Below are 60,925 nucleotides of genomic sequence, written 5' to 3'. Positions count from 1 at the left end.
ATAAAGGCAATGCCATATCTCAACTTGAATATTCTCAAGTAATTGGAAGTCTAATGTACTTGATGAATTCAACTAGGCCCGACTTAGCTTATGCAGTAAGTAAGCTTAGTAGATATACAAGTAATCCGGCACAAGAGCATTGGGATACTTTAGTAAGAGTGTTAAGGTATTTGAAAAATACACTTCACTACAGATTACACTACACAAACTATCCACCTGTTGTCGAAGGCTTCAGTGATGTCAATTGGATTTCTGACACTACCGAATCCAAGTCGACAAGTGGATATGTTTTTACCTTGGAAGGTGCAGCAATATCTTGGAAATCCTCTAAACAGAAATGTATAGCTCGTTCCACCATGGAGTCTGAGTTTATAGCTTTAGACTTGGCTGGCGAAGAAGCCTAGTGGCTTAAACATTTTCTAGAGGATATTCCAGTGTGGCCAAAGCCTGTAACTGCTATATGTATACATTGTGACAGTATGGCCGCACAATCAAGGGCCAAAAGTCATTTATACAATGGAAAGTCGCGACACATCAGGCGTCGACATAATACTCTTAAGAAGTTACTCTCCAATGGAACAATATCCATTGATTATGTAAAGTCAAAGGAAAATATAGCTGATCCTTTGACAAAAGGCCTACCAAGAGAGCAAATATTATTTACATCGAGGGGAATGGGTCTCAAGCCAATTCAATGAATCGAATTGGGCGGAAACCTAACCTAGCTGATTAGAGATCCCATGGTCTAGGTTCAATAGGCAAACTAGTTAAGTTTGATTCAAAAGTTGAACACACAACTTACCCATTCTTATGATAAAATGTGTGTTGTCTGTTGAAGTTTAAGGAGTTATGTTTTATACATTTAATGACATTAATATTTTGTTATTAAGAGGAATATGGAAGACTATTCTTAATTAATGTCACCTATATATGAGTAAATAAGGCCGCATTTATAAGAATTGAAATTACTAAATTCTCTAAAGCTCCTACGAAATCAAAGATCTGTTCAGAGCCAAAATGAACACAACCGTATGAATTGACGTGTGGCAGACATGATATGTGTATAGCGTATTGTCTCAATTTACTACTGCGGTGAACAGTTCAAGATCTTCCACATCCACTATGTCACCAAATAAACCCGATATATTTTCACTAGGGTAAGTTCAATTCTAAAAGACACTTCACTCGATTCATATCATGTCTATTCTCTCTCAGTTTTAAGCAGCCTAGTCATACATTTGCATTCAAATGTGGGGTGTTATAAGTAAATTGGTGGTGTTTGAAAGAAATTTCAACTCAAATGTGGGGTATTGTTGGAAATTTTGAGTAGAATTTCATTGTCCCACATTGCTCACTACCACAAGGTTTCCTCAGTTTACAAGTCTTTGTCCTTTATAGAAAGTGATTGGAGTGATGTACCTTGGAGAATAAAATTGGGCTCACCCTTGGGGTTGGGCTTTGGGATGCGCTAATTAATTCATAATTAATATATAATTAATCATAATTAATATTAATTAATTATAATTAATATTAATTATCAAAAGATGGGCCTTGGGGCTCTAATAATTAAATACTTTAATTAATTATTTTCGGATTTAATGAATTATTTTTAATTAATTTCGAATTTAATTAATTAATTTTTTTTAATTATTTTATCAACAGACTCATCATTTCAGATGAAGTCTGAAGTGTGAAAGAACCCAGAAATAAAACACTCATATGAGAAGATGTCTCCGAACAGATGCATCCCTTCCTCATACCTGTTGCGAACAAGCATAATCATATTATATATACATCGATCTGCATGGCATTTAGAACACAGAAAATATCAAATTCTTCTTCTACATTCCTAAACCTTCTTACTGAGAGAACCACACAGAAATTCGCCAGAAGTTATGTTTTCCGGTGCTGGAATTCTAACTTGATCGTTGAATCCTGGTGAAGCAGACATCCATAGAACTACAAGAACTGAGTATGGACGAAATTTCTGTTTCAAGGACATTGCAGTACATAAGCCTCGATCTTCAAGTTGTTTGTTTTATATTTTTGTTTTGTTCATACTCTGTTAATTTTTTTTATTCGCATTTATTGTTTATTAGCATATATAATTATATCACGGATTGTTGACTTATATCACATACAAGTTGGATCGCCTAATGCAATCTACCCGACAAGACTGGCACCTAAACTTGGATCCAAGGTGAGCGAACAGTGTGGATGTGAACATACACGTGAAGGACTGGCCTTGGCCCTGGGGCAAGTACTAACACCGGGTGCAGCAAGATGAGCATGTACACAAGTACGTATAAATGCCATGACAGTAATATCACAACCATATAACAGTATTTATCACAATTTATATCACAATAATGATACTAGGCAAGTTAGGCGTAAAAGTGAAGTAAATACGCATTTATGGAAACTATAAATATATATAGGTATAAAACAACTGCCCACTCACAAGTACATCGCTGGGTCGTAGCCCTCGAGCCTAGCTTGGCCTCAAAAATCCTCGGAAGAAGTTTCCCCTATATGTGAAATAACTAAATAACATTAATTAAAGCACATAACGGAAACCTAAATAAAACCCCTATAGTTTGCTCAAACCTAGGGTGTAAATATATGAAATCGATCTACTCGACGACACGAACACACACGTGTCAACCACGCGCTAGCCGGAGGCCAGACGCGCCTCGACGCGCCGCCCAAAGTGGCTGTCTACGCACCCCCATGCGCCCCCGCGAGTACACTATACTCGCCTTCTTCACGAAAATCTGCAGTTTTGCAGATTTTTGGGCTAACTTCCAAAGCCCCTAACGAGCTAGATTCTCAACCAAATTCACTTCTACAAAAGCCAAATGAAAGCTAGGAATGTGATCTACCGATCCCAATTTACAGAAAGTTCGAATATAGTTCGTGTTGTTCAGAAATTTGGCCTGAAAGTGGCCAAACGACCACGGCTAAAATTTTCCAGAAAACTAAAATTTTCTTCCCAACTTCCAGAGTTGATTTCTAACTCGTTACTTAACCAAACTCAGTGATTCAAAAGCCATTTTGAAGTTAGGAATTTAGAGAACAATTTTGTACCTAGAAGAAGTCTAGTTGTGGTTGAGGTTGACCAGAAAAACGGTTTGAAAATGACCAAATGGCCACGGTTCTTGAGTGAAAAATGGCAGGTTCTCCTTCTTCTCGAGTTTCTGGGTAAAACCACACGTTCAAAACACAAACAAATGATCAATAACAACCCATAGAAGTGAAATGAAGGTTCTAAGGGTTTCTCAAGGCTTACCTAAGCCATGCATGGCCTGAAAACCGATATGTCGAACTCGCCGAGTCGACCTTCCGAGTTGGTGAGTCAAAACTCGTCTACAGCAGATTTCAAGGACATGGTTGTGATCGTAGGACTGAGATGATCACAATGATGTAGTTGGTTTGTCACGTTTGTGAGTTTTGGTGTGTTTTGTGGTTGTTGCAGAGAGGAAGAAGAAGAAGAAATGTGGCGTGAAAAAGGGAGAAGAGAGAGAGAGAGATGCTTTTCTGATTGAGGGAACAGAAAATAAATAAGAGATGGGATAGGTGACAGTGAATAATGAAGGGGGAAGTGCACAGGATGGGTTTAAAAGGAATCCAAGGATAGGTTTTTAGATTTCCTACAATAAAAGGAAATCGAAATCTATCCGAAGTAGATATTTTTACACTTTATTTATGCCTACTTGTACTAACGTGTACAATTTAAAAGCGATAGTGAGAAATAAAAAGGAAAGGGATAAGAATAAGTCCACATCACTTGCCAATAAGGGCATAATCATCAATACACATACTCGGGGAGAAATTACATGGGAAAATTAGGGACGGGTCGTCACAATTCAAGTGTGTTTGCTATTTATTTCTTAGGATGGGTGGAGGTTTAATTTCATTCAAGCATCATGTCAGAATCAGGAAGCTGGAAGGATATTGTTGTAGCACAATCAACCAGCTCTTTCATGGTTCCTTATTTAAGAAAAGCCAGAAAAGTGCCCTCTTTTGAGTTTAAATTCAAATTCACATTTGGAGCCTCATTCCCCTTGTTTATAACATACTTGACCAATCCCGAAACTACTGAGCACCGGTCAACGTTATACCGTCAAGGACCCAGAAGAGTTTCCCTCCAACCAGGAGGCCAATCACAGCGTGACACATGTCGACATCAAAAGCCAATCATAGCGCGACACGTGTCAACATCAGAAGCCAATCACAACACGACATGTGTCAATTTCAGAATGAAACTAGAAACTCTTTTCAATAAATAGAGATCATTCTCTCACAATATTTCCTAATGTCATTTGTACTAAATCATTCACTAGTACTCACTATAAGGAGAGCTTGAACCTATGTACTTGTGTAAACCCTTCACAATTAATGAGAACTCATTTACTCTGTGGATGTAGCCAATCTGGGTGAACCACGTACATCTTGTGTTTGCTTCCATGTCCCTATCCATTTACATACTTATCCATACTAGTGACCAAAGCAATCTAGCGAAGGTCACAAACTTAACACTTTCTGTTGTACCAAAGTTTTCATTAATTTTGTGCATCAACATTTGGCGCCGTCTGTGGGAACGACACTTATTCCCACTATCTTCAGCTTTGCCAAGCTGGTTTCCACCATTCGTACACTCTCTTTTGACTAGGCATCCCTCTCCAACATGGGGAGCGAAGGAAGCCACGGCACACAGAATAACACCTTTCTTGCACCTAGTGCGAAGCAACGAAAGAAGGAAGGAAATAGGGTTGCTCTTCAAGCTAAAGTCGATGAGCTAGAAGCTCAGAACAACAAGATAGCAATGAAGAATGATGTCCTCTAAGAGTAGTATGATAAGCTCTTTGAGACGCTCCACAAAACTAGGCGTACTCAAACATGCGAGCTCGTTGCTCCTGTGGACATCAACCATCATCTAGGTGCCCCCCAACACGAAGGGTCACCTCCCTTCGACATGGGTATCCCTGATGAGGAGTGAGCTAATCATCAAAACATTGATCAACATGAGACTTCTCTTAACCCAGATGCTGCGACCCGAAATAGAAAAAGTGGAGGAAGACACCTCCTTGCAGAAGGGTTGGAAGGATCGAAAATCGTTTATCATGACTGCCAAGACTTCCTAAAGCAACGTTGAGAGAATCCCTTCCACATATGCTCGAAGATGAATGACCCAAGGGTTTCTGAAAGACTCGGTCCCCTCTCACGACCCAGGCCAGCTGCCAATCTAGGGAAAGAATGATAAGTCCTAGAGGAACATGAAGGTACGGGGGACTCTGAGGTATTCCGACAGACTCGCCCTAGAAGTCAGTACGGCGAGTCCAAGAAAAAACCACACGCCCTTGCTCAAACTTTCCTACTTCCAAGAGGCAATGGAGACTTACGAAAGAAAATTCTTGTGGCACATGACTCCACTCAGGACCCCCTTGTCCTACAGCTCCTTGAGGAAGTAAACAAGTTGAAGGCCGAAAGTCAGGCCGAGATACCTGACTGGAACCAACCCAGGCCTGGCCCTCTCACAAGAAGGATCCTCGACACCCCCTTCAAGCAAAGACAAAACAAAAGCTTGGTTTACAACTCTATACTGGAATGGAGGATCCAATTGAACACCTTAATCTCTTTGAGTCCACCATGGCATATCGGATGCACACTGACGAAGAGTGATGTCTTCTCTTCCCCTTCACCCTTTCTGGCGGAGCTCTAAACTGGTATTGCCGTCTTCCACTTGAGACAGTAAACTCATTTGAGAAATTGAGGAAACTGTTTGTCTCTCAACACATCTTCCAGACTGATCATTTGCATTCTGCAGATGACTTGTACACTATTCTCCAGAAGCCGGACGAGTCACTACGAGAGTATGCCGGTCGCTTCAGCCATGAGTATTCTCGCTGCGCTGAGGCAGATGACAAGACCGCCCTCAAGGCCTTCACGATAGGCCTACATGATTGTTTCTTCAAGTACATGATCAATGCCAACTCTTGGAAGACTTACTCTGAGGTGATGGCACATGTTTACAACCACGCCTTCGCCGAAGCAAGGACATACCAAGGGAACCCCCATATGGTTAACCCCTATCAACAAGTGGGAAGTGGAAGTCAAGTTCTACCAAGTGAGGAGATCTTGGCTATTCAGTCACCCATTACATCATCTCTTGCCTCATTTTGCTACTCGCTAAGTCACCAAATGTATCTGTATCTTGGTATGAGGAAGGATTTTTACTCTCAGCAAGCCTATTACAACAAGAGGGATAAAAGTTCGTATCAAGACAACCAGGGGTGAACGTATCGTAGACTATTATAACTATAGGGCAAAGCCTCACTCTTTCAAAGTGGAGGACTAGGTACTGAAGGAAATGCTATTATAAGAAGGCATACACATTACAAATGTTTTGACTCTCAACCGCTTGAGATCTTTTGTCACATAAGCCATTCGGCAAATATTTAAAGAAGAGGGAATTCAGACAACTTCTTCTGAGTCTTTTGCGTTCCTAGCACTGGAACACTTGGTCTACGCTGGCCTACCCTTATACTCCAACTCAGAGCTTCAAATGCATACTTTGACACAAAGTATGTGATACTAAGTGCTACAACCAACATGGTTCACATATCAAAAGCATGGATCCCTTCATGCATAGCAAAACATTCATAAGCATTACTCATATCAATCAACATAAACATCATACATTCCAACACATTCATACATAAACATTATACATTCCAACACATTCATACATAAACATCATACATTCCAACACATCCATATATAAGCCAACTATGCTTCAAAAGGGTTCAACATACTTTGTGTCTTCGACACTTGCTACAATGTGCCTCGACACCTTGCCCTTATTCTCACCAACTAGGTGATGAAATGTGAAGAAGGAACTCATATTCATGCCACCAACCAGGTGATGAAATGTACAACCCGTACTCTCCTTCATGCCACCAACCAGGTGATGAAATGTACAACCCGTACTCTAATATCATTTGGCAACTTGCCACTCATACCACCAATCAGGTGAAGAACGAACTCATCTTCATGCCACCAACCAGGTTATGAAATGTACAACCCGTACTCTCGTTCATGCCACCAACCAGGTGATGAAATGTACAACCCGTACTCTAATATCATTTGGCAACTTGCCACTCATGCCACCAACCAGGTGAAGAAGGAACTCATCTTCATGCCACCAAATAGGTGATGAAATGTACACCCCGTACTCTCATTCATGCCACCAACCAGGTGATGAAATGTACAACCTGTACTCTAATATCATTTGGCAATTTGCCACTCATGCCACCAACTAGGTGAAGAAGGAGCTCATCTTCATTCCACCAACCAGGTGATGAAATGTGATAAAATGTACAACCTGTACTCTTCTTTATGCCACCAACTAAGTGATGAAATGTACAACCCGTACTCTCATATCATTTGGCAACTTGCCACTCATGCCACCAACCAGGGGAAGAAGGAACTCATCCTCGTGCCACCAACCAGGTGATGAAATGTGATGAAAGGTGATGAAGGAACTCACCTTCGTACCACCAACCAAGTGATGAAAGCAACTCACCATTCATTCCACCTACCAGAAGATGAGTGGTACAACTTGTACATGTGAACTCCTAGCATTCACAATTAATAAAAAACCCTCAAGCTTGACAACTCAACTAGGGGAGCACTTATGCCTAACAAGAGTTATGGTCACAACAAAGTCTTATTGCAGGCCAACAACAACTTCAGTGTATGGCATACGAAGATCAAGCTATTCAGCCCTCTTGCATCTGCTTCAAACATTTCCCCTCTGTAACAATGCAAACACTACAATTCTCAAAAGCTTCATACACTCTTGATCAAGACAATGTGAAGCAAAACCAATTTATGGTGCTAACAAGAGCTTCATCAAAGAAGTTCAACCATAATTCTCAAAAGTTTCACACACTTTTGATCAAGACAGTGTGAAGCAAAACCAATTTATGGTGCTAACAAGAGCTTCATCAATAGAGGGCAACCACAATTCTCAAAAGCTTCACACACTCTTGATCAAGACAGTGTGAAGCAAAACCAATTTATGGTGCCAACAAGAGCTTCATCAATAGAGGGCAACCACAATTCTCAAAAGCTTCACACACTCTTGATCAAGACAGTGTGAAACAAAACCAATTTATGGTGCCAACAAAAGCTTCATCAATGGAGGACAACTACAAATTCTCAAAAGCTTCACACTATCTTGATCAAGATAGTGTGAAGCAAAATCAATTCATGGTACCCAACAAAAGCTTCAACTCCAAAGCTTCTCCTACAAAGCTTCAACTCCAAAGCTTCACCTACAAAAGCTTCAACACAAAAGCTTCACCCATAAAAGCTTCACCAACAAAAGCTTCAACTCCAAAGCTTCAACTCCAAAGCTTCACCAACAAAAGCTTCATCAATGGAGGACAACTACAAATTCTCAAAAGCTTCACACTATCTTGATCAAGATAGTGTGAAGCAAATCAATTCATGGTACCCAACAAAAGCTTCAACTCCAAAGCTTCACCTACAAAGCTTCAACACCAAAGCTTCACCTACAAAGCTTTAAAATATATATATTTTTTTTTTTTTTCGGAAATTCGAAAATTCAAAAATTCGAAAATTCGAAAATTTGAAAATTAGAAAAAATAAAAAATAAAAATAAAATTCGAAAAAAAAAATTGCCAAGGCCTCCTCTTCTTTGGGCCTAACAACTTTCATAACAAATATATATATGAAGAAGGAGTTTTGGGCTACCACTTAGAAAGGAAATGCCTTATTCATCAACTCCCTCGACCGGAGACTTGGGGGACTCCTACCATATGCTAATGCACCTTGATACTCGGAAGTCTCACGACCACTCAGTGACTTGGATTTTTCAAGTCTCCAAATGAGAAGTTTTCCTCACTCGGGAAATTAAGGGAGCACTACCTCAACCTACATGCTTCACTTATAAAGCTTCAACATACAAGCTTCAACAAAAGGAAAAATTCAAAGAACTTAGTGAAGAAGGCCTTGGTGTATTTAACACAATACGTTGAAATGAAGCAAAGCTTGTTTATTGACATCTCTGATAAGTTACAAATATGTAAATATACATGAATCAAAATAAATAAACAAGAGGGAGCCTTCACAAAGGTTGCTCAGGAGAAGTCTCAGCAGTCGGCAGAGCCCCAGAAAGAGGAGGCACCAGAGGGTGATTATTCGAAGCCTCAGTACTAGGTAGAACCCCAGAAGGAGGAGGCACCAAAGGTTGATCATTTGGAGCTTCATTACACGGTACAACCCCAGAAGATGAAGGCAATAAATACCTTTAGAACAAACCTACAAACCTTTGATGATCAAGTAAAATCTGACCATCAGATTCCTGCAACTGGTCGAGCTTCCTCTTCATGTTTGTAGCATAGTCATGTGTGAGCCTGTACAACTGTTTATTCTCATGTTTGAGCCCTTTGATCTCCTGTTTGAGACTTATCACTTCAGCCGCCAATGATTCAACTTGGCGGGTTCGAGCAAATAGGCGTTGGGCCATATTAGACACAGAACCTGCACACTGAACACTGAGAGCCAGAGAACCCTTAACAGCCAACTCATCAGACCGTTTGGAAAGTAGTCTATTATCTTAGGGAGTGAGAAGGTTCCTGGCCACCACCGCAGCGGTCATATCATTCTTCATCATAGAGTCCCCAACGTTAAGAGGACCATTAGGGGATAAGAAGAATGGGGGCCATATGTTGTCTTGAGAAGGCATGGCTACCTCTTCACCAAAGTTGAAGTAAAAAACGATGGTCGGATGGGCCAGACATTCTCAGAAATGATGAAAGAGAAATGAGGTGCAATAAATCTCTGAAGTAAGGGGAAAATTCCTACAAGCAATAACTCTTTGAATGAACTCTTTGCACACAATTGGTGCCCTTATAAAAGAAAGAGCAACAGGGCCGTTGGTTCAAAAATCGAAGAGGCACCACTCTCCGGATTTCGAAGAGGCACCACTTTCCACACGCAACATCAGCTCCTCAGGTACCACAGATAACTTTGCCAAAGATCTCTGACAAAGTTTAGACACATAAATTTTGAAGGTCCAGCTACCCTACTATTACCCACAAGGGTAAAGGAACAGCACCACTGCTTGATAACTAGAAAGTCCCAATGTGTGTCAACCTCCGTGCTCCGTGGCAAGGCAGACTGGCAAAAATGCCGAACCTTTACTCACATTCGAGAAAACACTCCCAACAAGATTGCTTGCTCAAAAATCGAAGAGGAACCACTCTCCGAATCTCAAGAGTTAGACTCCCAACAGGATTACTTTCTCAAAAATCAAAAAGGCACCGTTCTCCGAATCTCAAGAGCCAAACTCCCAACAGGATTGCTTTCTCAAAAATCGAAGAGGCACTGTTCTCTGAATCTCGAGAGCCATATCCTCGACAGGATTGTTTGTTCGAAAACGGAAGAAGCACCGCTCTTCGAACTTCGAGAGCCAGATTTCCTTGGATAAAGCTTGTCTGCAATCTTCACACGCAACATCAGCTTTCCAGATACCACAGACCACTTTTTCAAAGCGCTCTGACAAAGTTAAAACATGTGAAGCTTGCAGCTTCCACTACATTGCTATAACCAAGAAGGGTAAAGGAATAGCATTATTACTTGCTCAAAAATCGAAAAGGCACCGCCCTCTGAATCTTGAGAGCCAGACTCCTAACAGGATTACTTTCTCAAAAATCGAAGAGGCACCGCTATTCGAATCTCAAGAGCCAGACTCCCAACAGGATTGCTTTCTCAAAAATCGAAAAGGCACCGCTCTCCGAATCTCGAGAGCCAGATCCCCGACAGGATTACTTGTTCGAAAACCAAAGAGGCATCGCTTTCCGAACTTCGAGAGCCAGATTTTCTTGGATAAAGCTTGTTTGCAATCTTCACACGCAACATCAGCTTTCTAGATACCACATACCACTTTTTCAAAGTGCTCTGACAGAGTTAAAACATGTGAAGCTTGCAGCTCCCACTACATTGCTACGACCAAGAAGGGTAAAGGAATAATATTACTATTTGTTGTTAAGGAGACTCCTATATTTGTCGACCTCCATCCTCCATGGACAAGCAGACCTGCAAAAATGCTCAACCCTTCCTCATATCTGAGAGGGCACTCCCAATGAAGCCTCTCAAAATACTCAGTTTTCTTCCCCCCTCAAATAATACCTATGCAAACTAGCCACACCAGAGCAAGAGTATCTCATATCATCAAGGTCAAAAGCAAGAGTATCCCATATCATGCTTTTTCCCTGTCTTTTCCTTTGCCCTTGTTCATACCTGCAAGACAAGGAGAAAAAGAGCAATCAGTCAGCACTTGGAATCAAGCTTCCAGTCAGGAATTGACTGCCTGAAACCCCTTGCCTGATTACTTACCTGGCATTACTCTCGAGTACTCATCTTCAACATCTTATGCTTTCAGAAAAGACACCACATATGCTTGAGGAACAGATAGGGCAAGTGAGAATGATACAAGGAAGCATGTGGAGACAAGCGTAACTGAACACATGCCGATTCATCTATTACTTCGTCAACAGCAAAAGTATCTCATATCATCAAGGTCGAACACACTATTCATTTGATGGACTTGTTTTAACCCTCAAATTCTTGAGTCAGCCTTATACTCTGGAGGAAACCAGAAAACCCTCCAGCCCAATTCAAGAATAAGCCTATGGAAAGTTACTTCTTCAAAAGCAAAAGTATCTCATATCATCTCTTCTCCATTTGCTTCTCCTTATCCTTGTTGCTGTTTACGACACAAGGAGAATGAGAACAATCAACCGGAAGCCGAAGTCGAACCTCCGATCCAAGTTGCTTGCTTGGAAGTCTGATTGCTTACCTTGTATGTTATCTCTTTTAGCAAATCTCCTAGCTCGGCAACTTGGGGGACTCCTACTATAGGGTTTTGTATCGCACTTGACCAAGCCCGAAACTACAAGTAAGCTTCAAGTGAAATTGATACATTACCTTGTGCATCTTCATCGGTTAAAGATACCACCCCTGGATGGAGGAAAAGTACTTCCAGAGAAGATGCCACATCTATGTATGAGACACATAAGGCAAGTGAAAATGATACCACACTTTGGTACTTAGAAGTTTCGTGATTACTCAATGGCTTGGATCTTGCAAGTCCCCAACCGAGGAGCTTCCCTCACTTGGGAACTTAGGGGAGCACTGTTTGTACTATACTTGACCAATCCCGAAACTACTGAGCACCGGTCAACGTTATACCGTCAAGGACCCAGAAGAGTTTTCCTCCAACTAGGAGGCCAATCACAGCGCAACACATGTCGACATCAGAAGCCAATCATAGCGCGACACATGTCAACATCAGAAGCCAATCACAACACGACACGTGTCAATGTCAGAATGAAACTAGAAACTCTCTTTTATAAATAGAGATCATTCTCTCACAATATTTCCTAATGTCATTTGTACTAAATCATTCACTAATACTCACTATAAGGAGAGCTTGAACCTATGTACTTGTGTAAACCCTTCACAATTAATGAGAACTCCTCTACTCCGTGGACGTAGCCAATCTGGGTGAACCACGTACATCTTGTGCTTGCTTCCCTGTCCCTATCCATTTACATATTTATCCACACTAGTGACCAAAGCAATCTAGCGAAGGTCACAAACTTAACACTTTCTGTTGTACCAAAGTCTTCGTTAATTTTGTGCATCAACACCCCTAAATTGACAAAAACCTTGAAATACTAGAATCATGCGCACTGTGTTTGTGCTGAAGACAAAGGCTTAAAAATTTTGTTTTTGGACAAGATGAAGACTTGAGGTAGATTTTGGTACGGGGTGTGAAGGTATTTTCGGTCAATAAAGGGGATGTATTAAGATAATTTTTTTGTTTAAAAAGTAAGTGAGATGTTTTAAATATGTGATGTGTTTTTAGGTATGTGTGATGCTAATAAAATAATCCTATATTACTCATATAATATCACACCCCAAACTCCAAACTCAAGTTCAAGCCCAAATTTATAAACAAAATGATTTATAAACAAAATGATATGTTACAAATAAAAACAGACGCATTCAAGTAATAAATCATTCATTAACTTAACGATACATCAGGGCAACAAATATAATCCCAAAAACCCATGATGTTACCTCACATCAACCCGCCGTGACATTGAAATGCGCGCCAAGACCAACTGCCAACTTCCCTCACCAATCATCTTTCTCCACGTCATCACCCACTGCCGTATAATTAACCGAACCAGAAGATCTTTCCAATTCCAATTGTTCAATTCTTTCTTCCCCACGAAACCACCCAACCTCCTCCTAATCTCTCCGTCTCCGAGATCAATCAAAAGAAGATGCAAAGCCCAGATCCAACGGCGGAGGACGAATCCCAGGCCGTCAGCCGCCGCATCCAGCGGTTGTCCCTGCACCTGACCCCCAAGTACCCACTTCCCCGAAACTACGCAGCTCAGCAGCTTGAGCTGGTGGAGTGCGCTTCCAAGGCGGCGAAGCTGACGGTGGACACGAGCAGCCTCTCAAACTACATGAGAGGCAAGCACCGGGAAATCCAGGACAGAGTGTTGGATTACTTCAACAAGCAGCCGGAGCTTCAGACGCCGGTGGAGATTTTGAAGGACGACCACCGGGAGCTTTGCATGAAGCAGCTTGTGGGGTTGGTGAAAGAGGCTGGGATCAGGCCTTTCCGGTACGTCGTCGATGACCCGGCTAAGTACTTTGCTATTTTGGAGGCCGTTGGCAGCGTCGACATGTCTCTCGGGATTAAGATGGGGGTGCAGTACAGGTGATTATTACTACAAGTACTGCTCTAATCTTATTTCATTGATTTTTGTGGCATTTTTCGGGTGCTGATCGCTTTGTGTTTTAAGTTTGGGTGGGAATTTTGAAGAAGCTGAGGTTCTACCGTAAAACCAATTGGGAGAATGAGGGTGTTTTTAACGTGGGTTTTGTGATTTTTGATTATTTGAGTGGTAAGATTTATGCTGAGCATGATTCTTTGTGTTTTATTGTTCGATTTGGCGAAGTCATCTAACTCCTCGAATAGGTTTCCTTCTTGGTAGATTATTTATGGTGTATGTGTTTATCGCACTCTCTGTATTGTAATTGTTTTCGGATTGATTGCTATTGCACTAAATTTTTTACTGCTCCATAAGATAGGCCTAAAATATGCGCATCAGACGCATTAGCACTGCGGTGGAAAGACATGTCCATAGAGATGTAATAGATACAGATGTAATAGATAATGTAAATAGATAAAGAATTATTGCTGTAGATGTTGATGTTTCGGTGTGCTGTTACAATTTTATACATACCACTGACAGGTGCAGTTCATGAAAATTTTGAGTATAAAGGGCACCGAATTTGTATGATCGGCAATCCCCTTCATTGGCCATTGTTTGGTGTTGTGTTTAGTTAATAGCTTGTGCCCAAATCCCAAATGTGAAAATCCCTTTAAATTGTTGATTGCAACAAAAGGAGGGAAACAAGGATCTCGATCAATGAATTGGAGTTGGATGAGTTAGCGTGTTATTTTCAAGTGCTGTGCCATGTCTATGAACAAAACTGTTGGACAAAAACCGAGTGTTGTACCACACTCAAAATCTTATAATTTGGGAGCCGTGATTGCCCAGCAAAAATTTTTATGCTAGGGAGAGGAAATCTAGTGCTCAAATTTTCCTTCTGCTGTGTCTTTCCCTATTTAATTACAAATAGTTCACATCTGGATGCCCTTTCTGTGGGAGGGTGTTTAAAATATAAGTTAATAGTGGACTGCATCAAGATTGGGACTATAACAGAAAAATAAATTTTATGAACAGTTTGAGACCATCCAGATAGTTTTCATGTGATGAGAAACTTGTAATAGAATCCATGTTTTGTTGTGCAATTGAATGTTCTGAGATGGGAAGGTTATGGAATAATTGGAAGGTAGAAATTCTATTGTAATTGCAATGCATTGTAGAAGGTAGAAGTTTCCATTAAAGTGGAGGTTCTGCAGAGTTCATCATTGTTCAAGGATCACATGCTTTATTTCTGATATTTGGTGCTTGGATTCAAATAATGTAATTACATGACTCTTAAACTTGTTAAGGGACCTCTGCTTTCCAATGTTTGTGTGCCAGAAACTTAGTGTAATGCTTAATTGCACTAGCTGTACAATATATGTTTCGTTCTCCACTGATTTTTTTTATTACTTGTGCAGTCTTTGGGGAGGTTCTGTACTTAACTTAGGAACCAAAAAGCACAAGGATAAGTATTTTGATGGTATCGACAATATGGAGTATCCAGGTTGTTTTGCTATGACCGAACTACATCATGGTGAGCTGTTTTGCTACTACCATTCTTTTATGATGATATGTAATGCTGGGACATTTTAAGTTTATCCATACATTCATTGCGTGGTTCTGTGGAAAAATTGGTGTGCGCCACATACACATATGCATTTAAAAAGCATCTACCTTTTACAGTTTTTGTTTTCGTGAAGGCCCAGATTTTAATTCTTAATGAATAGTATTATGGTGAGAAGGTCAAATCACGTTCCTTAAAGCATCCAATGAGAAAAAAGTTTTAGTGTGCATGATTATGAAGATAGTTCTCCAAGATTTATCTTGACAACTTGTTCGTTACTTTGTTTGGAGTGTTGGAGTGTTGGAGTTGATATAGACGGGGTGCTGAAACATTTATAACGACTAACATCCACCTTTGAATCTTTGATTTACTGGTGATGGTTATCCATTTAAAGTTTTTTGAAGAGATTGGTTTGTTGTGGTTCTCTATCATCTTTTGATTCAGATTTCTTAGTTGTTTTTCATTTAATGCTCTTTATTTCTTAGGCACTGTTGTATTACTAAATCCAGAATTCATATCTAAACCTTATTCATTATTTCTTTTCCCTGTGCATAAGGCTCAAATGTTCAAGGTCTACAAACAGTGGCAACTTTTGATCCACTCACAGATGATTTTATAATCGACACACCCAATGATGGGGCCATCAAATGGTGGATTGGCAATGCTGCCGTTCATGGAAAGTTTGCTACTGTTTTCGCTAAGCTGATGTTGCCGACTCATGACACAAAAGGTATTACTGATATGGGTGTCCATGCCTTCATTGTGCCAATAAGGGATTTCAAGACCCACCAAACTCTTCCAGGAATTGAGATACATGATTGTGGCCACAAGGTTGGTCTGAATGGGGTAGACAATGGAGCATTAAGATTCTGCTCAGTGAGAATCCCTCGTGATAATCTTCTTAATCGGTTTGGAGATGTCTCCCGGGACGGGAAATACACAAGTAGTTTACCATCTATAAATAAAAGATTTGCTGCCACTCTAGGTGAACTTGTAGGTGGGAGGGTCGGTCTTGCATATTCTTCAGTTAGTGTCCTCAAGATCGCAGCCACAATTGCAATCCGATATTCTCTACTGCGCCAGCAGTTTGGTCCTCCCAAGCAACCTGAAGTTAGTATTCTTGATTATCAGTCTCAACAACACAAGTTAATGCCCATGCTGGCTTCAACTTATGCATTCCATTTTGCCACGTTGCATTTGGTGGAGAAATATTCAGAGATGAAAAAGTCTCATGATGAACAATTGGTTGGTGACGTCCATTCGCTTTCAGCAGGGCTCAAGGCTTATGTGACAGCATATACGGCAAAGTCATTAAGTATCTGCAGGGAATCTTGTGGAGGCCATGGGTATGCTGCTGTCAACCGCTTCGGTAGCCTGAGAAATGACCATGACATTTTTCAGACGTTTGAAGGGGACAATACAGTGCTTCTACAACAGGTTTCAAACAAATCACATTCTCTACCTGGGAATATTTTATTTTCTTTCATGATCTAGAATTTTTCGTAGGATAGAGCAATTATGGGTACACAACAAGAAATGAAATAGATTTGCCAAAAAAAATTGTTACCGGCAATTTTCTACTCTGAGTTTTACTGGTGACACAGGTTGCGGGTGATCTGTTGAAGCAATATAAGGAGAAATTTCAAGGCGGGACACTCACTGTCACATGGAACTACCTCAGAGAGTCCATGAACTCGTATCTATCTCAGCCAAATCCAGTGACTGCTCGATGGGAAAGCGAAGACCATTTGCGAGATCCTAAGTTCCAGTTGGATGCTTTCAGAGTGAGTTTTTACTTGGTTTTATGATCAAAATCCTCTCTTAGTGTATATAACAAGACTGAAACTCTTTGTCACATAACTTTCCTCCTGCAGTACCGAACTTCTCGATTACTTCAAAGTGTTGCAGTAAGACTGCGCAAGCATTCCAAAACTCTTGGCAGTTTTGGTGCATGGAATCAATGCTTAAATCACCTTTTGACTCTGGCGGAGTCCCATATTGAGTCAGTCATCCTTGCCAAGTTTGTTGAAGCTGTCCAGAAGTAATTCTTAATCTCTGTTACTCACATTAGTTCCTTTCCGTTACGATTTTGAGTTTTTAAAATGGGTTTTATGCCAGATGTCCGGATCCAAGTTCTCGAGCTGCTCTGAAACTCGTCTGTGATCTTTATGCATTGGAGCGCATTTGGAAAGACATAGGAACCTATCGTAATGTTGATTATGTTGCACCAAACAAAGCTAAGGTATTCAAATCTTACCTCGACTAATATTCCTATGAATCATGAAAAGAATAATTCTGCTTTTTATGCAATCACTATGACTCAGGATTATGGAAACTGTGTTTAAGCCTGAATACGATAGAAGTAAACATAAAATGCAACCGGCATGGCTTTGAAGAAATGCCCTAAAAATTCAAATTAGACTGAATTCTCGTTTCTGTTTGCGTAGGCAATTCACAAACTGATGGAGTACCTGAGTTTCCAGGTGAGAAATATAGCAAGGGAACTTGTAGACACATTTGACATTCCAGATTATGTCACAAGAGCCCCAATTGCAATGCAGTCGGATGCCTACTCACACTACACACACTACGTCGGATTTTAATTCCCACTGAACTTCTTCCTTTTTGAGCAAAAGAAAGCAGGAAATATATGTTTGCATAATTGTCAATGCCAAATTGGCTTAACATAGGAATGATGATTGGTGAAAGGGAGTTCTTGTTCTTCCTTACTGTAAGTTTCGAAAATATTTTTTGGTTCGTTACAATAATTGATCGGTGAGAGTTCGTAGGGAAAAGGTGGATATAGGTCTCACAGTGCAGGACTATATCATGTTCTGTTGTAAAACTATCAAACGGCAATTCTTATTAGAAATGCAATTCGTGCTTGATATGCTTCTGTGTGCTAAATATACCCTGTAAATCGTAAATTGCATACGTCTGTATTAACTTTATCAACAGGTGCATGGTCACTCACTCATGGTCACTCAACAGTTTTTCCTTCTTTGGGCTTCTTCGGTTTTGGCTGTGGTTTTTGACACCCCATAAGGAGGTCAAAAATGACAGTATTGTTCTCTTGATCATCTAGTGACCAAGAAATTCATGTTCTCTTAAGAGTTGATATCAAGGGTAAAGAATGAGTCATTGTGCTTTTAGTGTTTAAATATCACCCTTGGATTTGCAAGGATGAGTGACGATGAATTCTTAGGTCACCTGGTGATTAGGAGAACGGGACTCCAAAATATCAAAGTATAATCGAGAGTCGCGATTAAGTGTATAATAATAAAACCAATCGCGGAGAAAAACGTTCAAAATATTGGCAGAAAACTCATCCTAATTCAGTTGTAAAATTGAACGCACTGCCCAAAAACACCAAAAACTTGCTCTTTACAAACCTATATCCAGTCCAGTCACAAATTTAAGAGATGAATATATGTTTAATTACATAAACTCAGTATCTAACAGGCCTGCAGTTGAGATATGCAATTCGAGCTGCTTCACTTTTCTGTCTGATATCTTCATACATCTTTAATGATGCCTCCGAAAATTTAGTTAGTCTATCGAGAACCTTTCTCAAGCTTGTATGTATGCAGCTCAGGCTTGGAGATGATTCTTTGCCGTTCTCTTCCGCTTTGTTCTCTGCTTCTCCGTTGTTTGCATCAGCTGTCCCCTGGTTTTTCTGTGCAACTGCTTCTTGTTCCATCAAATGACGCAGATCTGATAAGAAGGTCCTGATTGCATCTGTAAGTTCATTGGAAGGCAATGCTCTGATCCCAGCTCCCCAATCTCGAAAGAGAACAAATATAGGTGGGGCCACAACTCGACGAGGGGAAAATGGCCTTCTGCTTTTGGTACGCTCCCGTGGTTGCATGATGCAGTTTTGCAGCCAACCATTGAGAGCTTCCACATATGTTGAATGGCTGTTGATCCAATTTGCAAAGCTTAAGCCGAAACACTCAATCTCATCCAAAAGTTGAGCCATGATCTGCCTGCGGGAATCTCCTTGGGAAGTCACTGTTGAGCTCTTTGAATGATATGCGAGTGAGATGGTTATATATTGCGCATGATGGCATTCAAGCATGGCCTTCCACATTCTTGTCAATCTACATAAAATCACCGTTCATCTACCCAAGATTAGTGATGTTTTGATACAAATAATATGAATTTCAAGACGGAAAATAACCAAGCGGATCCTACTAATGAGAACACAAGGATTCTACTTACCCCTGAGTAAGTTCTAAAAGTTGTGGATGCAATTCTTCGTCTCTCATTTTCTCAATCCGCTTTGATATTGAATCAACAGCATGAATTGCCACTCTTATTCGTGAATGTAGATCCTTCACAATCGCCCGGGTTTTATCAATAACTTGACTGCTACAATCCTCTGCAAATTGATTCCTAAGTTGATCACATTTCCGGTCATACACCTTCCTGATAGATTCACTTGCCTACAAGAACCAAAATAGAAATGGGGAGACGATTATACAAAAAAACTATAAAATGAAAAGCATGATATACAATCAATCTGGACAGAGAAAAAACTCTTTATATTTATCTTTTCTCCTGTATTTCATGTTAGAGAGAAACACGATTCACAAGATACCATTAAAAATTGATGTTTCCAGCAATACCTACTCCATATCCCTATGACCAGAAGCTTGCAGATCAAATTTCATGGTTCTATGACTACAAGGTTATAGATCAAATTCATGAGCATTTAAAGGTACATAAGCAGATTAACTGATGCTTAAACTATCTCAACAAATACCGGATTACAAGATTACAAGATTATTGGAAAATGGACTGATAACACAGAAAAGAGGAAAACACATGCAAATCACTCATTTATAGGGAAAAGTTTCTGACTTTTTAAAAATATCAAAATGTGGAATTGAAGGCTAAAATGCAAGGTATGAGGGGGTAATGTAAATGAAGTTTTTTATATCCTCACATTTATGTGTTGAATCAGGGTAAGCAGATCACAAGGAAGTAAGTCTAAAAGGATGCTACAATAGATACAATAAGAACATAAATCTTTACAATAAAGAAAAAATGCATAGGCTTCAATAAAGTACCTTTACTTCGTCATAGAGTTTTCTTTCCCAGGCATATAGTCTCTCCAGAGTGGAGGAATGACTTCCAGCAATCATGCAAAACTCTTCAATAAAATCACTGCCACTGTCATCGGCATCCTCTTTTGTTATTGTGGGAAGAGGATTCCTTGATGAAGATGACCTCGAAGATGTTGACCGCTTCCAAGTAATAATTTTGGTTCCATGTTGAGTAGGATCTACAAAACATTTTGATCACATATTATGGTAGGAAAACACAAAGGGGATTCTAATCATTCTGAAAAAAAGTGGTCCTAAGTTAAATAAAATAAGGGTAGTTTGAATAAGGCTTCATTTGTTTGGCTTCATCTTATGCAAACGACATGTAACTTAAAGTGAACCAGCTTATTCCACAATTAATGCCACACAACAAATTCGCATGCTTTCCTGCAGAATACACATATCACACAATTAAACGGATGAAGTGTGTTTATCTGATCTGTATGCCAGAGATACAACTCCTAGCCGTAACATAAATGACGTTAGACTGATCAGAGGATTACTAGGATTCATCAAAACCAAAAAGTGATGAGTAAGTGGGCATAGGCATAAGGAAATTCTTGCAATTGTTAAAGATGTATTCATTTCCAACCCCAAATTTCTGAGTACTTACTGGACTTGTAATTAGCTTGTGATTTACCAATTGCAACAACTTACCATGATAAACAAGTGCAGTCTTTCCCGGGCAGAAAACGAGCTGGAAAGCCACGAGAAAAGCCAAAGCAGATGATGTACCTACAATCCAAAACTTGAAATGTCATAAACAGTTTATGAAAACAAGAAGGAAAAAAAACATCAGACAACTAAAATTATCAATTGCACAAGTAGGTGCTTCAAATTTAATTCACCAACCAATATATAAAGTTTACCTTTTGCCCCCGAATATCCAACCCTTATTTTGTTTGACTCAAGCATCCTGGAGACCCCTCTTCCCGATTCTGCAGCCCTAAAAAAGCGGTGCTCGATATCCTTTATGCTTGAAAGAAAATCTTTAGCTCTGTGAGTAATAAACTCTGAAGGGTCCTCTCTTTCTGCACTTAAATCCTTCTCCCCCACATTCTTCTCCCTCTTTGAACCAGACTTCTCAACACCGACTTTGCCTATCAAACTTGTAGCTCCACCATTGGCATTGCATCCCACAACTAACTGTCTCCCTTCACCATTGCCTGTTTGCAGAGACCCATCAACTCCCGAGTTTAGCGAATTCGCGTTACCATCTACACTACTATCGTTTTGGTTCATTGAATTACCAGAAACTTCAAAATGTTCCTTACTTCCATCTAATCCAACCTTTGCCCATCTTCCCATCTCCTCCACACTATGACTAGCTTCTTCATTCCTCCCCTGTCTCCACCCTTTGATATTATCAAAATTCACATCCACTCCACTACTTCCCACAAACCTGAAGCTCTCACTCTCATCCACAGGATCAAAGTAATCCCAGGAAGAATCTTCATCCGGCAGAGGAGGAGGCGGCGGCGGCAGTGGAATATCCTCATCCACGTAACTACTGCTAACCGGATTGAACCTTACCGTCACAGCAGCAGCACCTCCTGACCTCATATAGCTCAACCTTGCCACAGGAGGCGAAGCGGGTCTCTCGTTGCACAAAGGCGAGTCCGAAGCGTCGGCCAAAGGCGACGGCGAGGGCGAGGGGTAGGAGGAGTGCGATGGGGTCTTGTCGGAGTTGGAGAGAGAAGACTCTATCAACACCTCAGCCTCGGCGTAGCGGCGGAGGGCAATGCCAATGTTTCTTAGAGAGTTGGTGTAAGATACATGAGAAGCTGCTAAAGCATACCTTGAATCAATTGCTTGCTTGATCAATCTTTTACGCTCTCTGCACAGACGCAGAGCTTCGTCCTTCTCGGTTTTGGAGTTCGTCGCACCCATTTTTTGATGGAAAATTTGGGCACCCAGTTCACAAAAGAACGCTCATTTACTCAGTAACCAAACAAGACTTCCTAAAAGGAAAGAGAACCCATTCCACTGGAAGCATAAACAGCCCAAATTTTCAATAAAATCTGTAAAAACACAAAGAAAACCCCTCACTTTAAACCCCAAACCTCAAAAGCAAATGTGGGTTTTGCAGTAAAGGAAAACCCAGTCGGGGAAAACTAAAAACTTGCAAGATAGCTACTCAGGGGAGGAGAGTAGTTGCTTTCATGGAAGGAAGGGAAGGAAGAGAGCAGCAGCAGCAGCAGGAGTGCGCAGAGGCAACCTGTTGGAGTGGTTGGGGGCCATCAATGAGAAGCCATTAACGGATAACTTCAAGCCCCGACGGATTGAAGGCAATGAATGCATAAGCTGACTCCCCCACAACACACAAACAAAAATAAAAATCAGAAAGAAAAAAAATAGAAACTGAGCGTCTCAAGAGGACAAATGTGAAGAAAATGTGAAAAGCAAAAGCAGAGAGCCTCGTAGTCTGTGTCTGATTTCTTGGAAAATAATCTAGGGAAAAATAACCTTTTATCTCTTTCTTCCTTTTCTCTGTTTTATTTTTCTTTGGGTGTAAAATTAGAATTAATCGAAAAAGAAAAATGTTTTAAGATATATTTTTGCTCACTACCTTCTAATGATATCACTTTATTTATTCCTGTTACGTAATTTTAAAATTTATACGTATCCGATCTGCATTTGTATTAGCAAGCGGTTCTTCACCAACTGGTGAAAATGAGTTGAATCCTTATATAACGTCGTAGTTTCAAACTTCTTTAATGGTTAATTTAACATTTAATCTAATAAAATCTATAACAAAAAATCTACATTTTTAATTGTGAGTAATTAAATATAAAATAAATTTACTGTCAAATAATCTCTCGATCTAATACATTGTTAAATTTTCATCAAATGAATTATTGATCAAGCCTCCTCGATTGGAGTGAATCCATTTTCTGTAAACTTTTAAGCTGTTCACATTGAAAGGAGGTTGAATATGCATTGCATCACAAAAAATATTGCTTTTAACAGGAAAAGACAGAGTTAATTGGTGCGTGTCAGAAAATAATAGAGTTGATTTCAATATTTTATTGGTAATGGTGCAGATGACAGAATTGCCCTCATGTTTCAAGTCTAACGGCTCCTTAAATTTCGCTTATTGGAAATTACATGCTCTTCTTTTTCTTTCTGCATAAAAAAACAACCACTATTTAAATTAAATGCAAGCAATGTTTGAAATATCTTGCGGATATTTTCACGGAAATATCAAAAAATTCAAGAAACAATATAGAAAGAGAGGGTGAAGTCTAAATTCCACCCCATATCCGCAATATTTTCCAAAATCAGTCAATTTCCTCGATATTTTCAATATTTTAAGGAAATATTTAGGATTTACAGACAATTTGCAAAAAGTTTGCAGGAAATATCCATTAGCCTATGCATTTTTTATCTTTTAATTTCTTTCTTTATGGTATTAGTTTATTTCAATAAAACTTGTGCTGCTTTCGTGGCGAAATTTTCAATTAAGTTATATATAATTTATTCTTTCTAGTGAAATGCTTTATTTTATTACTTGTCATTAAAAAGAAGTTTTTCTTCTCATATATCACATACTTATTGTTCACACAGTATCTAATCATTAATTCTTGATTCATACGTGTGTTGTGGCTTCATATGACATTCCCTAAAAAATAATTTTAAATTTTCATGTTTTTGAGTAAATTTCCATCATTTTTATCGAAAGCAATCGATATCAATATTCATATTTGACATATCCATTGTTATTTCAACAAATTTGCCTATCGATATTTCCACCCATACCGACATTTTAAACACTGAATGCAAGTGACCCTTTATCACAATGGTAGAAATGAGTTGAGCTCTTACATAACAGTGTGAGTTTGAACCCTCATCAGTGGTTAATGTAACACCTAATCTAACAAAATCTATCGGTTGACATAAAAAAACAAAAAAAAAAAAAACTATTTAGATTAAATTTTGGAAGTCATATATTGTGGTTGTTGATAATTGGATTATTACTTAAGTGTTGATTAACGTGGTTATTTCTTATTAATGACACATCACATGATTGTATATTTGGTTTCAAAAAAGTTGATCTCCTAACATTACTCTATGAGTTAACTATATTTTACAACCTTCAAATTTGAGGTAATTTTCAAAATGTGTTACGAAGCTTTAATTTTATCATATTGCACTACAAGATAGGAAATTTTTTTTTCTTTGGTTTGATTAATGTGACGACCCGTCCTTAATTTTCTATGTAACTTTCTCCCTAAGTGTGTAAATTAACGTTTATGTCCTTTTTGGCAAAAGTGGAAACTGATGACGTGGACGTACTTATTCAACTTTAATTTATTTTTCTCATTATCGTAACTGAATAGTACTTGTTGTTACGAACGCGTGAGCGCAAGTTAGACCCAAAACGGACTTGTAACGAAAAAGTTACGCTTAGTTAAAGTGAGTCAACAACAAGTAGATTTGTACACGTGTGTATTAATTATTCAATGTTGGAAACACTATTTTAGATAGAAAGTTAGATTACGTTTGATTTCAAATTGTATGAATTTTATCTCTTTTTCTCTTTAAAACTGGACCCGTGCCTTATTCACTTTCACCAACCAATTAGAGTTTGTCCCACACCCAATCAAATTTTTCTTCTTCTTAGCCAATCAGAACTCACCTTCTTTCTCTCTCTCTCTCTCTCTCTCTCTCTCTCTCTCTCTCTCTCATCTTCTCCTTCTCTCTCTATCCCGAGACCCTTTCCTCTCTACAATAACCAAACACCACCATCAAATATCACAGATTGGGCTTGCAACCACCACCATCACACTCCTTTCATCTTCACGAACCCAACTGTATAAACCGATCATAAAATGGTTGAGTTTTGAACACCCAACTCGGAAGCTCCGACTCGGACGAGTTTTCCCCGACGTGTTCCCGGTCGAATTACTAGCTTTTGGGATGTTTGGAAGCCTCCACACAACTCCCTAGAGTCAATAGCCTAGGTTTGAAGTCGAGTTGGCGTGGAAACACACGGTTTCAAGGCAAAGAAAATAAGTCTGAATATTTCGAGGCTTTTGAAAAGTACAACCTTATTCTCCTCTTCCTAAGCTTCATTTCCATATAAAGTTTGTCAAAAATGGTTGAGAAGTGAAGAAGTTATGAAGGTTTGAAATTTTTCCAGAATCCGGCCAAATTCTCCAGTTTCCGACAAACCAGAAGGACGTGACAACGGCGGAGGTCCACAGGAAAAGAAAAAAGAATATTTCGTCAGACTTAACGGAATATTCTGACACTGTTAGGGATAACGGAATATTCCGTCAAATCTGACGGAATATTCCTCTGTCGGTCTGTCAAACGTGTTAGGAGTGTGGCCGTGACCTGGCAGTGCGTGACAGCGCGTCCGACCACCGGCCGGCTAGTGGTTGACATGTACGAGTCCATATCGTCGAGTAGAACGTTTTCATATATTTAAACCTTCTGTTTGAGCAAACTATGGGGGTTTTTCCTAGCCTTTTTGTTTATGTCCTTATTAATTAATTAGTTTAGTTATTTCCCACATAGGTGAGACTTATCCCGAGGACGTACGAGGACAAGCAAGGCTAGGAGACTACAATCCATCGACGTATCAGTGAGTGGGCATTTGTTATATATAAAGTTTTATAGTTTCCAACAATGTTTTTGGATTGATTTATGCATATCATGCCATGATTAATAATGTTATAAGAAATGTTGTACTGTTGTGAAATGCTAAAATAATTACAGGACGTGCAGGTAAGTTTATTATGTTGACTAGAATTATTGAATCATTATGGCATACTTATATTTATGTAGTCTGCTCATCATTGCTGCACCCGGTGTTAGTGCTCATCCAGGGCCAGAGCCAGTCTTTCACGTGTATGTTCACATCCGCACCGCACGCTCACCTTAGATCCAAGTAGGTGCTAGTCACGTTGTACAGGTTGCAATAGGCAACTCTGACATCTTGTCATATAGGTTGCAATACGCAACTCCGACTTGTATGTAACCACAAATAGCGTCAGTCTTCACATGATTGTAGCATTAGAGCATATATTATGATTACACCCAGTCATATCGTACATGTTGCATTAGGCAACTCCAACTTGTGTGCTAGCATAGATTGATGAGCATCAATCCAGTCGTATAGGTTGCATTAGGTGACTCCGACTTGTGTACTAGCATAGATCGATGAGCACCTAATTTTACTTATATTATTGTTGAGATATTGTGATATGGCATACTTATGGATTCATTGTTGATTTGTATTTGATTTCATACCTATAAGTAGTATGATTTTTCGGAAACTATACATGTTTTACAGTGAGGGGTTAGTATGTTTAGAAAATAAATGGATTTTATAAACTTTTGTTTTTGCCCACTCACCCTTTTGTCTTTCGCCCCTCCTGGTCCTAGTTAGCTGATTTACTATGTGGTGTACGAGGAATGTCCGGTGGTTTTGACATATCCATAAATAATGTAAGGATTTTTCCCAGTTGTGTATTAAGTACTTAACTAGTTTCGATTACACTACTTTGTCATCTATGCTCTGAACATTTGTATTCTATGGGTTATTCCCACTGCTGCACACTCGCTTTATTAGTCTAAATAAGTTCTAGTTTCGGTTTTAATTTATTCACATTTTTACATCACTTACATTTTTTGTTGTGTCACCTTCGGGTGACAGCCAGTATGCCTCGACTTCGGTCGGGGTGTGTCAGTTTGGTATCAGAGCCTAGGGTTTGGCAGTCCTACATTCCCGTATATACTATAGGCCCTAATAATTTTTGATCTCTTATGTCAGAATCATGCCACCTCGTAGAACGCCACATATCCCTTATGAGACTAATTTTCCTGATTTTGGGCAACTTGGTGAGGCGATTGCCAGCGCCATTCAGTCCACACTTCATCCTCCCTAGAGGACTACCCTAGAGACCATATCGTATCTTCAAATAAATAATTTCTTTGGCAATGAGAGGCCTGAGAATTCCGAGGTTTGGATCAACCATGTTGAGAAGACTTTCTAAGTTATGCAACGATAGGGGAATCTTCCAGAGGAGAGATGGGTCAAGAAAGTGACTTGGTTCTTCCGTGTAAGAGATGGATCATGGTGGGCTCAAGAGTCACATCCGTTGTTTGCTCAAGATGCCATGAATTGGGATGTTTTCAGGCATCTATTTGAGGCTAGATTCACATATCCAGAATACAATGATCGAAAGAGAAAGGAATTCACAGAGTTGAAGCAAGGTAAAATGTCAGTCACAGAGTACCACTGAAATTTCATTGACTTATCCCGTTATTGTCCCGAGATCGCTAAGAATCCCAGAGAGATGCTCCATTATTTTAAGAAGGGGACTCGTAAACGACTGCGTTCTTTGGCGACTTCTACTCCATGCTCTGCCTCTTAAGAATTCTTTGAAGTTTTGCTTCGTGTTGAAGATTCTGAGAATGCTCCTGATGATGACGATGATGAATAAGATAATAATAATAATGCTCAGAGGAATAATAACAAGGGGCAACCATCTTTTGGCTTTCGAAAAACTCAGAATTTCAAGAGAAATGGTAATAGTTTTGGATCGTTGAGCTGTGGTTTAAGTTCCTATATGTCGCAAAGGGGTGGAAAGTCCACAGGCAGTTCCTGCTTTCAGAATCAGAGGAACCCTAGTAATTCTGGTGCTTCGCTCTATCGTAGATGCAATAATCGTCATTATGGTGAGTGTAAAAGGGGAAATAATGGGTGCTATACTTGCAGTCAGATAAGACACATAGCTGCTCAATGTCCTATGAATTAGAAACCTTAACCTCATACTCTACCACATGCAGCTCCTCTCCAGCAGATTCAAGGACCTGGTACCTATCAGCAGATAGGTTATGGAGGTGTTTTCCATTACTAGGATGACATACCCCAGTACCAGGGAGGAGCATAACAGTACCCGCATGAGATTCCCTATTACCAAGATGGCTATCTATAGTACCAGGGGCTTATATGCCGTATCAGGGCGGCGGAGTGCAATGGTACGCTGGAGGACAGTCCTAGAATCTTGGTGTAGCCTCTAGTAATGGCGATTCAACCAGACAGACTAATTAGACCAATCAAGATCGAGGCAATCAGGGACACGGTAACCAGGGAAACTGAGGTCGTGGAAGCCAACAACAGGCACAGGGTCGTGTCAATCACATTAACTTGTAGGATGCTCAGGGTAACCCTGACTTGATTATGGGTACGTTGAATGTTCTTAGCCATTGTTCTTGAATATTAATTGACTCGGGTGTTACTCATTCGGTTATTTCCCATACGTTTGCTCAAAAGACTCAACCTCATCCCACTCATCTCGGTTATGAGTTGGAGTTCGCGATTCCTAGAGGTGAAGTTTGCTATGTTAGTTAGGAGTATTGGGGTGTCTCGTTCTCATCGAGTATGTCGTAATGCCAGCTAATCTTGTTCCCTTGGACATCGTTGATTTCGATGTTATCTTGGCATGGATTGATTAGATTATAATCGTGCCATGTTGAATTGTCACCAGAAGATTGTTACCTTCCATCTACCGGGCATGTCTATGGTAAGTTTTGTCGGTGAACGTAGTGGTCTGAAACATGGAGTTATTTCTGCCATAATGCGAAACAGATGTTGAGGAAGGGTTGTCAAGGCTACTTAGCTCATGTAGTAAAGACTGAGGAGACTCTGGCTTGTGTGGAAGACGTTCGAGTAGTCAAACATTTTCATGATGTTTTTCCCGATGATTCACCTGGCTTACCACCGATCGTGAAGTGGAGTTCACTATCGACCTAATTCCAAGTATCGACCTTATTTCTTTAACTCCTTATCGTATAATTCCTGCAGATTTGAGGGAATTAAAAACCCAATTGCAAGAACTTGTTGAAAAAAGGTTTATTTAGCCGAGCACTCCCCTTGGGGAGCTCCAGTTTTGTTTGTGAGGAGGAAAGACGGAATGTTGAGGCTATATATTAATTACAAGCAGCTGAATCAGGTGAGGATTAAAAATTGTTATCCATTGCCTCGTATCGATGATCTTTTAGATCAGCTTCATGGTGCTTGTCTTTTCTCGAAAATCGATCTAAGGTCTGGCTATTACCAGCTGAAGATTAAAAGTGATGATATTCCGAAAACAGCTTTCCAAACTCAATATGGTCATTATGAGTTTGATGCCATTCAGGTTAACTAATGCTCCATTAGCTTTTATGGACCTGATGACTCGGGTATTCCATTCGTACCTTGCCAAGTTCGTAATTGTTTTCAATGATGACATTCTGGTGTATTCTAAGAATGAGGATGACTATGCTAGACATTTGCGTCTAGTTTTGAAGAAGCTAAGGGAGAATCAATTGTACGCTAAATTCAGTAAGTGCTAGTTCTGGTTGGATCATATGTCTTTCTTGGGACACGTGATATCAGCTTAAGGTGTTCTCATGGATCCTTAGAAAGTAGCAGCAATGGAGAATTGGGAGCAACCTTAAACTGTTACTAAAGTACGGAGTTTTCTTGGTCTTGCTGGCTACTATTGATGCTTTATGAAAGACTTCTCAACCATAGCCTTGCCTTTGACAAGGTTGACTAGGAAATGAGTTAATTTTGAATGGAATGATGATTGTGAACGGAGTTTCCAACAGTTGAAGTACTATCTCACTCATGCGCCTATCTTGGCACTTCTCAATGACAGTAGGAATTTCGAGATCTACAGTAACGCCTCTCTGAATGGTCTGGGCTGCATGTTGATCCAGCATGGAAAGGTGATTGCATATGCTTCACGACAATTAAAGCCCTATGAGATGAATTATTCTACTCATGATCTTGAATTGGCAGCTATTGTTTTCGCTTTGAAAATTTGGCGACATTATCTTTATGGGGAAACATGTCAAATCTTAACTACCCATAAAAGCCTTAAGTATATCTTTACTCAGAAGCCTTAAGTATATCTTTACTCAGAAAGAACTCAATCTCCGGCAGTGTAGATGGATGAAGTTGATCAGGGATTATGACTGCACTATCGAGTATTACCCTAGTAGTGCGAATACTGTAGCAGATGCTCTGAGCAGGAAATCTCACAATCGACTCAATGCTCTTTATGCATGTCGTGTTCCTCTTCTCACCGACCTAAGATATACTGGAACCACTTTGGTAGTGGATCACCAGGGAGCTCTACTTGCCAATTTTCAAGTTAGACCAGTTTTATTAGATTGTGTTCTCGAGGCCCAAATGAACGACTAAGAATCCCAAGATTTAAAGCAAGCGTGTTAAACGACAATAGGGGATATCTAAGGATTCAAAGGCCTAATGGTATTCTCATGCAAGGCGATCAAATGTACGTACCGAAGGTGGAATAACTGAAGAAAGAAATACTTGATAAGGCACATATCTCAACTTATGTGATGCATCCCGGAAGTACTAAAATGTATCATACTATTCGACCTTTTTACTACTGGCCAGGAATGAAAAGCCTCAATTTCACTTTAACCCGCCGAAAACCCTAAAGATGGTGTGCTTCAATTCGTCACCTCTGGTGATCCGCCGCCCATACAGTTGGTCGGATTGCAATTATTCCTCTTTCATGCCTCCAAATACATACACAAGGAAGAAATCGAGTTAGAGCGGCTGCATATAGTAGTATAATACCCGTAAAATTGTGAAGTTGAAAGCATCAATTATTTCATAATAACATAAGGAGGAAATATACCTATAATAAAATATCAAAAATAGATACATATATATATATAAACGTACGATTCAATTACTTATATTGAGTTTAAAACCAAGAGTGGAAATAACTCACCCAAAATTTGTAGTTGCAGAAATACCCATATAAATAAAATAACGTGATAGAAAAATATTTGCACAAAAAAAATCAAAGCTCAAAATGAAAATGGACCTTGCCAAACATTTGTCGTGTCACAAACTATAAGTTTGAACCATAGCTAACTAGTAAGTGTTGCCGTAGATGAGCCATCTTGCCACTTGCTTAGTGAACCCAACAATTAAGTTATCGATTTTTCAATTTGCAGCTTGTAATGCCGATAACTCATCATTATCTCAATGAGCTAATGAGAAGTTCCCGAGGATGCCAAAATATCATCTTGCTCCTCATGTACGAATATGCCTAGATCATCCAATTCATGCCTCGATCGCGACATTGTAGTATCCTAGAGCGCACCAAACCAGCTGCTAGAAGTGTTTCGACGTCCATGTTCCCACAACAATAAGACCCTGGAGTGGAGCAATGGAAATATACGTAGAGACAAACACATATTGTGAAAAACTTCCTTCGTGACTAATCACAAGAGTTGCTCTCCAAATCAAAGGGTATAAGATCTGAAAGCTTAAATCAGAGAAACCATATCTCTGATGACATTCTTCGAATGACAGTTGTAGTTTCGAGCCACACTTGAAAATTAACGCCACAATCGCCAAGCTCAGAACTTACGTTTGTACCTTCATTACCTTGCAGAAATACTGCTTAATCCTCAAAGCCGCTTGGAAAATTTTCCTTGGTAAGTTTGGTAAACTCGCAAGAAGATTATATTCTAATGGTTCCTGCTAGCATAGATATAAAACTAGTGCACGCATCCGCCGAGTTAACTTATCGTGAATTCCTCCCTAACTAAGTGAGAACCATGTCGAGCAGGCTAAAAGAACACTAAAAAATTTAAGGGTCAAAATAAGTCCTTGAAATCTAGAGTACAAGATATCGGAATTGATTATACAATTTCGATGTCTAAACACATGAAAATATCTAACTTAACTATATGCTAGTAACGAAAGGGTTGGAAGATAACTCAACTTGAACGATAGTTTAAGGTAGATTAACGATCGAAAACTTAGATTTTCCTTGACCCAAAATTCACAACAGTTTGTTACAACGATAGTTCTAAGAATAATACATCACTGATGGTGACGATTTGCTTGATAGAATGTTGTTTGGGTGATTCAAGGAATGATGGTCTAAACTGAAAGTTCCGACGTCTAAGTAATCAACCTGGACAGTTTGTCAACATCAGAAATGATATGGGGAACAGTTGAATGACTCAAAATCAACTAAAATACCTTTAGTACCAAGAGATGAAACTAAGGGTATGAACAGAGCTGATGCAGACTAAAATATCAAAGAATCAGACAATTTCAAAAATAAAGAATTATGCCAAAAGACTAAACAATTTCGTTGTCATCATAAGCCTAAGGTAAAAAGGTCGAACTTGAAAATTTGCTGACAAGGTTTCTTGATGATCAAAAAGTAACATCACAAAAGTATTCGAGAGTTCCACATAAGATGGAGATAGAGCTGACTGAAGAGCATTCGGTATCTATGAGCTTTTCTATTGCGGTCATCAGTAGTTATAGCTGCACAATCAGAATGATACACGATGGGCAATTATAGACATTGATTTAATTCTTCCACAGCCACAGTCATAAATTTAACCTATTTCAAATAAGGACGTGTTCGAAAAGTCTAATATTGGTAAAGATTTTGAATACACTTCTCCTCTGAGAAATGTCATCCGATTTCCAAACAAAAGTGATAATTGTTGACTCTAAGTCATGAATAAGATGATTTATTTCGAACGGTTTTATCCAATGGAAAATATAAGTGATTCTCCATCATGCTACCTTAGCATTGTCGAAACATCCAAAGAGAAGTCGTCAAGAATTTCGAAATGATCAATGTTATCGAAAGATGTAAAGCAAAGGTAAGGTGAGACAACAATTCAGTTCTTAGAAATTTTATTCATAACCAACACCCCAAACTTAACCAAGTTTCCTTGGCTGATAAGTGAGGAAAAACACTATAGTCGAAAATCACTAACCACTTGTCGATAAACTCGACAATACTAAGGATGTCTCAAATCTCACCACACTTTGTGAGAATTTCAACTTTCTTCCTCTAGACTCTATTTGAAAAAGGAGATAATATCATCCACGAAGATCACGTCTCCCGAGATAAGTACCAATCTAAACAAAACTAATGTTTGAAAAATTTGGTCTCACTGCCGAAGCAGATAAGAAAGTCATTGAAAAGACTACCACGAAGTCGTCAGGTTATGGAAGAAAACTCAAGTTACAAAAGGTGAATCGGCTAGATCATCAGCTTGAAGTAGGGGACAATGGTTTTTAATCGTCAACCCGAGGAAGTTGCCAAAATCTAGGTATGACCCTAAGGTTCGAAGTTCCCTAGATAAAGGCTTAGTTGAATAAATTCCTAATCAGTAAGCTTTAGTAACTAAGTTCTTCCAAAAGGTAGGAGTTGCTGGAAAAGACGCAAGGAAACTAGTGTAGTATGAGAAAGTAAATTGGTGATAATATCTCATGTAAGACTTTGGAATATGACGCCTAAACGTACGTCCTCAAAACGTACCACAATACTTCCTTTCACTACGCCACGTGCTAATAGGTCTTCATAGCTTCCTTGATATTCCATTCACTCAAACAGTGAGAAATTAACACGTACTTCAATGTCTACCTGTGAAGGTGATCGAAAATGTGGCTAGTCAGAGAGGTTATGTTTACCTAGAGTGGTGATAAGGTAAAACAACTATGAGTTTACTGTCTTAATACAAAGCTTACTCCTACTTTCCGAGATTTAGTTTCTTCGGCTCCAGCAGTCACAGTTAATCAGTGTATTAGTCGCGCGCTAATTAACAGATTTATGACATTTTGATATTGTTCGTTACCTTGAAATTGTGAACCGACATTCCGGTATAAAGGTATCATTCCCGAATACCAGCACCTGTGTTCGGTATTAGGAATCATACCGCTTAAATATTGGATGATAGTTCCTGGATATCGGACAATATTGTCAATTAGTAGCGCCACCATAGGCTGATTACAAACTTGAGCCCACTCAGGTGGTTGGTTTTGGACGACTAATAAGGAACTGGTCATGTGAGGGGTTCCATAATTCTAGGGGGAATACTCACTACTTCGAAGATTTTGCACTAATCATAGGTACAACAACTCGTACTTCGATGCCTATACTCATCAAAATGACGAGTACATCACCAAAAGAAATTTGGAAACTATTTTTGGTTAGGATGTCCCAAAGTTGGAAAGAGGAATTTACTAATAATCTACTTTAGAACAGGCTTAAATGGAAGTCGATCTTCCCCTGAAGATCCAGAATAATCACTAGTGTGGTTAAGAAAGCTAGTACTATAAAAAACCATAAGTGATTGTTCCCCAGATGTTTCTTTTGTCGAGTGCTACCACTTTAGCACCAGATTATCGCTCAAGATAATTTTGGAATCTTGACGAAGTAAACTTCATAGGTATCCCAATAAATGGTATGCTAACGGGTACTGCCAAGGAGTCGAAATCAATTATGATTTCCTATCTTGAAAAGGTTGATAATGATGGCGTGAAAATAATGATAGAATTGATTTATAAGTCCCTGGTGACACACCGTTATCAATACATTAGCCCTACTTTAGGGCCATCAACTTGTCTCAATTCTACATCTTTCCTTGACAGGGAAGTTCTTCACTTTAAGTCAAAAAATGTTCGCCAAAGTGATCTTCTAAAATGTCGATAAAACTGCCTAAAACTTAGGAAAAACTAACATATTTTTCGTATTCAACAAGGTGGAAAGTTTTGAACATTAGGCTCAAGAACCGAGAATGTTTACATCACGCATGTGATGAATGCGATACTGCCCAACTTATGCTCTGATACCAAACTGACACACCCTGACCCGGAATGTCCACTAGGACTCCGAATTGAGCTGTGCTGGCAAACACCTGGAAGGTGACGAAGCCATAAAGTATAGTGATGTGAAAAATGTGAATGAATTTAAACCTAAAAGTGCCTAAAGGTAAGAGTGCGCTATGAGCGGGAATGAACCCATTTCACACGCGACGTCAGAGCATAAGTAAAGTACAGTAGTATGGGTAAGAATCATACCCTCAGAGATAGCCACATATACTGAGATTCATCAAGAATCCTCGTCGATACGAACTTTCATCAGCTAAACCTGGAGGGGTGAAAAACAGAAAATGTGAGTGGGCAAAAACAAAGCTTTTGAAACCATTTCTCTTTCCAAAAATAATAACCCCTCACCGTAAAACCCGTATAATTTCCCAGAAAATAATAATACATACGTATAAAGAAATCAGGCTCGAAAGCAATGAAAACCAAAGTATGTGCCATGTCAAGTATCTTAATGATAAATATGTAAGCCAGGTGATGTAAATTAATATAAAATGATATATCAGCCAGAGTCACCTAACGTGACCTATACGACTGAATCTATAGCTCATAACCAATTCCTGCACACGAGTCGGAATCACATAATGTGGTTTGTATGACAGGTTGGGTGTAAATAAATACGCTCAAGTGCTACGATCACATGAAGGCTCTGCAAAGTATCGCAAGTCATATACGAGTAGGAACCACCTAATGTGGTTTGTACGACAGGCTGGCACCTGCCTTGGATCCAAGGTGAGTGTGTGGTGTGGGAGGTGAACGATCACGTGAAGGCTAGGCCTTAGCCTCGGGCAAAGCACTAACACCGGGGTGCAGGATAATGAGTACTAAATGTATCTCAACATAACCATACATACTGCAATCGCTATCATCCATATGTAATCACCTGAAGCTTACCTGGGCGTCCGCAGCATCATACAATATTATGCATACACATACTAATGCATATACTAAAATGAAATGTGAGTATGACATGGCACTTAAAAATATACGCTTATTTAAAACAGTTTCAGGGAAAATGTAAAACGTCTATATGTATATATAGAAAACCAAAAGCCCACTCACCTGAAGTCCACGGTACAACTCCCCAGCACGAATATCAAGGCGTCCCGAATGATCGGCGCCTAGAACAATGATCAAATCACATCTCAGAATTCTTATCGATAGAATATATAAATTATGTAAAACACATCCCTAAGGGCGTTCTAGAATGATTTGAGACCCATTGACCAAAATTCAATTGTCGGTCAGCGATCAACGGTATGGTCCACAACCCTACGTAACTCTATCTGGAATATCCGCTCCTCAGATTTCCGATCAATAACTTCCAAAGATCCACATTATGCTTCTAAAACATCATCCTAAAATTTCATTATGATCTAACGGTTGGATCTTCGCCAATTGCAAATTCAAGTGGCGGTCAACGTTTTATTTTAAGAACTTACAAATCCAATTTGTTAAGATCTGATAGTCGGATTCTTGATCCGTAAGTTCCTATGATCCTCAAATATTGTACTATAACGTATTGAGTTTTGGTGACGATCCAACGGTCTGATCGTTTATTCATATAATTATCAAGTAACGCACCATAATCAAACTAGATTCACAATAATCAAATCACATCATATGGATATCAAATATGAGATCAATATATCGATTTAACATAAAACAGCATTGGTTGCCCACTAGCCACGCGCTGCCACACGCGTCGCCCCCAGTGGTGGTCGGCCACCTCGACTTGCCGGAAAAATTCCACTATTTCTAAAAATTCTCAAACTTCATAGAAATGAAGATCTCAATGAGTGGAACAACTTTCATACCTGTGACTAAGGCCAATTTGGCCAAGAAAAGCCTCATGGTTGTTCACCGTGAAATAATGCCCAAAACAGCACGGGTTTGGTGGAAAGTATGAAGGTGGAGGGTCCATAAGTTGATCTATGGTGGTGGATGGCTACAATTTGCCAAAAAATGGACGATTTCTTGTCAGAAATTCACCCACAAACCGGGTCAATTCACGGGTCAGGGGAGGAGATCCGGTTCTCCTATTTCCCCCTTCCCTCGTTTCCCTCATTTCCTTTCTTTCTCATTGGCCTGTTCCTCCCTCATTTCTCTCCTTTATTTCCTATCTCCACCGCCCATCTCCATTCTTCTTCAATCTGGGCCACACACGTGGTATTCCAGAGTTTGTTCCAAAAATCTGGAGCATTCCAGAAAATAATGAATTTACAGTTTCGCACTCAACTTCATTCGTTAATATCTCCTTCGTTATAACTTCAAATCACGTCCCGTTTGCGCCCACGCGCTCGTAGTGACGAGTACTACCCAAATACACCAAGAAAATAGATCTTGTGACATGACAAGGTGGTTATTAAAATCAACGCATTTGCCTCAAAGGGCATTTTCGAATTTTCTCATTTTAAATTATAAAAATCGTAATAATTGGGACAGGTTGTTACAATATGTGTTGTTATCCTTATTTTAATTATAAAAGAACTCTTATTTTTATTTTTAAAACTGTATAAAACGTTGAGTTGAAAATTAAAAAAAAAAATTTATATTGCATCCACTTAATCTTCATCTCATTAGATTTAATTGAATCCTTAAATTGAGGAAGGATGAGATCCATAAAAATAGCAATAAATTAATTAATATTACTGGATGCATTTTTGATATGAAGAGGAATTTAAAATTAAAAAAACACTCAAGTTAAGAATGTACCTGGAATATAGAGTTTATGTCACATCCCGACCCGGGCTCCACCACATCTCGAGCTCGGCTCCGCCGTAGCACGATATTGTCCGCTTTGGGCCCCAACCACACCCTCACGGTTTTGTTTCTGGGAACTCATGCAAACAGAACTTCTTAGTGGGTCATCCATCCTGAGAATGCTCTGGCTCCTTTCTCGCTTAATTTCGGTGTTCCGATGGAATTCGAAGCCAGTGAGCTCTCAAAAAGCCTCGTGCTAAAGGAGGTGAGCATGCACATGTAAGGCATAGAGGATCCACTTCCATGGGCGATGTAGGATGTAACAGTTTAATCAAAAGTGAAAGCGCTTTAATCAAAGTTGGAATGATAGAGTTTAGTAGATAAATGTCTAAAAAATGAGGCATCTAATTCTAATTTTCTCTAAACCAAATCCCCATATTTTGTAAATAATCTGGACATAGAAAATGAGTTAAGATTAGGTTAGATCAAATGTTCGATTACTCCATTATAACGGAAAGTGATAGAGTTTAGTAGATAAATGTCTAAAAAATGAGGCATCTAATTCTAATTTTTTCTAAACCAAATCCCCATACTTTGTAAATAATCTGGACATAGAAAATGAGTTAAGATTAGGTTAGATCAAATGTTCGATTACTCCATTATAACGGAAAAAATTAAGCTTGGAGGACTTGAAACGGAGCTTTACTACTACCATATATGTGTGTGGGGGATAGGAGCAGCATATCCTTCATGAATTATTCATGCTCCTGTTCAAAATTGTTGATGCTTTTATAATGAATTCAGCATACATGTAGAATGATGGGATACTCATGAGTTTGACATGACTCTAGTACCCACTTTTTGAACTTATAAACCATTCTTTACCGTTCTTGAAAGATAATTTGGCATACAAATATAAACTTACCTTCAAACTACAGCGTTCTGGATTCAAACCTACATGCGGTGAAACAATGAGGGTAATAATTGATGTATGGGAGCATGAATTTCTCTAGGTCTCAAAGAACCAGTTGTTGAAATAAAAAAGAAGATGGAACAGCTCTTGGGCATCCCAATGGCTTCTCAAACCCTAGCAGTATGTGGATGAGAGTTGGTAGATGGACTAGACATGGAAGATTATCCAATTGTCACACCAGGTACAAAAATCGACCTCACCGTCAAATCCATGGAACCGACTACGATTCCGGTTAACATAAAAATTTCAGAGAGGCAGCACCAGATACAAGCGGGTAGAACAGAAACTGTGTACAGGCTTAAAGAGAAAATCCACATTATTGATGGCACACCCATCAAAAGAATTTCACTCTTTTTCTGTGGAATCGAGTTGGAAGACGATTTTCGCAACTTGAGTGAGTACAGTGTTCGTGAATTTTCCGAGATACTATTGTTGCTCAAGACCATGAATCGAATAAAGAGTGACCCTCCGTCGAGGAGGTTGAGTCTTGTGGTTCAAACATCCTCGAGTTTGCTCAATGCGACCAGCATTCCTGTGAGAATCAAGGACTCGAACACAGTTAATGAGCTGAGGCAACTGCTTCTGAGCAGAAAACTTCTTCCGATTGACGATTATTTGTTCATGCTTAGGCAGATGACTATGGGAGAAAACTGCAGCCTCAGGTCTCATGGTGTGGAAGATGGAGATTCCATATACGTATTCAAAGGGACAGTCCATCGCGGCGGATATTAATATGCAAGACAATAGTAGTTCTGTAGCTTAAAATCAATCTTAAACTAGTCATTAGCACTGAAATTTTATATTCAATTTCGTTACGCATTTCAATTATTTTGTATTAACCATCTATAACATCATCAAATACAAGAAAAGCCTAATTAAATTTCGGATGCGCTTAACTCCTTTCATGCTTTCACTCTTTCTACTATGCATTCTTGTTTCTGTGTCAATAGCTTAAGCAAAACTACTATTTGCTCTGCCCTTTCGAGCTCCAACTGAAAGGGGGCAATACGCGTTCAGTTGATGTTGCGATCCATCTTGAACTCCGTTGTCAGTCATCTGATGTTACAATCCCTCTCAAGAATGAAGATAAGGCCGTCTACTAAGGGAGCTTCTGTGGGGCTTTACTTTCCCATTTTACATCACCAAGCATCACAGCTTCCAATTCTACACACATCTGTGATCTGGCAGCCCTGGGGAGCTTCTGCTGGGTTCAATTACCTTGGAATAAACCGACATATACATTTGAGCATTTGGGTGGAACAATCTTTGATCTGCAAGTGTGGTACTTACACCCTGCAGTTTCATCATACAGTGATACTTTGGCGGTGCAATGGCACCCGCCTGTGTGCATGGTTCTACCACTGCCGCAGTATGCCCATAAAATCCCCTCCCTTCATTCAAAAGTACTTGAGGATCTTGAGGCCTCCGCCGCCATACAGTCTTTGGAGGCACAAGATCATCCATATTTGCCTTTCTCCAAAAATGGGTTCCCTGCCAACTTTCATACTTAAACACTCCACAAAGTCGAGCTTTATGGCCAGATGGCCCAATATGAACTTCTGAACAATGTTTACAGACTTCTGCTCAATAAACCATCAGCAACTTTTCCACATCATCTCTAAACATTTCCCATGCCCTCAAAGTTCCACGGGCAACCAGAATCAGCTCATCGGGTGACAAAGACTCAACTCCATCAACACCAAGGCAATCACTTCCTGAGTTCCAATTTAAATGATTTCCATCATTCGCACCTGCTTGCCAGCATAGCTCCACAACTGCGGGAACACGTTCAAAGTCAAACCTCTGATGGTGTTCTATAATATCCTGGAACATGTGCTTAAGGTGAAATGCCTCTACTGGAACAAGCACATCTTTCAAACCACCAACTATCCATTCATGAACCCGATTCTTGCCACGATGTTTGAAACCACAACATGTCTGAATTAAGTGGCCTTTCTCACCTATATACACTTCTGGACAGAACCTGCAAAAAGCAGGCTTTTCTTTTGAGTGACAGAAATTGTTCAAATAGAGCAGTAGGGACCGGATGGTCAATTAGATAACTCTAGTTTTGAAAACACAGCTCTCAAAATAACATTTAGGAAGCTCAGGAGTCAGGAACATGGCAGATAAAGTGGTCAAATTGTTCCTAAACAAGAAATCAGAACATAAACTCTGGAGCTTCAAAGTTGATATTCTTCCACGATACATCAGTAATTATGTGATAGAACAATAAAATGCCCAGTAATTCAAAGCTTAAAAGTTCAAATGCATCCCTTAAAAAAGTATTTAAAAAGTAAAAGCAATAAATACTTGGCAGACGAGGGATTTACTTGCAGGCCAAAACTGGTATCATTTTGAGGAGAGTAGAGACACCTTGCATAACAAGCCTCCGGGAATCAAGGACCTCCTCGGCCACTGGTACCATGGCAGGCACTGGGTAACCTTTAGCCCAGTTTTGGATTCTCTTCTGAATCATAGCCTTTAGCTTCCTTAAGTCCATCTTTGAGCTGTAATACCTTGCAAAGCTGTACATAATTTTGCCATTGAAATTGGAACTCTCGCACAATTTCTTCCTCAGTGCCATAATGCCTTTGCAGTGCCAAAAATTTTACACAGATGTAAAACCACATCTGCTCCACAAAAGGGTAGACAAAAGCAAATGAGTCAATACAGAAAACATAACAAGTACAACATATTCAGAGAGTCATTTAGAACAAAACCAAAACATTGATATTTTTATGGTGTAATAAGCAACAAGCTTAGCACATAACAACTACATTAACAACCAAAAATAGAACTCTTTAATCGACCCAAAACCACTGCTTTTAAAAAAAATACCACTTTCCAACAATTCCGTCCCCTGCACCGGAGTTTGAATCACTATGCACTTCACTTTTCCACTCATTATCATAAAAATGAAATCCACCGGTGACCCAAATCCTTAGACAAACCAGATTGCTCAAAAGAACAGAACCAACCACATTAACCACCAAAGTACAACTCTAATCGATCCAAACCTGCTGCTTCCATAAAAAAAAATGCATCTTCCTTCAGTTTCGTCTCCTTAAACCTGAGTTCGAATCCCCGTCCCCCGAAAATCATACTAGTTTAGAATATTGCGTGTGTCAAGAAAAGTTCAATAGATAATATGCATCATGACCCAATTCCATAGACAACCCAACTTGCAAAACATGACCAGAACCTTCAAATTACAAGATTAAAAAAGAAAACAATATCCCTCAAATTTGATAGTAATTCATATAAATTACTATAGTTTTGTACATACATTCAGACTACATGTATACAATATTGATTCAAAATCTCAACTCAAAAGCAATGTAATATCAACTAATGAGAACGCAATTGAAACCCAAAATTACCAAAATCAAGCCCTAAATTCGATGACCCAGAAAACATCAACTAATGAGAAAATGAAGCAAAACCAACCAGTCAATTAATCATAGAAAGAAGAAAAATCAGAGTTACCACTCATACTTACACTTGGTTCAGTGCCTTTGCAGGTCCACTCCAATCTGCCGAGCCTCCTCATTCTTTTCTTCTTTCGGTCGCCTCCTCTATTTCCCTCTGCCTCCGTCTGACACTCTACCCCTCTGATAAATGAGGATCCTCATTCCTCTGCATCACTCTTCACACCTCTTTCTTTCTCATCAACGAAAAAAACTTGAAAATTTGTAAGTTATAAAAATAAGGACAAAATAAAAAAAATAAAAAGTAAAATAAAAAAAATAGTATCAGGATTAGTTTTTTAATATAAAAATATGATTTTTCGTTAAACTAAACAGTACTTAGAACTTTTCGTTAAAGTTTTTTTTTTTTTTAATTTTCTTAGGCCTAAATTTAGGCATGATGATGCAAATTTCTCTTTTCTTTTTTGTTTTTTGATCTTGTTTTTTTATTTTTGGGAAAACAAAGATGCAACTTTCTTGCGTCCTCACTAATCAAAATCATCCTAGGCCTTAAATTATTTTCATCAAAACTTGCCCTACATGCATTCACACTGTAACAACCAGTCCCTAATTATTACAATTTTTATAATTTAAAATGAGAAATTTTGAAAATGCCCTTTGAGGCAAATGCGTTGATTTAAATAACCGACTTGTCGTGTCACGTAATATCTATTTTCTTGTTGTATTTGGGTAGTACTCGTCGCTACGAGCGCATGGGCGCAAACGGGACGTGATTTGGAGTTATAACGAAGGAGATATTAGCGAATGAAGTTGAGGGCGAAATTGTAAATTCATTATTTTCTGGAATGCTCCAGCGTTTTGAAACAAAATCTGGAATGCCACGTGTGTGGCCCAGATTGAAGAAGAATGGAGATGGGCGGTGGAGATAGGAAATAAAGGAAAGAAAGGAGGGAGGAACAGGCCAATGAGGAAGAAAGGAAATGAGGGAATGGGGAAGGAGGAGAATCGGATCTCCTCCCTGACTCGTGAATTGACCCGGTTTGTGGGTGAATTTCCGACTAGAAATCGTCGATTTTCAAGCAAATTGTAGCCATCCACCAATATAGATTAACTTATGGACCCTCCACCTTCATATTTTCCACCAAACTCATGCTGTTTTGGGCATTATTTCACGGTGAACAACCATGTGGGTGCTGGACTCCACAGCGGCAATTCCGCCAATCCTGTAAATTCCGACTATGGTCATCACCCATATTAAACTCCTCTTGAGGTCAGGAACAAAGCTCAACCAACTGTATGGGCGGCAAATCATCGAAGGTGACGAATTGAAGCACACCCTCTTTAGGGTTTCCCACAGGTTAGAGTGAAATTAAGGCTTTTCCCGGCCAAATTGGCCTTAGTCACAGGTATGAAAGTTGCTCCACTCATTGAGATCTTTATTTCTATGAAGTTTGAGAATTTTTAGAAATAATAGAATTTTTTTCGGTGAGTCGGGGAGGTGGCGCGTGGCTAGTGGGCCGCCAATGCTAGTTTACGTTAAATCGATATATTGATCTTAGATTTGATATCCATATGATGTGATTTGATTATTGTGAATGTAGTTTGATTATGGTACGTTACTTGATAATTATATGAATCGAAGATTCGACCGTTGGATCGTCACCAAAACTCAATACGTTATAGTACATAATATTTGAGGATCATAGGAACTTACGAATCGGGAATCTGACTCTCGGATCTTCCCAAATTGGATTTGTAAGTTCGTAAAATAAAACGTTGATTGCCACTTGAATTTGCAATTGGCGGAGATCCAACCATTGGATCATAATGAAATTTTAGGATGATATTTTAGAAGCATAATGTGTATCTTTGGAAGTTACTGATCGGAAATCCGAGGAGCGGATCTTCCGGATCGAGTTATGTAGGGTTGTCGACCTTATCGTCGATCGCTGATTGACGGTTGACTTTTGGTCAATAGGTCTCAAATCATTCTAGAATGCCCTTACGAATGTGTTTTACGTCAGTTATATATTTTATCGATAATAATTCTGAGATGTGATTTGATAATTGTTCTAGGCACCAATCATTCGGGACACCTTAATATTCATGCTAGGGAGTTGTAGCGTGGACTCCAGGTGAGTTGGCTTTTGGTTTTCTATATATACGTATATATGTTTTACATTTTCCCAGAAACTGTTTCAAATAAGCGTATCATAGTCGCATTTCATTTTAGTATATGCATTAGTATGTGTAAGCATAATGTTGTATGACGCTGCGGACGCCTAGGTAAGCTTCAGGTGAGTACATATGGATGATAGCGATTGCAGTGTGTATGGTTATGTTGAGATACATTTAGTACTCATTATCCTGCACCCCGGTGTTAGTGCTCTGCCAGAGGCCAGGGCCTAGCCTTCACGTGATTGTTCACCTTCCGCACCACACACTCACCTTGGATCCAAGGCAAGAGCCAGCCTGTCGTATAGACCACATTAGGTGGTTCCGACTTGTAGGTGACTTGTGAAACTTCGCATAGCCTTCATGTGATCGTAGCACTAGAGCGTATTTATTTACACCCAGCATGTCGTACAGACCACATTATGTGTTTTTGACTCGTGTACAGGAATTGGTTATGAGCTATAGAATCAGCCTTATAGGTCACGTTAGGTGACTTCAGCTAATATATCATTTTATATTGATTTACATCACTTGGCTTACATATTTATCATTAAGATATTTGACATGGCACATACTTTGGTCTTCATTGCTTTCGAGCCTAATTTCTTTATACGTATGTATTATTATTTTCTAGGAAATTATACGGGTTTTATGGTGAGGTATTTTTGGAAAGAGAAATGGTTTCAAAAAGCTTTGTTTTTGCCCACTCACGTTTTTTGTTTTTCGCCCCTCTAGGTTTAGCTGATGAAAGTTCGTATCGACGAGGATTCTTGGCGAATCTCAGTATAGATGGCTATCTCTGAGGGTATGATTCTTACACACATTACTGTACTTTACTTATGCTCTAACGTCGCGTGTGAAATGGGTTCATTCCCGCTCACAACGCACTCTTGTCTTTAGGCACTTTTAGGTTTAAATTCATTCACATTTTCCACATCACTATACTTTATGGCTTTGTCACCTTCCAAGTGTCGACCAGCACAGCTTGATTCGGAGTCCTAGTGGACATTCCAGGTCGGGTTGTGTCACACACAATAAAAAATATAAAGGGTAAATTTACATTTTACATCTTTAAGTTTGGATACAATTACAATCTCATATAACATTTTTAAAACATTTCAATCACATATATTTACTTGCATTTGATTACAATTTCATACATCTGTTAAAAATTCTATTAAGTTTACATTTAACTGATGACATGGCAAAATCTAAAGTCCACATTTATGCTGACATGGCTGCCAACTTGTCCAACATGGCCAAACAAATAATAAAAAATACTTAAGAATTGAAATTCAATTCAATTCAATTCATTTAATATTTTATATAAAAAAATTTAAAAAAAAAACATTAAGGGGCAGGCCTCGTATGCTTGTTATGCATTGTTTTCTCTGCGTAACACTTAATTATTGGAGCAGCAGCAAGCAGCTATTGTACTTCGTTTTCAGAGTAACAACAAGAACACATTGCACTTCACGGTCTACGGCTACGACAACGACATTATCTAGACGTTCCAAGACCCTGAACTTCCTCGCTCAAAACAGCTTTGCCTCATTCACTTTCAACCTCGAGGGCCGCGGCGGCCTCCACGCCTTCGTCCTTGATGTTGCCCTTGGGCTCAACGATTGCCTCTCGTTTATCAATTTGGTCAAACAACAAACCCCTAATTTCAGGGATCCTTTACTAAGGCTTCCAATCCCACTCGACATTCTGAAACTTCTGAGATTACAATTTCAGGGATCCCCTATAATAATGATTCAATATTTTCTCAATTTCTAAAATGGAATAAAGAAATCATATTTCCCACATTCTTTGCAATTTCTAGGGTTTACCTTCATATGGCTTCCATGGCCGTATTGTCCAACCCGCGCTACACGTGTCATTACACAGCCAAACCCTCTTCGCCTCCCACTTCTAAACTGCCCTCGAAGGACAAAAGCAAGCTGGAGTTTTTGGACCGGAGGTAGCAGTGTGAGCTAGAGGATTTGATGTGGGCGTCGGCAAAGATGTTGGGGAAAAAAAAGCCTGGGGATGGCGTACAAGGTGGTGCTAGACAATGAGAGCACCATGGCGGTGAAGTGGCTCAAGGACGTGGCAGTGGTGACAATGGTTGTGAATAGGTGAGGATGGTGACGAAGATGCCGCCTGGGTAATGATCTTCTCGAAGAGAGATGCATAGGGATCTAACACCATCTCCAATCGAACGCTAGTTTTAGCCCTCTGGCCCTTCAAGAAATTAATATTTTAATGAACAGTGCATGACCATATTTCTTATCATCTCCAATCGAGGGTCAAAGGGCCATAGGGCTCGTTTTAGCTCTGTCACAAAAAACCATCTCCAACCGAGAGCCAAAATGCCAAACATAATTTGTTATACAACTTATATATTTCAAGTCAAATGTGAGAGGTTTTATTTAGAGTATAAAAAAAAAAGGAAGTGGTTGGGAGAGTCCCACAATGGCTGTGGGAGGGGAATTAGAAAGAAAAAAAAAACGAAAATGGAAATGGGTGGGAGAGTCCCACATCAGCTGTGAGAGAGATTTGAGTACAAACATGCTTATAAAAGCCACATTCCAACACCCAGATTTGAACAAATCACATTTGGGCCTATAATTTTTCAAATATAACGGCTAACTAATGTCAGCTAGCCATTGCATTCAAATTTCTAGCCTGGCCTAGGGCTGGCTGGGTTGGGCCAGCCAGTTGGCCCTGTTTTGTCCAGTGGGGCCCACGAGCCATTTGGCCTAACCATCGGTTGGAGACAGTTTTCGGGCTATTTTCGGCCTTTTAGACCTTTCAGTTGGAGATGGCCTGAGATGCATATTGAAAGGTGGGCCCACTTGACATGAGAAAAAATATATATATTTTTATACTGTTTATATATATTTTTTTATCTATGTGGAAAATTTTGATTGCCACATCATCAGTTAACTATAAACTTAACAGAATTTTTAACGGAGGTATGAAATTGTAATGAAATGTAAGTAAGTGTATGAGATTGAAATATTTTAAAGATATTGTATGGGATTACAATTGTACGGGTGTAAAAGGTAATTTACCAAAAATAAAATAAAACTAAGAAAAAAGTTTCAAAACTTTGAATTTTAACTAAAAGTAATTTAATAACTTTAATTAATGATAATGACAAAATAAATAAACGAAAAATAATAAAAAAAAAATCCGACCAAAAGCACGTGCAGGGCGTACTCCAACCCTTGATTAGTTTCATAAATAGTACCCATGTTCAGTTTAAGAAATAGTCAGATTCAATTTAAGAAATAGTGACAGAGATGAGAAAGTCCTGCACGTCAGTTTTTATTACTTTATTTTATTTTATTATGTTAAACTTTTGTCATTTTTATTAAATATAGTTATATGATGATATTTCGTTAAAATATACTTAATCTTGTTGTATGCCTAATTTACTGAACTGTATAAATGACAGAGATAGGGGTGCGACATAGTAGAAAGAAAGGGAGATGTGTAATTGTGAGGTCTGTGTTATTTCACCCCATTGTGCCTTTATTTATAGTAGTAGGGAATGTAAATTCTTTACCCCAATAGGATTACAACTCTAATAGGATAATATCTAGTGTAAGAGATATTCCAGATATGATAGGATTTACACAATCACATTCCTAATCTTATAGGACTGCAACACTCCCCCTCGAGTGTGTAAATACTCAAACAAAACTTCGCATCAGGTCTTCAGTGGTTGAGGTAGAACAATTGATGAAGTCGTTGACAGAATGAGCAAATGCGAGTCTCAAATTTAAAGAAAGTATGCATTGGTAGTAAAACTCACAAAACCTTTCTATGGTAAAACATAAGATAGGTACAAAACCCATAGACTAAGGAGAAAAGTGAGAAGTTGTAGTAAGTCAAAACTATACATTTTTTGGACGCAAGTAGAAAAGTTCACAAGGGTATGATTAGCTCAGGATGGGTGCCTTATCAAAACTTAGTTAGGCAGAAAAAAACCCAGTGGGAAAAATGTTCCTAATCGTAGGGAAAAAGAGTACATTAAGATCAAGTGAGTATACTTCTGGATATCCGCCTGAGTTTGACAGAACTTCTAAATGAGAACTACAAGCATTGCATATGAATAGTTTAGGCATACCAATTCCTCGGACTAGCTTCTGGAAGGTTAACTTCGGTAGTGACATCATGTAGAAGTCGGCAAGGTTGTTTAGGATCGGCTTGCATGACTTCAATCTCTTGATGCTTTGCTGATGTAGATGTAGACACAATGTATCTTGGCATTAACTTCGTTGATGTATCATGTCTTGGTCGAGTGGATACATGCGACATAGTCTTCGTGGATCATCGTTGAGACTCAACGATGGATGAAAACAACAAGTACTTCAAACATACTCAACAAGATATCTCAACCATGTCTCACGTGTGGCAAAGTGAAGTGAGGTGAGTCTTGGAACGATTTGAAGGTTTCGCAACTAAGGTCATATTGTGGACCTCCAAGATATTACGATATCCCTAAAGGTAAAGACATAACCATTTGGGGATGTGCCTTGTGCGGGTTTGATAAGTAACTAGCGTCAACATAACAAATAAGGTAAGCATCATTCCAAGGAGCAGGGGGTCGGATCCACTTGGGATGTGTTGGGATTAGCCCAAATCCATAGTATCTTCATGGTAGCGAAAATAACGTCTTTAATACTAATTAGTGGCTACGTGTAGGGGTGCGGTGCTGCATCTTTACCAATAAATCAACAACAAAGAAAATGTCTTATCTAACGCAATGAGCTAAGTATAACAAAGCGAAAAAAGTTGAACTCAGATATGGAACTTCGGATTCCATAACCTCTTTAAGGGTCTCATTTGCAGATAGCGTATGGAAGATCATAAGTATACTTAAAGGTAACACCTTTGGGGTATAGTTTGACTAGTAGACCAAAGTACCGTCAGAACAACACTTGAACTTCAGGCCAAGGCGTAAACAAGTTTTCCCAAGATCCTTCATCTTGAATTCCCTCTTAGGTGCCAGGCAGTTTTCTCAAGCTCTTTTAGAGTCTTGGTGAGATTCATGTCATCGACTTAAACTACAACTCTAGAAATTTGGAATATGACTTCATAGTTTAACATGCAAGGGCATAGTTTATATCCCTAACTGATCAAATAATCACTTAGACGAGTATATTACATCCGCCGAATTGCTTCAATTTGTAAGTGAACGCCTCAAATGAGTTACGAGGGTGTTCCGTGGTTTGGAACTATTTGAACCAGTCCATGTAATTCTTCAAGAACTTACATGTAAATCTTCGTATCAATATCCCCATGGAGAAACACTAACCACATTTCATAATGCTACAATTAATCATAGGGCGTTTGAGAGAAACTTTGCACCTTAAAGCGTGCATCATTTCACACTTATTTCATTCATCTCATTACGCTTCCTTTCCCACATGTAGCATAACAGGGTTACCTTGGGTAGTGTAAGAACTACAAGTCCAAATAAACTTTGATAAGGAATTTAACATGGATTGTAATTTCGGTTGTCCAATCAATTATACATTGTCACTAATCAACAGAACACGGTTTGATATCGTCGCTTTTCATTTACGTCGATAGCTACCATATAAGTGAAAACATCATCAATGATAATCTCATTCCAATTCCATTATCTAATCAAAACTAGTATACTAGACTAAGAATTTCAGGTCTCGGGAGTAATTCGAATTAATCTCATGAGATGGAAATGATATGAGATAGCGATCAAGTATGGATTCATTTTGTAATATGACCTTCCTCTTCTAGGGAAGTGAATCCTATGAACCGAGTGATCTGTCGTGCTTCAGGTCGAGACAAATTGATTAGCTATCCGTCTGTGTGCCAGACCATCCAACAGTGGCATCTAAACCGTCCAATGAGGGCGACACACCCTTCGAGGATGTTGACCCGAAGTTCGTTAAGTACGTCTATCCTTGCATGCATGTTTACAGTTGGTATATGATCTCGTCACTTTAGCTAGATTAGAGGAATGCGTCTGGAGCAACATTTTGAAAGCTAGAATACATCGCACTTGCTTATCACACTTGTGTTATACACGAATAGAGATGAGACATAGTGGGCTATGTCTATGCAAATTCACTATGTTTTACAAGAACGTTGACGTTTTTATCTTCCCCTAACAGCGGGAAGACTGTCTCATTGAAGTGACAATCCACAAATGAGCGGTAAAGATATTACATGCAAGGGCTCTAAGAGAGCTAGTGTAAAGGAGAATCATAATAGACAAAGATCCACAACCTTATGAGAGGACCCATATTGGTTTGTTACGGCGATGCAACTTGGCACATAGAATGCACACCCATATCGTAAGTACAAAATGTCAGTTCGTACCTAGTAACCAACTGTAATGTCGAAAAAGATTGGGTGACAATGGGCTTCAAGGCAGACCAATATAGATGCGTATAAGATTGCATAGCCCTAGGCAGAAATTGAAAGCTTGGTGCATTCACCAAGGTTCGAGCGATCATTTAAATTGCACTTTATGATCACTCTACGAGGCTATTATGGGGTGAACATGGGAATTTGATGTTCAATTATTAACCCAAAAGACATGCAATACTTAAAAAAAAATCTTCGATATAAGTTCTCCGGCATTATCCAGTCTTCTAAACTTTATGGATAAGTAGGGTGGTGAACCCTTAATATCGGCTATGAGGTTTAGTAGTGTGGACAAACATGTGACCAGTTTGTCGATTCATCAACCAAAACCATAAGTATTTACATGGTCATATTTTGGTTGGATTAGTCCACATATATTCCCACGAATCCACTGTGAAAAGAGGGTCAGTTCATATCTTTGTGAGGGATGATATAGAAATCAAAGTTCCCAAATAAGCAGGCTTGGTAAAGTGTGCTTCTAAGCACAACATCATTACTTTGGGTAAGGAGATGCGTAATGGCATCATTGTTCGACCTAAGTGTCCCAAACGGTCATCCTAATGCAAGTAAACTGCTCAATCATTAGGCTCTGCCGGACACATGTGGCATGTTCCCAGTTGGGAGGCAACCCATTGGCCCTAAAGAAAAGCTTCAAGCTCATTTTTGGAGGTGGTGCAAAAATATTCTTCTCTATTTTTCATTAGTGGTTTCATTCATGATTATTGCCATGTCGAATATCCTTAAGACTCAACGACGTTCTTCCAAAATGGGGAAAATATAAGGTCTCTTAAATGGTAATTTAGTACCATTCATACAACGAGGAGCGTGCCAAAGCTCTTAATCAGGTTGTATAGACCTGAAGTCCTTGCTAAAAATGTAATTTACGTATAAAATTAGTAGTATCGCATTCATCAAGACAACTAACTTTCCCACATTCGTACTTAATCACAAAATGTTCATATTGTAAACCAAAATGTCCTAAAGTGGATTCAGTCAACTTGGCCATTCATGTCAAAATTCTGCTCTTCCAAAGGTGTTTGGTGGAGCAAAATTAGTCTCACATATTGACTACTATAAGGGTGTGTTTATTTCACCTCACTAAGTTTCACTTGACTACACTAGATTAAGAGTTAGTGAAATCCTGTGTTTGTTACACACACAGACTAACTTTAATGAGATTAAGTGGGACTCGCCTAGACTAAGTCCCTTACTAAAGGTTCTTAATGAGTCCCTTTAGAAACCATTGGATTGCTAAGACCATTTGCTTCCTTTTGCTTCGTCTTGCTCCTTCGCACTTCGAGCTCGTAGTCAAAGCAGTGCTCCTATAGGAGAAAAAGTTGCGAACAAGCCTTGAGAGGAAAAATGGAGGACTGAAATGGGCAGAATGCTTCGCCAAAATCACAGAGAAAATCATGACGGTGTTCTTTCAATTCGACGAAGGAGTTGTCAAGGCTATTGGATCTGGGAATTTTGAGGTGGCCAGGCTTGTGAGGAAGAAAGAAATGAGAAAGCTTGAATTTCAGAGGTTACATGCCATTGATGGACAAAAAAAAAAAAGAGATTTAAAAGATATTTAGTTTTGGGAAATTGGTGAGATTTTAAGGGAGAGAGTGGAGAGATCCAGTTCATTTGAAACTTCCTAGGATTAAGTCATGTAGAGTGAAAATATCTGGAACGAATTTTAATGGAAATGGGATTTTAATGGGGTTGGTGTTGTCTGGAAGAGGCCTTCTGGAACTTTCTTGAAATGGGATTTCAATGGGTTGGTGGAAGATGTATTGAATGAAGTGAAAGTATCTTGGTTAAAAATAATAAAATATTAATAAAATGATTAAAAAGTAACAAAAAAAGTATGTAAGGTTTAAAAATAAGTTAGTCCATGACTTAGTCCGACACTACATCAAACGCTTTATTATGCTTACACTACTTAGTCCATGCCAAGCCAATCCAGCTTAGTCCCTGAAGTTAGTCCAATCTAAGATAGTCCAGTGCAACAAACACATCCTAATGGTACTCCTCAACGACATTGGTAGGAGCACAAACAGGTGCATAACCAATGATCTATTCCATAAAAATGGAAGTAGATTATGTAGGGTTGAGTTTCGGAAACAATTTCCCTTATTCTTGAAGTTTTAGGTCTTAGGTGCCAAGGATCACGCTTTGGGCAAGATGCCACACCTTGGTAGGCCTTGATTATACCATATGTTGTAAAAACAAACTAAAAATTGGACTGTGAAAAAGACAAACCCAGGCTTGGGTTTAGTAGGCTCCAGCTAAAGCTGAAGGGGTCTGTTCGGTATGCCTCTGCCGAAGCAGAGCATACATTTCGATGGGCGCCAGCTGAAACTGGGTATCACCATTCGGTAGACTCCAGCCAAAGCTGATTCTATGCCGTTCTCTCCCATTTGTGGTAGTAATTAGATACAAGAATTTGGTAAACTTCTGCTCTTTACATTGCTGCTTCAAGAACGAGTTAAAAACATGGAAGGACGAGAAAAAGTATTTTCTAGGGAAATTATATCGGATTTATAAACTTCATAATCGTATTCATTTATGGACGTAATCATGGTGTGCTTCAAGCAATATCTTATGCAGCTACAGATGGTCTGTATGAGTGAGCCAAAGAGCCATGGAATCCTCTTTCGAGAGGTATTTCCATTTGTTATGCTTCGAGCATAAGTCTTCGTATGAAGATCATGGCGGAGGCTTATTTAGCTTTTTCATGCCATTGTTGGCTTCAATAGTTACTCAGCTTCTTGATAGTCAAGTTGAGATTCACGTCTTGTACCCACATAAAGTGGTTTCAATTAAGAAACGTCCAAATCAGTGAAATCAAACTTGTTACAGTTCAACAATCCACTGAATGGATGGAACAAAGTTATGATTGGTGCTATGGACATAAGATATCCATAAGCATCAAAGTTAGAACATCCGAGTTCTCAAACATGGTTTACATGAAAAATGTCTGGTTTTCATGGGTGTATTGTTTTATGAAAACTTCCGGTTTCAAATGCACTAAATTCGAAACTACAGGTTCGAGTTTAGTTATGAACTTCCTGTTCATAAAAGGAGGTACCTATAAGAACACATAATACAATATACAATTAAGTGTAGTGGATTTGGGTTGCTTCAAGAACTCAAGTGTGAGTGCTTCGGGAATACAAAAGAGAGTCAACGGTTAAAAAAAAAATAAAAAAAATAAAATAAAATATTGAATCATTAATGTCTAAAAGTGGGCTTCAGGCCAATAATTTTGGATGTCTTGTTAGATTAGTGGACTGTCGGTCACTTTAATTAATTCAATAGATTGGGACCATTCATGATCGATCATAGAAGCAAAATAATGCAAAGTTTTAGGCCAAATTTTGGGCTAGACGACTGCAAGCCATTCAAAAGAAAAGCCTAAAAAATTGGTTAAGGCCATGAAATTGGGCACCAAAAATATGAATGAGGGTTGAAAAAACTAAGAAAAAGCTAAAATGGCTTTGGGCCGAGAAACAGGGGCAACCCAACAGTGAAATTGTTGGCTGCTACTTTAGGTAAGGCCCTGTAGCATTAGGTTGCAATCTGGGCTCGTGTAGCAGGCAGCCCAATAACCTGCAAAAGCAAGCTTGCAGGCTTGCTACAGTCATAGGTCGAGAATGAAAGAAAAAATATGGCCCATATGACAAGGTGGTTCAAAGAGCAGGGGCTCATCAATGCAGCTGCAGACTAATAGGATAGGCCCATTATTTTAGGCAAGGGCTCGATATACGACAATAAGTAAACCAGCAGGCTTGCTGCTGCAACACGGGCCGAGGGAAAATAAGGGGGACAAGCCCAATTAGTTGCTTGAGGCTGATGGAAGGCGGGCCTGTCAGATGAGAGAAGCCCATCGTGTAGGCTTTGGATTTCGTGCACAACAAAGCCCAAAAATGCTGTTGTCTGTGGCAGCGCAGCTTAGCTTGGCTTTAAGACAGCTAGGCGTGGCTTGGCTTAATGATTTTCCCTTTTTTTTTTCTTTTTTTTTCATCAAATTTTTAGGGTTTTCAAAAAAAAAAAATCATGCTTCTATTTTATTTTGATTCTTTGACTCACAAATTCCACATAGCGATTTTACAATTGTGTAATGCATGAACGTGTGTGTGTGTGTGTGTATTAGACCCTTTAAGGGAAGGGATCCTCATTTTTCAAAAAAAATAGGGACACCCTCTTGACCGTTAGATTTGACTTTAATGAAATTTTGTGGTTGAGATTAAATCACAGGCCACATAATCTCAACCACAGAATTTCATTAAAGCCAAGTCTAACGGTCAAAAGGATGTCCCCATTTTTTTTGAAAAATGGGGATTCCTTCCCTTAAAGACTTCCATATATATATTGATAAATATATGAACATATACAATATATATCGGAAGAAAAATATAAATGTAGGGGGTTCATGTAGGCCTGGCAAACGGGTCGTGTCTGTCGTGTTCGTGTTGTTTTCATGTAACACCTGTTATCTTAACCGGTCGTGTCGTGTCACACCCGTTATCTTAACGGGTCCTTAACAGGTCGGGTCACTTTACCCGTTGGGTAAAGTGACCTGATCCGTTATGACCCATTATGACCCGTTAAGAAAAATATTTTTTTTTCTTAAATTTGCACATACCACACATTGCCAAATAAATATTTCTTCAAAACATTAAAACACATTTGTTGTTTAAGTACTACATCTACATTCGAAAATAAGAACCTAATAAACAAACATCCATACACTACTAGTCTATTACAAAATATTAAATGTGTAAGGATATGCAAAATGAAAGAATTTTCGTTTTCAAGGTCGTGAAGACTTTCTCAAAAGTTTAAACCTTGCAAATGGAACTCAAAGTTTGCATGTTATTCCTTTTACAAAATCCTCAATTTTCATCGATCATCATGACATAAGATTTTGTGGTACCCACTAGTGTAAATATTTTAAATTGAAGATTGAATTCATTCATTGTATTCATATAGGGTCAAAGAGTGTAGTTGTAAAAAATCAACAAAATCGGAGTTAAAATAACCGTTAAATTGTAATTTTTCGTTGATAATCGTCGAAAAGTTTTGTCCCGTTGCTTGATCTTTGAATGTTTGTTTTTAGCACTTTTTGGCGTATGCGATCTTGAAGCATATACAAACAAGTTTGATGGTAGGATCATTGAAATTAGCTTCGTAGAATGTGTATCCCATCAAAATGATAGATTCACTAACACTTAGAGTTTATTTATACTTTCATTAAGTCTAACATAAGATTTTGTGGTATCCACTAGTGTAAATATTTTAAATTGAAGATCGAATTTATTCATTGTATTCATATAAGGTCAAGGAATGTAGCTGTAAAAAATCATCAAAATCGGAGTTAAAATAACCGTTAAATCATGATTTTTCGTTGATAACCGTCGAAAAGTTTTGTACCATTACTTCATCTCTGAATGTTTATTTTTTGCAATATTTGGCGTATGTGATCTCAAAGTATATACAAATATGTTTGATGGTTGGATCGTTGAAAATAGTTTAGTAGATATGTATCCCATCAAAACAACAGATTTACTAACACTTAAAGAGTTTATTCATACTTTCATTAAGTACAACATGAGATTTTGTGGTATCCACTAGTGTAAATATTTTAAATTGAAGATCGAGTTCATTCATTGTATTCAAATAGGGTCAAGGAGTGTAGCTGTAAAAAATCATCAAAATCGGAGTTAAAATAACCGTAAAATCATGATTTTTTGTTGATAATCATCGAAAAGTTTTGTCCTGTTACTTGATCTTTGAATGTTTGTTTTTTGCGATTTTTAGCGTATGCGATCTTGAATCATATACAAACAAGTTTGATGGTTGGTTCATGGAATTTAGTTTCGTAGAATGCGTATCCCATCAAAATGATGGATTCACTAACACTTAAGAGTTTATTTATACTTTCATTAAGTATAACATAAGATTTTGTGGTATCCACCAGTGTAAATATTTTAAATTGAAGATCGAGTTCATTCATTGTATTCATATAGGGTCTAGGAGTGTAGCTGTAAAAAAATCATCAAAATCGGAGTTAAAATAATCGTTAAATCGTGATTTTTTGTTGATAACCATCGAAAAGTTTAGTCCCGTTACTTGATCTTGGAATGTTTGTTTTTTGCGATTTTTAGCTTATGCGATCTCGAATCATATACAAACAAGTTTGACGGTTGGATCGTTGAGTTTAGTTTCGTAGAATGCGTATCCCATCAAAATGATAGACTCACTAACATTTAAGAGTTTATTTATACTTTCATTAAGTATAACATAAGATTTTGTGATATCCACCAGTGTAAATATTTTAATTTGAAGATCAAGTTCCTTCATTGTATTCATATAGGGTCTAGGAGTGTAGCTGTAAAAAAAAAATCATCAAAATCGAAGTTAAAATAACCGTTAAATAGTGATTTTTCGTTGATAACCGTCGAAAAGTTTTGTCCTGTTACTTGATCTCTGAATGCTTGTATTTTTTCAATTTTTGGCATATACAATCTCGAAGTATATACAAACATGTTTGACAGTTGGAAACTAGTTTCGTAGAATGTGTATCCCATCAAAACAACATATTTACTAACACTTTAAGAGTTTATTCATACTTTCATTACGTATAACATAAGATTTTGTGGTATCCACTAGTGTAAATATTTTAAATTGAAGATTAAGCTCATTCATTGTATTCATATAGTGTCTAGGAGTGTAGCTGTAAAAAAAAATCATCAAAATCGAAGTTAAAATAACCGTTAAATAGTGATTTTTCGTCGATAACCGTTGAAAAGTTTTATCCCGTTACTTGATCTCTGAATGCTTGTATTTTTGCAATTTTTGGCATTTACAATCTCGAAATATATACAAACATGTTTGACGGTTGGAAACTAGTTTCGTAGAATGTGTATCCCATCAAAACAATATATTGACTAACACTTTAAAAGTTTATTCATACTTTCATTAAGTATAACCAAGGAATAAAATGCCGATAATATCAGTGATATTTCGTCGATATTATCGGTTTTTCACGGGTCCGATATTTTAATAGGTATCCGACGGGTTTTCGGAAAAATATCGCGATATTATCGATAATATCGCGATATTTCCGAAATTATCGCGATATTTTGGATACGTGCGAATCAGAGAAGAACGCTGAAAATGGATGTGCCGATTCCCGAGCCGATTCCGTCCAAAAAACCTTGCAAAAACACGATTAAGATCAAGATCTAAGCTACAGAGCGATTGAAAACACAACCACAATTCATATGCAGGAATCAATCGAAGAGGTAAGAAGGTGAGGGATCGGGAGTTGACCTGACCACCGACGGCGATGGCGACGACCTGCATCGCAACTTGCGTCTGCATCTGAATCTGGCCTTGCTAGAGGTTTCTGGTAAAACTAGAGAGAGAGAGAGCTGCACCTGTATCAACATCACAGCTGCACCTGCATCGCGACTTGCGTCTGCATCTGAATCTAGCCTTGCTAGAGGTTTCTGGAAAAACTAGAGAGAGAGAGAGAGAGAAAGAGAGATTTTCTGGGTTTGTGTGTAAAGGGTCACCGACTGATAAGATATTAAGCTGTGGGTTTGAATTTTATGGTTTGGTGGAGGGTGGAACCTTCTTCTTTTCTATCTAGGAGGTCCGGGCTCGACGAGGAGGAAGGCGAGGGATGAGCAGAAGGAAAGGAAGTAGAGGGCGCCGATGGGGATGACCGATTTGAGGTAGAGGTCACGGCACAGGAGATGGAGACGACGCCGACGAGGCGAAAGACGCGGACGAAGAGGATCGAGAAATGGATCGAGAGATGATGTCTGTGTGTGTGTGTGGGAGAACTGCAGAAGGGAGAAGGGAAGGGCGAAGACTCAGAAGAAAGAAGGAGGGGAGAAGACTCAGAACTCAGAAGAGAGAAGGAAGGATCGAGAGACTGAGCTCAGTCTTTGTGTACGTGTGTGGTGTGGGGGCTCTCGAATCTCGATCTCTGTGTGCGTGTGTGGTGGCGTGTGAGTGTGACTCACTCTCTGACTCTCTGTGTGTGTGGTGGCGTGTGAGAAAAAAAAAGCATCCAATGATCCAAATAATTCAAAACCTGTCTCTAGCTCTCTGATCCAATGATCCAAATAACTTTTTGCAATTTCAGACCATGGACAACAAATAATAGTGCTTTCATAATGAAACCGTGTACCACTGTGAGTCCGTGATATTCTTGCACATGCAAAACAGTGTGTCATTGTCTGTTATATTCTTTCACCTTATCAGAGGTGGAGTATCAGAGGCATTCAGAGCATTTTCGTTTCTTCTTCTTCCCTTACCATTTTCAAAGCCATTCCAGATCCATTCCAAAGCTTGAACACAAAAGGTTCCATATTTAGGGTAAGTTTACAAACTTATATTTATATTATTGTAATTTATACAACAACAAATAAATTTGTGTGGATTCGTATGTTAATTTTTTTAAGTAATTAATACTTGCATGTTAATTTTTGTAAGTAATTAAGTAATGTTAACAATTACATGTTAATTTTTGTAAGTAATTAAGTAATGTTAACAATTACATGTTAATTTTTTTAAGTAATTAAGTAATGTTGTATAATTATTCCCTAGGATAATTTTAATATGTTTAATGTTATTTATTATTTTATTAATATTAGGTTTTATTATCAAATTGGATTATTATTCATTAATATTACGTTTTTTATTATCAAATTGAATTATTATTCATTAAATTGGATTATTATTCATTAAATTGGATTATTATCAAATTGTATTATTATTCATTAATATTAGGTTTTATTATGAAATTGGATTATTTTTCATTAATATTAGGTTTTTTTTATCAAATTGGATTATTATTCATTAAATTGGATTATTATCAAATTGGATTATTCATTAAATTGGATTATTATCAAATTGGATTATTATTCATCACCATGTTTTATATTAGGATTATTTTTTTATCAAATTGGATTATTATTCATTAATATTAGGTTTTATTATCAAATTGGATTATTATTCATTAATATTAGGTTTTTTTTTATTATCAAATTGGATTATTATTCATTAAATTGGATTATTATCAAATTGGATTATTCATTAAATTGGATTATTATCAAATTGGAATATTATTCATCACCATGTTTTATATTAGGATTATTTTTTTATCAAATTGGATTATTATTCATTAATATTAGGTTTTATTATTCCATATTATTTGTATAATTACTTAAATTTTTACAATCATTTTCTTTACTTCGTATTTAATTCTTCTGTAGAATAACTTTATTATTTAGGTTCTCTTATTTTATCAAAAAATAATTGTCTAATTTTCATGAAAAATAAATATAGGTACGTTTAAGATGTCCAGTGGAGTTACTAAACGTGATCCAGCTTGGGAACATGGAGACCCAATAGACGAAAACAAACATGGCACAATTTGCAAATATTGTGGTCGGGTAATGAAGAGTGACGGAGTGACATGACTTAAGTATCATCTTAGTGGATTAGATCCAGCAAAAAATGTCCAACGATGCGATAATTTCCCCCCAGAAGTGAAGGCATTCATCAGCACATTATTAAAAAAATAAAAAACAGCAGAAGGAAAAGATAACACATGGAATGGAAAATATTCGAGCTGGGCTACGGGGAGAAGTTTATGGCCAAGCGGTTGACAGTGATGATGATGACGATGAGGACGAATGTGATGATGAAATGGGACCTGAAGAACGACGCAGTTTGAAACAAGTATTACGTGCCTCCAAACAGTCAGCATGGGAAAGAGAACACCTTCATAAAATTCCTAATAGAGCACAAGGTTCCGGGACAAGTGGTGGTGCACAAATGAGACGGGGAGACAGTCTTAGAGAATCACAACCAACACCACCAATAACCCCAAGTTTATATAAGTCATCCAAAGCATGTCAAAAAAGTGTTTGGAGTTATTTCACTGGAGGTAATGTGAAGGAGGGAATGGGGCGTCTAATTAGCAAGTTCTTTATCTATGAAAATGTCCCTGCTGAGAAAGCATCATCACATCATTTCAAAA

General features: G+C 38.6%; 2 protein-coding genes and 2 pseudogenes across 2 annotated transcripts; 2 read left to right on the top strand and 2 right to left on the bottom strand.

Moving 5' to 3' along the window:
- Window positions 1-13,293: 13,293 nt before the first annotated feature.
- On the top strand, window positions 13,294-18,283 carry LOC126623032 (acyl-coenzyme A oxidase 2, peroxisomal-like). The gene is made up of 7 exons (XM_050291762.1): window positions 13,294-13,831; window positions 15,248-15,363; window positions 15,950-16,830; window positions 16,998-17,177; window positions 17,268-17,434; window positions 17,512-17,635; window positions 17,841-18,283. The coding sequence occupies exons 1-7, from the start codon at window positions 13,386-13,388 to the stop codon at window positions 17,994-17,996; spliced, it is 2,070 nt and encodes a 689-aa protein (XP_050147719.1). The 5' UTR covers window positions 13,294-13,385; the 3' UTR covers window positions 17,997-18,283.
- A 473-nt stretch (window positions 18,284-18,756) lies between these two features.
- LOC126623031 (protein ALTERED PHOSPHATE STARVATION RESPONSE 1) lies at window positions 18,757-22,928 on the bottom strand. Its single transcript, XM_050291746.1, has 5 exons — window positions 21,371-22,928; window positions 21,159-21,236; window positions 20,466-20,680; window positions 19,615-19,838; window positions 18,757-19,493 (listed from the first exon to the last, which is right to left on the bottom strand). Exons 1-5 carry the CDS (start codon window positions 22,389-22,391, stop codon window positions 18,842-18,844), a joined length of 2,190 nt encoding a protein of 729 aa, XP_050147703.1. The 5' UTR covers window positions 22,392-22,928; the 3' UTR covers window positions 18,757-18,841.
- A 15,933-nt stretch (window positions 22,929-38,861) lies between these two features.
- Window positions 38,862-39,762, top strand: LOC126616971 (uncharacterized; annotated as a pseudogene).
- LOC126616883 (APO protein 4, mitochondrial-like) lies at window positions 39,647-42,552 on the bottom strand (annotated as a pseudogene).
- Between the last annotated feature and the right edge of the window lie 18,373 nt (window positions 42,553-60,925).

The sequence above is a fragment of the Malus sylvestris genome, chromosome 1, assembly GCF_916048215.2.
Source record: "Malus sylvestris chromosome 1, drMalSylv7.2, whole genome shotgun sequence".
Lineage (NCBI taxonomy): Eukaryota > Viridiplantae > Streptophyta > Magnoliopsida > Rosales > Rosaceae > Malus > Malus sylvestris.
This window is presented reverse-complemented; position numbering and strand designations above follow the sequence as displayed.

Excerpts from the sequence above, each read along its gene's own strand:
- LOC126623031 (XM_050291746.1), bottom strand. The coding sequence starts at position 22,391 with ATGGGTGCGACGAACTCCAAAACCGAGAAGGACGAAGCTCTGCGTCTG. Across the intron at positions 20,681-21,158 it reads GACTGCACTTGTTTATCATG|ATCCTACTCAACATGGAACC; the intron begins GTAAGTTGTTGC and ends AATGTTTTGTAG. Across the intron at positions 19,494-19,614 it reads CTTTTAGAACTTACTCAGGG|ATTGACAAGAATGTGGAAGG; the intron begins GTAAGTAGAATC and ends GATTTTATGTAG.
- LOC126623032 (XM_050291762.1), top strand. The coding sequence starts at position 13,386 with ATGCAAAGCCCAGATCCAACGGCGGAGGACGAATCCCAGGCCGTCAGC. Across the intron at positions 13,832-15,247 it reads AAGATGGGGGTGCAGTACAG|TCTTTGGGGAGGTTCTGTAC; the intron begins GTGATTATTACT and ends TTACTTGTGCAG. Across the intron at positions 17,178-17,267 it reads TCCAGTTGGATGCTTTCAGA|TACCGAACTTCTCGATTACT; the intron begins GTGAGTTTTTAC and ends TTCCTCCTGCAG.